The sequence below is a fragment of the Anopheles moucheti genome, chromosome 2 (assembly GCF_943734755.1).
Source record: "Anopheles moucheti chromosome 2, idAnoMoucSN_F20_07, whole genome shotgun sequence".
In the NCBI taxonomy this organism is placed as follows: domain Eukaryota; kingdom Metazoa; phylum Arthropoda; class Insecta; order Diptera; family Culicidae; genus Anopheles; species Anopheles moucheti.
In genome coordinates this window covers 30,757,865-30,829,953 of record NC_069140.1, presented here as the reverse complement: position 1 = coordinate 30,829,953, position 72,089 = coordinate 30,757,865, and the positions used below count along the sequence as shown (strand labels likewise).

Sequence of the window (72,089 nt, the reverse complement as noted above, 5' to 3'; positions counted from 1 at the left end):
GTCATGCATGAAACTCAAACAGAGTGGACAAGAAATGTGAGGCTGCTGCGAGGTGCACGATGTTCAAAGGTACCATCAGTCGGAGGGACGGCGTAGAACGAGTTCCCATGTTTATCTACATTTTCTCGACATTGTTCAATGTAAAGCTAAAGATAACATAACATTAATTGAAGAGGAAGTATTTCTTGGACGTCGACTTATTTATTTACCTAAGTATTAGATTTACGAGAAACATAATAGTAAAGGATATCAAACCAAATAAAGCGTTGATTTTATAATAATTGGATCTCTATTGGCAACCTAAACGTACATACAAGAATGTCAGTGTGAGGCTATGGCAACTTAGCTAGAGTTAAAACGCCTAAAGGTATGCAACTCACAAAAATACGATTACAAGTGTCAGTTCCATGTGATTACATTGAATTATATTTTTGTATTTCTTAAGTTCAAGCTCAAATAATGTTCACAAAATGTCTTTCCTTTAAAAAAGCATTTAATTTGAGAGGCTTACATGTTTGCGCTCAATATGACCGATTCCACAGGATGGAAAGTGATATCCTTCATCTTCATTCATCTCTTAAAAAGGATCTCGGTCTATCTTATTTTGCTTTCTTACGAGATGAAAGTAGGCCACAAACATGTTCAATATGTTCGGCTCGCTGGGTACAAAAAAGGCTTGAGCTGGTACGAAGCAAACGTAAGGATACGGTAGCGCGAGAACTAATATCCGTAATCCGTGACCTCCCACAGACGGTTTTGATCCAGCCTTTTTTTCAAATCAGAATTGGAAAATCGAGTACGTTGAAGTGTCGAAAGTGACTGGGACGAACGGAAGAATAGAAGCCCATGCAGATGCATGAGTAGAATGTACGCTTTTAAACACATTCATGCCGATTGTCGGCTTCAAAATAAAAATCCAATCCGACAGGCTTCAAATGGCAATGTCCGGTTGTTTGCGTTTGACATGTTATACTTTGGATGTTTTCGTGTAGCCAAAAAAAATCAAATCAAATTGGAAACTGAGATGTAATGGAGCTCAGTAGAAGGGAATAGGTTATTTGATTTCCTCATTCATCAGTTCGTGTGAGGTGTGAATGTAGTGGAAAAAATCCTTTTAAGCGGATTGATTTTAAGCACAGAATACCTTTTATAAGTATGTTGATATTATATTTCTTGAAAAAAAAAAACAACCAGCCTGAATGGTATTGGTCTATTTTAAAAGAATATCAGATGAACGTTTGAATATCAGATGAACGTTTGTGACAGACCTGGCGTCTCCATTACCTTTTGTAAGGGTCAAAATACGAACCTTATTTTGAAATCACTCTACAGTTACATGTAGTGCGAAAGGTGTTTTTCCCCCGTTCACTCTAGTGCCTTGAGTGAGTAACTTAAGCATGGTTGTATAAAATGTGGTTCTCTTATCAGCCAACAGCCATCAGTAGAACAGTATCAGTATAACATCGGTATAACAGTGATTTCTGCCCTTAATAGGTCTCGGTTGGGCATTGTCATTCCTGTTCCGTTTTTCTCATGCACTTTTCTCATGGACGCATCAACATTCAGGCATCAACGAACGGTTTGGACGGATTGAATCGTTTTGTGTTACTTACGCGATGTACCCAGCTTAGCTGAACACTGGTCATTAAGGGGACGTTTAATTTCATTGCTAATCATTTTCTTATGTTCTTTAAATTCCATTCGCCGTGTATATGACAAGTACAGATTAACTTTTAAGGGCGTTACTCATGCTAGTCGGTAGACGATTAAATATACTTCGTACACAGGAATACTACTGATCAACACTGTTAATATAATCAACATATTTGTAAGGCGGGGTCCAATTCTTGGGACTCTTGGTACACTCATTTATTTATTTTGTGATGTTTTTGGGTAATTTATTAGTTATGTAACTTTTATTTAGTTATGAGCCCTTAGAGTTGTTCACGTAACAAGTCAACTAGTCTCAATAAAGATAACATTAGGTACACTGTGACTTTTTGCGGAGCAAGAAATAGGGCAATAGCTACTGATGAATAATATTTATTCATCACTTGTAGTGCGTCTATTTAAATGCGAATATTAGCGATTGCAAAGCAATTTATTCCTATTAAAAAAAAACCAATGTACCAAAATTTACTTCCTGTTCTTGGGACAACATCCAACAACATCCAGAAATCTGTGGAAAAAAACCTTACTATCAACCACTTCCAGCGCATTTATTTATACTTCGCCCTTCAACAAGTTATCGTGCTTTGGTGAGTACCAGCTTGGGTCGCACCACGATAAACCTGCCCACCACATTGATTGCGGACAAGTTGACAAAAAAAAAGAAACGGAACCTTACAAAAACGATGTGAGGTCCCCATGTCCTTCTCGCCACACACATGCCCATGCCCGTGTGTCCCATCGGAACCGATGGAAAACCGACGACCGAAGCAAATGAATTTATTCTTCGGACACTAACAAGTGGTAAAATTGATTTCGGTCAACGGTGTAATCAAATAAACACTGAAGAGAATCTAACCTTTTTTGCACCTCGATTGCAACCCCTCCCTCTCCCCCCCCCTCAACTGCCCTACTCCGTTTAGTCACCTCATCACGCCTCTGCTGAGTCCTTTCGAGCCGCATTTTTCCTCACCCAAAAGCATCTTTGTTGGGTGTGCAGTGGGAGAAAAAAATCTTCAGGAGGTCACCGTTAACGGACGGTCGAGTTCGTTTGGATCCAATTTTTGACCCATACACACACACACACGCGCACACACTCAACCACATCACATTGTGAATGCTAAACCGTGCCTCTCGTCTTCATTTGTCGTTGAGGTTGACTGGAAAATCTTTCCCTGTGGGTCGTCCGGTTGGGCAGCATCGCACCGGTTTTGGACATGGACCGATTGGCACATAATTTCGTATCAACGGGAGGGGGGGGCATTTTTTTTATTTGGTAAAGGGATTAAAAAGGCCGTAAACTGGTGGTTTGTGTAACGGTTCGGGTCAACACTTCCACCCGGATCCACGTCGGCTGCACGACGAGGGGGGAAGGAAGGTGGGCTATGCTAAAGGGGTGTCAATTCAAGAAACGCTGATCAGTTTTTGTCCCTCAATTTGATTTGCTCCCTAATGAACCGAACCGATAATAAGTGGTCGGACGTTAGCGCCCCAAAGCCGAAACTGGCAATGGCACGGTTTTGGAAACTCGTCAATCGGATGTGAAGATTTACCCGGGATGATGAATTTATCTTGTGGAAAATCACACATACAGACACACATTCAGATACTGAGGAAGTGGATTCCGACCGACGGATTAGGACCTTGATTGCGTTAGTGTGAGCAGCATGTTTGAATGATGGCATTTTTGTGTGATTTTGCTGGACAAAGAAGTGGAACTGGTCTGGCTGTGAAACTGTTTAGAATGGTTCCGGCGAATCTAGAGATGTTATATTATGTACAAGACATAATTAGAGCCTTTTGTTTAATTTATGACCGTGAAGAATGTAACAAAATAAACCGTTCCAACATTAGGTGAAAGTGAATCAATTTAAGCTCGGAGCGTTTTTGCTTATGTTTGCTTAATGAGTGCCTTTTTTTCTGAGCTCCACATAACATTTCCTAAATTATTTATACCTTTCTTCACATTTTGTCTTGCATCGACATTGAATTGCTTTTTTCCCTGGTCAAAAAAAAAAACCGAACCCGGGACGATGGAAGGAAGTGCAAATTAATAATACACCTTAAGGATTTTCTTCACGGGCCACCATCGCAGTTCTTTATACCACTGACCCATCTTCCCAGCACACACGCACACCCACCGGCCTGTCAACAAAAATTGGGATGTAAATTAGCTTAAAAATTATCCAACCAACCCAACCGCTGCATAACAAAGTCATTGAGTCAGTCCGGCCAGCGCCGAGATGTGTTTTTTGTTGTTGCTTTCTGTTGCTTGGCATCTTTCGGATATGGCTTTTTAATTCTATGCACCCTCCAGCCTGGATTTCTCCCACTTCGTTGCTGATCTCGAGGTTTTTTTCGTGTTGTTTTCATTTCTGAATGATGACCTTTCACCCTGGCACCGTTTCTCCCCCTACCGTTCCCGAATGCGTCAAACCGATAGCGATGAGAGTAAGCGTTAATTGAAAATAAAGCGTATGCAAAAAAGGACCTGTTTTATTAGGAAAAGCATGAAACAAAAGGTAATATAAAAAAAAACAAGAAAGTCAGCAAAGGTACTGCACCTTACTACTACCTTATGCGGGATTAGTATTTTTTATGTGCGTGTGTGAGATGCTTGATGTGAAGTGGTTGCTGTTGCTCTTTCCCTTTTCTCAGGGTCGTTGTTTGTTTCGTGTGCCTACATCGTTGCATAATTCATTGACCGGTCGACCGGTCATTCTTAAGTTTCTGTTTGCCGTTACCGGTTACTTAGGTTGTTGAAGTGAAGCAAAAACAAAAAAAACATCACGTTTAAAACGAAACTCGATTCGAGTGCGCACATACACACAGACAAATTGATGAAGGGAATGGAATAGCGTAGAAGTACATAATAATTAACATGATAACGGTTATAGCAAAAAACTAATCAGATAATCTTCTGATGAGTTTAGTAACATCAAAGCAAAGTTAGAACACAATAATGCAGGAATGCAGTAAAGCAGTAAAAAAAATTGGTATTTGATTAGGTTTTATTTTGGATAATTGTATCAAAAACTTCATTTTCAGATACCGTCAAGCATGGTACGAGGTACTTCACCATAAGTTTGGCTTAAGCACTCAAAGAAGTTACTGTTGACGCACTGCTTTCCCAGAATGGCCGGTCTGCTTACGCTGCTGTAATTAATGACAAATATTCTGCTGAAAAGATTATGAACTGTTCATTAAAAATAAGGTCGAGATGGGAGGTGAAGTTTTACGAAAAGTGGGGAAAAATATGCACACAGAAATAAAGAAAAAAAAATCAAGCTACCAAACCAGGACCATACGTCCCCGGGACCTTTTTCTTTTCGGTTTTTTGATCCGGTACCGCCCCACCGTAAATGATGAAGATATGGGTGGGAAGTGAGTGAGTGCTTTCGGTAAGCACATTCCATAAAGTAGGTGAAAGTGAGTGTTTTGTTTTGTTTTTTCCTTTTTCGCTTAGTAAACGATCATTCCCTTTTTCCCGTGTTTGCATCAGCTAATAAGCGCTGGGCAAATGTTTGACCAGGCCGTTGTTAAAAGTGATAATACATTTTTGATACGGTTTAGGTTTGTTATAGAGCACTTTGCGTGCGTGTCAATAAAAGTATATCATGTGCATGATTTAGAACATTTTCCTATCCCGAACGGTGGCGGGATTGTGGGCTGCTAATGCAGTGGCATGGAGGATGGAATGGAAACGTGGATGTTAGGTAGATTTTAAATTAAAACAACCGTGGGATTTAAGATATCGTGTAGAATGCAGTAAATGAGAACAAAATGGAATGTGAATTACGAAAGAATACTTTTTGTAATGTTATAAAACAAAATCCTTGTATATTCGGAGGAGTTTTAAAGTTATTGGCAGCGATTGGTGAGTAGCGTAAATATTTTTGCATACTTTGGGGCGCTTTCGATAAACATGTGTAAATTTAACGCCTGAAAGTATGCTATTCGTACATAAATTGTCATTTTTAATGAAACAGTTCGATCATCGAATTTGTTGAGCCTTTCAGCACTTGTGTGTCGTTCTTTTTTTACGTTTGAAGTGATATTTGAACATGTTTCTGCCGATTACGCTGAAAGCCCAATTTTCTTTTAACTATCTGTGAGTTAATATGCTGTACTATATTAAACATCCATCGTTCTTAGAAAGGAGTGGATGTTTATTAACTTCTATTAAAAATTCATCCTTTGAAAAAGCGTATTTAAATGTAATTTTGACTCCAATCGAAATAAACTATTCGTTCTCGGGCAGTTGCTGTACGTGGCAATAATGAAGTAATAATGTCAGGACACTTTTTCACACCCAGCACCCATCCAATTCGCTTCACCTTCCCAGTATATACCCGCCGGCCGGTTGGTACGGTGAAGTAATATCGTTCACGCTTTTCCATTTCTCGAACAATTAATAAATAATTAACGATTTTTAGCACAATCCACAGTGAACGGCTGGTTTCTGGGCGGTTGTTCGAATTCACTTCACAACCGGCCAGCTCGCCGAGAAAAACCAAATAGTCTCCGAATTGCTTGGCGGGGATCGGCAACCACCATTCACCCCTTCGCCCGTCTGTTTGCCCGTCCCTGACTAATAATGGAGAAATAATCGTAAAGTTTTATAGAATAGTATTTCACCCGAAAGGTTGTGTCTCGCCCGCACCCAGTGGCTGTGTTCGATGGCGCCAGAAGACGCAGGAGGCAGGATGTCTTTTCAAAACCAGCTGGTGTCACCAAAGGCTACGCAGACAGCGATCCCCCGTGCGCCTGTTGGGAAACGGTGGCAGCAAGCGACGTGCGCCTTCGTGTAGGCACGTATTAATGGAGGGCACCATGCTGAAACACCGGCAAAACGATAATACGCTCCTAAGGAGAGCGGCTAAGTGGGCCAGGAGATGGAGAATAGGAGATTAATTAAGCCTCCTGGTACCCGGTGTGCGCGTGTGTGTGTGTGTATGTGTGTTTGGTACGCAGCCAACGTGGTCCACCGGATAGAAATGGAAGGAAAGGACAACCACATTTCTTTGCCCCGGTTTGAAGGTTTCTTTGGGTGGCACAAAAAACGCACACAACTCAAACGGCACACAACCAATATTCATTCCTCATCGTTTGAGAGCGATGCCGGGTGGATGAAGAAGTTTTCGTGCAGCAAATGACCTACGGAAGCAATGCGTAAGTCACTGCTGGATCGTGTCCACCTTTTTGTGGCGATGGGGAAGGCGGCGGTAAGCATGTTTTAAGAGTGCAAATTTATACTTTGAAATATTTCACCCGGTGCTGGGTTTTTTTTTGTTCCCATTATTTTGAGTGCCATTTGAAAACTTTCAAGAACAATGCGTAGAATTAATGTACAACGCTTTAACAGAGCGTGGTGAAAAATTGGAAAATCATAAATCCGTGCCTTTTGTGCACGTGGGTGTGTGTGTGTGGTGCACCGGGGGGAGTGGGCGGATAATTTGTAATGCTCCGGTTGGTTGTACCGTGTAGCGTTCTCACGTGACAGGAACATGAATTGGCAAGCCATTAGCAATGAAGTGGTGCTCGTGGCTATGGACTGTGCACTGGGTCCACCCGGTTCCAGTGAACAATCATTAATCAATGCACCTCACGGAAACGAGTGGTTGGTCAGTCGGGCTAGCGCAAAAAGGGAGGGGGGAGGGAGGGGAAAGCACGAGACGGATGAGTTCCGGGTAGCAGGGAATACAGAAAGGTGGACCGGGGGAGCTGGGTTTAAAATGCGACAATCAAAAATGTTCATAAATGGACATAAATTGAGGTTCGTTTTCATGCGGAGAAGTCGTCCGAACGCTGAGAGATGAATTATGGTTAGTTAAGGATTGCGGAAGGAAAGCGGAAGGAAGAAGGGGATGATAAGTTTTCCTTTCCCGTTAGTGTCCGACCCGAAAGAACTAGTTGATCCGGTTGTTTTTCCCACCCGTGTGGGAAGATGCTGTGTTCGCAATGATGCTTTCTTATTTTTCCTGAAATTTTGTTGATTTGTCTGTCCGGTGCCGTTCGCGAAACAAAGTAAGCCATGAAGCCATGTTTAAATCCCCCACCTGCTCGGTGGAGTTACGGCGTGAAGCATTTTTATGTGTTGCGGGTTGCGTTCGGGGTTTGGTTGAATTTATCTTACACCCTGGTCGTTTGGTGGTCAAGCCCGGGAACGGTGGGACGGGGCGGGAATGACTGGACTTTCTCTTTCTTACGGAGCACAGCTTCCGATCTGGTTGCGTTGGTATCGGTGAGCTTTTGTGTAAAATTCTACCTCACATACCCAAGGAAACTCAAATACACACTCACAGACACTCACACGCGCGCACTCAGCGAAGAAAAGAACGTATCGAGCAGTGGTCAGCAAAAGGGAAAGCGATTTGAAAGTGGACCAAGAAAAATTCAAACTAAAGCAAGCAAGCAACAAAAAAGCGCCTTTTTCCTTTGAAAGTGAAAGGACGGAACGTTCTTCTCTCCCCTCGTTCGTGTTTCCCATTCATTTTCCCTTTTTCCTCGCATTTCCCAGTTCCAGACGAAAACCCCTTTCAGACGTTCCGTGCACAGGGTTCACTTTTTCCAGGGGGTGGAATGTTCGCTGCGGAAAATAGAAACGGGAGCACCATCACCATCGTGTTCTGATGGTCAGTAAAAAAAAAGGGGGAAAAGAAAAACAGACGGGCATCGAATGGTGCTGCTGTTGCTGCTGCTGGCACATCCTCCACGGCATACGTAAGTTGTTCAGTTGATTTTAGAATTTCAGCCAACGACGACGGTCGCACGAGGCGAGGACAGAGCGATGGATGCTGTTGGGCTAATGGAATGAGTTGTTAAAATATATATACGCACCAAAATACTGCGCCCGGCATCACTTTTCCCTCCCCGTGCCGCAGTATTTTCCATCCACCCTCCCCATCCCACCATCCCACCTCGTGTCCGCCGGGGAAAAAGTCGGAAAAATCGGTTGCGAAGCGCTGTGTGCCGTAAAGGCGTTTTATATATTTTTAAGAGAACATTCGTGAGAAGTCAACGGAGTGACCGGGAATTTCACCGGCTCACCGGGTGAACGAGTGAACGGGACGGGTACGGGCAAAACTCCCTTGTGTTCGGGAAGGGGTGGGGTGAAGAGAGGGGGGAGGAGGTGTTTCTTCCACCCCCCCCCCCCTCGATTCTAGGGGGTGTTTGTTGTGGCGATGCGTAAAAGAGCAGCAAGCACGATGGGGCGATTTTTCGTGAAAGGCTTTAACGGCATTCTGTGGCGGTGCGTGTACGTGTGTCTGTGACCGATGGGATGAAGGACACTTCTTCCCGGTCCAAGCACTGGGGATGTGGAAGGGAAAAGCAGGGAAGGGGCAAGAAAAAAGCCGATATGCGCGAATGTGGTAGGTGGAAAGTGTTTTGTTTGTATAAAATAAGAGATGCTGGCCGCGTTCGTTTGGACGCAAGCGGTTGTCCGAGAAAATCGAAAGGGGGAAAACTCGGCACAGCCTTAAAAAAGAAGCTTAGGATGAAAGAGTATAAAAAAAAACAGGAAGGGAACCATCGTCGGAAGAATGATACGCGTCCAGTTGAGAAGCACGTCGGTAAAACCGTTGCTCAAGGGATGGGTTGCGGAGGAGTGTGTTTGAGTTTGTGCGTGTTAGGGGATGAAAAAAAAAACAGAAAAGGAAGCGGCGAAATGAATCACGAACGAAACGGGGGCAGGAACTGGGCGACTGATTGCCGAAGGGAGGGAAAATAGAGAGAGAGAGAGAGAAAACGAGTGAAAATGTAAAAAAGTAAAGGCAAGAAAATTCTTTTCCTCACACTAGCGAGTGATGGAGTCTGTAAAGTGCGTACGGCCCTTGGTGACCGGTGACAGGGCGGTATTTGCGAGGACGAGGAAAAAAGTAATACACACGCAAGGGAGAATACGCACACGCATAAACCCAAAACAGCAAAAAAAAAAAAAGATTGTGTGCAAATTGAAGATGGGCAGAGATCGGGGCCGATGGCGAGAGATGGTACCGAAAAAGGGGTTGAGATTCGAATTCGAAGCAAACGATGACCAGCGACAATCGGGATGCAGGGGGAATTGGTAAGGACCCCGGAGGGAGAAGGTTTAGCGAGTGGGAGGGGATGGGACGCGGTTGGTGGCATCGAAGAATGCTTGGTGTAGGTGTTTGAAGAAGAAAAAAATGGTTTAAAAAAAGGAACTCTCCAGAACAGAGGGGGTAGGAAAGCGTCCCGTTGGTGAGGTGGTGTTTGGGTTGAAAAAAAGGGCGAGATTGTGTGTCTTTGTGTGCGCGCTTAGTCCACCCGAGTGGACACACCGCTGGAGAAGGTGAATGACAGCAACAGCGGTCGTATGGAAAAAAAACTAAAATAAACGAACACCAACGTTCGACGACGATGGTGGCTTCGAAGCGTAAACAGTGCGCGATAAGGGATGAAGAGAAAACTCATTTGATGGACACATCGGGACCGGGGCCGGACTGTTGACGGAAATGAGAAGCACTGGCACATGGACGGTAACGAACGCGCATCGGTGGTATATAAAGTACACACAAAGCATAAAATAAAATTTAGAAATCTTCTTGTAACTGATGGACTTAAGTCCGAACATCCTTTCCCAGCAAAGGGGGCTTACGATGTGGATAATAGGAGCAAGCAGGCAAGAGAGAGAGAGAGAGAGAGAGAGAGAGAGAGAGAGAGATAGGGAGATAAAATTTCGGGGAAAAAACCTTAGTATAAAGCGAAAAAAGGGGGGAAAACCCGTTCGTTCGTTCGGATGGACATTGGTGGATTTAAATTAGGTCCGTTTGCTACGCAACTTTTGGCGCTACACAGAAAGACGTACTTTTGGACAATTTCTTTGTGACTTGCTGGGGGTCGTTTTTGCTAGATGAAGCAAAGGGGTACACTTGACCGTTGGGCAGTGAATTGTTTGGGTTTGAAGTTTAGCATGTATTTTTCATTTTATAATGGCTGTAAAAGGATGTGCTGGATGATTTTAATTCGTTTAAATTTGATAATTGTTCAAGTATTTTGTTTATTATAATATTCATAGTTTTATTGTATGGATACTATTGTATGGACGTACTTTAATATCACGCAATTTATGTTATCCAGTGAATGTTATAAATAGCGAAATTATGTTTGAAAATTGCATACCTTCAGGCGTTTCATTACGAAAGTCACAAACCGGTAAACTATGAAAATATCAGATAACGTATTGTTTTCTTTCATCGAAGTGTAAATCTCATCTGAACGGAGTGTTAGTTATTTAGTTATTTTTATCCAATAATAATTATTTAATATTAAAAAAAAACCTTTACTTTTGTTAAAAATGTTCTGCTGAATTGTCTTTTATTTATAATTTTATTTTTTTTTAAATAATTGGATTAAATCCAAGAAACAACTGTAACGCGCTTGGCTCTGGACAAAAAGCGCGTTAAAGCACTACACTATGCCTCGTTCGCAACATGAACCGTAATGCTCGTGTTCCGAATTAGCAGATTACGGTCGAAGTATTTACTCAAATCAGCTGGAAAGCAAAACATTCCTCATTCAACAACAGCCCCAACAATGGCAGCGTTGGTGAGTAAGTGAAATGAAATGAAAAAGCCCTATCTACTATCCAAACAGAACTATAACTTGCTTTCCGGTTTGTCTCATTTACACTCTATCCACTCTTTTTCCCGCACGACGCATCGAATGCCGAGAGTTAAAAGTGCTGGTGGTCTCAAAAAAAAAAAAACACCCCTCCCGCTTGGTTCACTTTACCACCCAGAAAAGATAAGAAAAATACTTCCCTGCCAAGTGCCCTGCTTCCCTGGCAGTGACCAGCGGTCAAAAATAAACAACCGGCTGGAAGCAAGGGCCCTGCCGAGACACGGCACAGTCAGCACGGTGTTGGTTATTTTTTTTTTTTATGTCGAGTTCGTCTCTATGCGCACGCAAAAATTTCCATTTCCAGCGTGAAAATTCCAGCAATGGTTGGGTGAAAAGTGCGCCCGCTTGCTGCTTTGCTTGCGTGTGTTTTCCGAATGTCTTGTAACGCTTGGAAGTGGCTGCTAAAGCGAGATGACAGCTTAAGCGAGAGTTGAACGAAGAAGCAACTGCTTGTGTGTGTATGTGAGTGTATGTGTGCCAAGGAGAAAATGAGACAAGGAGACAAAGGGAGAGAAAGAGAGATAAAGAACATTGAAAAGAGAAAGTGAGTTGTACGATCGTTCGCACGCACGCTGATGGAAGGAAGGTCCAGCACGGTGGACCGTACGCCACCTGTTTCGTCCTAGCAGTTTTCGCTCCGCAATACTGAAAAGTATAGGAAAACGAAAAAAAAACCTTCAAAGGGGTAACTGAGTGGGAAGTGAGATAGAAGTCGTTGTGAGTCTGCGAAAGGGTTAGAAAATTCGGGCCACGACAAGGATGACGCAAATGTTGAACAATTTTCCCGAGCGCAAACACAAGAAAATTTTCGAAAAGGGATGTGGAAATGTGTGTGTGTGTGTGTGTGTATGCGGCTCCCACATCCATGCTGGCCAGTACCGGGCGTGAGAAAGGGGTTGAGTGAGGAAAAGCCGATCCCATTGTATCTCACTTTCTCTGCTGTTCGGACAACGGTCCTTGGCCAAATTCGCACACCACCGCCGTGAAGTGAAAGTGAAAAGCGAAACAAGCAGGGGTCAGCTGAGACAGGCTGGACTTTTGGCAAAACTCGGCACACTTGGCCCTAATAGCCTCGTCTCACCGTTACCGCTTCACCTCACCACCACCTCGCTTCTCACCAGCATCAGCGGGTGCCCGAGAACGAGAAGATTTCTTTCGAAGCGGACTTTGAGATATCGACCGAAAATTGAATGCCCGAGTGTACGTGTGCATATATACGTGTACGCACGTGTATGTGTGTGTGTGTGTATTTTACATACATAACGAACCCTTTCACTATGGATGATTGGGGGAGGGAAGGGAATTCTCGTCACGTTTTTCACCCGAGATGCCGACAGGCCAGGACAGCGCTTGACCACTTGCTTGCGTTCGATTTGCAGCTTCTTTGCCACTTTAAAGTGGCGGCTGGGTTGGGAGATTGTGGCGAGAGGGCCGCCTCGGCATGTCCGATGTAAAATTATGTAGAATACATAAAAGCAGAACCGGACAGCGAGGGCCGCTTTCACAAACACGCACGAAACGCATGCACACGCACGATTAGGATGGAAGGTCCAGTTTCTCCCCTTGGTCCCTAGGGGGGGGGGTGGCTGGGCCTAGGTGGGAGAGGAGGGGTTTTACAGCGGGTGAGTGGGTGATGGGAAGGGATGGGGTGGTTAGTACGTGCGCCTGAAGCGCTCGAACTTTTGGAATACCAAAGAAGCTGGCAGAATTTTCAATTCAACCTTCTTGCCGTTGGTCAGTCTGTGTATATGAGTGTCCTTGCTCTTATCTATGTATGTGTGTGTGTGTATGCTTGCACGAAAGAGAGCGAACGAGCGAGAGCGAATGCTTTTATTTAGGATGGTATTTAAAGTGCGCCAATCGATGGAGGCTCCTGGTGGCTCGTACGGAACGGACGCTGGTCAGCAGTGAGGTTATGGCGTAAGGACGATACCTTCTCCTTTTCCTTCCTATGTGTTTGAATTTTAATGCCGTGTACCGAGCCGTATCTCACCGGTTAACGAGATTGGAACAGCGGGGCCGCTGTGCGTGTGTGTGTGTGTGTGTACGGTCGAACCGTTTGCCCATCATTAGATTGGGAACATACCCGCCGCCCTCCGTTTGCCCAGCCCAAAGTGACAATCCTTTACCCCTAGCGCTTTGTTTGTCCATAATGATCGCGCGCGCGTGTGGCACCCTTTACAGTTAGTTAAGCACGGGACGGCCATCATCAACCATCTTGGAAAATTTGGTATGCTGTTCTTCTTCTTCTACTAAAAAACTTGTGTACCTACACGCGTACACGTGGATGCGTGGTGAACATGTATCGCGTTTGGAAGGAGCAGACCAGGGCATGAAGAGTGCAATGCAGAGTGGGCCGTAAACACGTTGATTCGCTTTCACATTAATTTATAATACGTTTATTTTCATTACTTTGGCAGTTTTGGGCAAAGGAAGACGATGTAGCTAAAAGGGGTTTTGAAAGAAAGAAGACACTATTCGATTGTGTTTGAGTGTTGCGTATCTTTGAGTTTTCTAACGTTTTGTTTACAAACGTCGAATGGAGCACTGTTAAAATGCGTTTTTTTATGTTTATCGCAGGGTTGTGGGACTAGTTTAACTAGAATGACAGGCTTTTATAGGAATTATTTTAGCTTTGCTATAAGAATCTATGTTTTACTTTGAGAGTTTATTTTGCACACAACGTGTATCGTTTGTTTTCAATATTTGTTGGGGACATATGCTAAAAAATGAAGTAATGTAGTGAAGCGCCTAAAGTTATGCAATACAAATAGCATTTGTTTCTTATTTTCCCTACCAAATAATGTTCACAAGTGCTCAACGAATAGCACTCTGCCGTTGCAATAAGGACACAAATCAAGAACGAAAGAGTTTCGTGCCCGATCAGTAATCGTTAGCGAACATTATCATCAGCGCTGATATCGTCTAATGTTCCCAAAAGCATTCACGCTGATTGCACCTTGATCCCCAATCGATGTCGCTGTTGGAATGGATTTATGTGACGTATGTTGGTGGGATTTGTTCAACGAACTCTACGGCTTAGTGCTGCATTGATTTAAGATGGTTCGTTTGTTCACCATTCTGGGGAAAGCTTCGTGGATCTTCGAAGAAAATTATCTTGTCACGAGGGTATCGTATTTAACCGGAGGTTATTATTGGGAAATGGGGATCGTTTGCTTTTATGATTTATTTTTAACATTTTCTGATGAAACCCTTTTTTTCTGGGGAGTTTAACTAGAAACATGAATGTTTGACAAGGTATTTTGTTTCTGATTAAATTAATATAATCATTTAAACTGAAATAAACCTCCTTTATATGGAATGGCACTTGACGGCACACTGAGTTGCTATGCAAGAAAGCGAAGGCTTTTGGGGTGCAATAAATACCATGAATGGAATGTCGTTCGATATGATTTTATAGAGAATTTGCTGACATGGGATTTGTCGCCTGTTCCTGCTGTCCAGAACCGGATTAGTTGTGCTCCAAACCGGTGGCGAAGATGGCGTACATAAATCTCAAATCCATTTGGGCGGAAATGTTGGAATAAATTGAAAAAGATTTCGTCCAACGGCGGCATCGGGTTCGCTGTAGTTTGTTGGGCACCTCCGCCCGTAACTGCTGCTGCCGGGTCCGCATGAATAAAAATATGACGGTCATCGTCAAAAACGATCATTCATAGCGCGCACAAGGCCGCACTGGAACTAAGGCGGCATAAAGCGAAATAAGCTTCATCGTGCGGGTACTGGGGAGCGCCAGCAGTGGGTGAAGTTGGGAAATAAAATATAGGATTCATAAAATCCTGTTCGATTCCCGAAACGAAATCACCTGCTGCCGGGGCCATTCGGTGGATTTGGGGGGCAGTTTGTGGGTGATTGTCCATTCGTCCCATCGAGTGTGTATTCTGTGTGGTGAACGAGAAGATAAGCAACCCCGTCCACCCTCGATGCTGTGAATTACTATCCATAATGCAATACTATCCCTGCCGGGCGTTTCGCTCGCATCGCTCGGCTCCCAAACGGGTGGTCAGTGTGTGATTTCGGTGAACCTCATTTTCCCGCAACTTGGAATCCTTAAAAGATGCTGGTAAAAATGTGGAAAAAGAAAAACAACAACATACACACGCATGCACTAGGTAGCGACGGAAAATCCGGTCAAACGAGGACGAGAGAATATTTGATAATGGGCAAGAATGTTGTGTGGCGGTCCCCTACGTTTTGCCGGACACGGGTTTGGAAAGATAACGCAGATGATGGAATACGGCCGTGCGGGTTGAGGGTGGTGCTGTGCTCGTGCGCATCGATCTACATACGCGTACATGGAAGCGACCGTTTCCATTTCCTTGCACGGAAATGAAGAAAGCTGTACTTGATGGAAGGAACCACCTTTCTTCCACGCCACATGGCCACGGGATGGAAGAGGCCGAAGTGATGCTGACCACTCTCTTTTTTTTGTTTGACGGTCCCGGCACGAGCATGCTCTTCGCATGAAAAATCGACCATCTATATTGTATAATATATGCAAAACTTTTGCTTTCTCATGCTGCCTCACATCGTCGGTGTTAGTGGTTGATATGGCCCCCGGAGGAAGGATAAAGGAGGTAGAAGAAGGGCGGTGGAAAGGGAGGGTTCCGTTTTCACTTTCACATACACCATAAAGGAGTATCTTGCCGGACATTGTCGGACTCCGGCACGGAGCCGGAATGCTTTTGAGCGATCGTTATTGTCGATGCTGTTATTTCTATTCTTGCCTTTTTATTGGGCCACGCCACGACCGCAAGGCAACGGGGTGCGTTAGGCATGGAAAAGGGGCACGCAATATCCACGATTTCCTTCCCCTATTTCCTAGCGCGTTGGTGCTGTTGGTTAGTTTGCCTTACATTCTGATGATGCAGCCGTTTCCGTTCTCCGAAAACTGTGCTGAAAGTGAAACGAAGAGCGAGTTAGTCCACAAGAGGCGCACCACACGTTCCGTCGTGGACAGGAGGGAAGGTGGACACCGAGGGTGGCATCTTATGGATGTGGTTGAAAGTGAAAAGTTCGTGTGCCGGTGTTGGACAGCTTTTCACTGTCCAGCTGGTTAGCAGAACTGTACAGGGGGAGGAGGACCGGAGGGACCAAACACGGGACAAAAGGGCAAGGAAATGTGCGAATGCGAACAAACGATGCCAGTTATGAGCATCAGAGGAAAATGTACAGTGTGTCTCACAATTATGTACATGCTAGGATGGAATTGCACTTCAAGTGCAATAACATTATATAATCATAAGTATATAACGACAGATACTTCCGAATATCCTTCAAACGTTGAAACAAATTGTACAAAATGTACAAATCGAACATTGTACAAATGTAGATAAACATCAGGCGACCCGGTGGAATGATGGTGGCAGCAGCGCTGCTTTTAACGGACCATAATCCCATCCGGACAAATGCCCTGTAGCAAGGACTATTCGGCTACGTGGTAAAATAAATTTAGTAAGCCAGAAATGGTAGTTATGGTGTGCTAGTAGATCGTTATACCAAGAATAGAGAGAGAGAGAGAGCACTATTAATAAATTAGGAATGTTTAGGGTGACTGTTTCGCCATGTATATCAAAATTGACTTTGATATTTTTTTTAGAATTATCAAGAAAATTATCCTTTATTTATTATACTATTTTCGTGCTCACGAACTGATGTTCTCCAAATAATTTGATTTAATAGTGTGTAAACGAACTACAGTATGCAAATGGTTAAAATTGATAGTGCTGCATTTTTGTGTCACACACTGTATCACCTTACCGTCCAAGAGTGAGGGAGTGAGTTTTTCGAGATTATGCTACCGGGCAAAGAACGACCACCCCCATTGGTCTGGGTAAACTCTTCAGCGACGGGGTGACCACGAGCGAAGCAAGGGCAGGGAAGGCGAAGGAGAGTTATCTCGATGGACGATTTAAATATGCGTGTGTGATGTACGTTTTCCTCACCTCCATTCTTCCACACCCGGGTGTTCGTAGCAGGGGGGGAACAGGGAAACGCGGAACGGAGGGCGTTGGAAAATGGACAGCGGCAACGGTCTCCTTCCTCTCGATGTAAAACACTTTTCCTTATATGTGAGATGAAAATGCGTAAGTTGGCGAAATCGAGTCGATCCTGTTTACTCACTCCCCTTCCCCTTTTCCACCATTCGTTGGTCCCTTCTTCCCCGCTTCCATCTTAGATTCGGTCCCTTTCGCTTTTCGTTACGTGGGGTTGTTTTTTAGCCCGAGCACTCTTCTTCGCCGATGGCCAGCACATGAGAATATATTTAATTCGTGCGTATGTATGCGCACACCCCACCATAACCAACCCCCGTCTAGGGGGGGGGGGGGGGGCGGAAGGAGGAGAATGGTGGGGCCTGGAGTTGGGTGGCTTTAGAGCAGCGTTTGTCCGGTACTGTCCAGCGGTCCAGGGGCAGTCGTTATGGTAATACATAAACACTTTCTTCGGCACATAAAAGTGATACGAGTTATCCGGTGAGCCAAGCTGTATGTGTGAGTGTGTGTGTGTGTATGTGTGCGAGTTTCCCGGAAAGTTAGAAGGTAGAATAGAATATTGATTTTATTCTATTTTTCCACATAAATTATACGTTTCGTTTGCATGAGCGCGTCCGAAAGTGGAGTTTTGTGGAGATTGGAGCTAAAAGTGGAAAATGTATTTCGTTTGAAGTCGTACCAAACTGCGAATGTGTTTTAATCCATAGTCGGAGGAGAATGAATTTATTTGGAAGATTAACGATGCTATTAAGATTATGGTTGTGTGAAACAAAATAATTTTGTTAGTGAGATTTATATTTTAAAAAGTTTACTAACTGAGGTGATATTTTCCTCTCGGTTGAGACGCTCTAAAGCTTACATCGTTTCCAGGTAGATTTATGTTGCCAATCAAGCAACAAATCTTCATCAAATTATACTTGTTAGAATCCCTTTGAAAATAAAAAAAACGTTTCCCTAATGAGGAACATTTATTTGGAAACATGTTTGTAATTGATGTGCATCAAATTACTGTAAATTATTCCGTTTGCTTGCACCTTCATCGTTCAGCATGCATTTTTTGATGCGCGAACAAATTCAAATCGTATTTTTTTACGACTTAAAGCCCGACCTGCACTGTGATCGACTGTGAAGTGAAGCAGAGGGGGCCTTTCGGTGTGAAAATTCCTTCACGCTGACGTGCAACCACACTGCAGCATCATCAGCAGCAGCAAACAGCACCCGGGATTGAATCAATCAACGATCAAAGTTTGTGTCACTCGTTTTTCGGGAGGTCGTCGGTTTTTCCGTCTGACCCTAACCTTGGCTAACATTTTCATCAAGTTTCCTTGCGAGGGTTCCGGAACCCTTCTCTCTGAAACCGTGCGGACCGCCGGGCCCCAGACGGTTTTATCGTAACGGAAAAACTATCCTTTTTCCATCTGTGTTGTGCAAAACCCATCCTTTTTTTTTCTACCCAACCGTCGCATCAACCACCCGGACCCCGGAACCGAGCGGTGGCCCAATGGCCCGGTGCCGTTTTGTTTTCTTTTTTTGTTTGTTGTTGCTACTAGTCTATGCTTCTATCCGTCCGCTGGGCGGTGGGGTTTGCTGGCTTCGGTGTGGTTTTTGGGTGGTGGAAAATGCTGAAAATAAATGAGCCAATGCCCGTACGGTGAGCAGACCCTAGGTGAACTATACTACATTGATAGTGATCGTGCCGTGCATTCATACGATAACGGCGTTCATCTTCTAATTACTATGATGTGTAAGGAATTATGTCGCTTGGTGAGATTCGAACATGGAACAAATCATCGTTCGGAACATTGTAAACGGATTGGTTTTTTTTTTTGCTCCCGAGTTCAAAGGCAATGATTTGCAAGTGGAAAAAGAGATGATTTATATCTTCTTTTTAATGCTGCTGTCGCTTGATTGGGAAATTGTTCCACAGTGACTGGACTGAATGTTGATGCTTTCAAACGGCCGAACCACACACCATGTGCTAAAAAGCATTTCAGCGCTTACCAAAAAAAAAGAAGATCAATTTAAAAAGAAACCAACAAAGACAACATTTTCAGGGTACAAAGCAAAAAAGAAGAAAAAAAAAACTAAATCCAGGCAATGGAAGAGAAGCGATAAAAAAACGGAAAAGAAAACACTCAAACGAAGGATGAAAATTGGTTTCGGTACACACCAGCAGGACACATTGCATGCATGCATTGGTGTGTAAAGCATAAAGCAAATGCGCATAAGAGCACATGAAAAGCACGAACGGGTAGCAAAACGAGAGAAAGAAAACATCATTTCAACACAACATAAGCTGACAGGGGGTAGGTCAGCAAATGCCAGCATCGAAACGAGGGGGTGGGCAAGAGGGTAGTAAAAAGAAGAATAAATCTACGACACGGTGTGTGTGTGTGTGCTCGTGTGGAGGAGGGCTGCGTGATGCACATGCACATTTTTGCAGCGCAGGTAGAAACGAGCATCAAACATTCCACAAGGCGAATTTACCAAAAGCAGAACCAAGGGTAGTGGAAAAGCGAACATAAAACGCAACATAGAACGCAGAGCAGAGTGCGTGCGTAAAGGGACGAACTGCATTATGGCTACGAGCGACCACACATACCCATATATATATGCACCGACACGTACTGACACAACTGCAACCATTAATCCACGGGAAAAGGAATGGAAAGCGAGTTGCAAGCGAATTATGTGGAGGGATTTTTTTTTGGTTAACGACCGAATATTTTTAATGCTCACTTTTATGGGATTTGTAAGGTGTGTCGTTAGGGTTTTTCGGGGGAGTTGATAGAGTTAGCAAATTAAGGTAGAAAATAATTAAAAGGTTTTAATGGTAGATCGGATTGGCAAATGAGTGACAAAACACTTAATACAAGTTTAAATTTTTACTAATATTTACATTCGGTCCAATGTGTTTTGTTTAGCAAAGTGTAAGATCTATGAGAACTCAGTTTATCGAATTATTTCCTTGAATTTAAATTAATTTATTGGCGCAAGAAAAATTCCAGTTTGCTTCGGCGTCCATGGGCAGCTTCCCAATTTTACAATCGAGTGATTTATTGGCCACATGGTTATCGATCGTGCTGTAAACATAGTTGTCATACCAGCGTCTTGTCCTTGTGCTAATTAGAGCATACAGTTGGATTGGATTAGCCTGCCCCGTACACGTAGCATTGGAATTTTATGAAATATAGCAAACCATGGATGGCATGGCATGGTAGCATGGCCAGTTGCCGGTGGTACGAAAGGAAGGAAAAATGGTCTAAAATTGCTCAAATATTTGTCGTTTGTTTCGTTGCCATAATTTATGCATCCAAACGCACAATGCCACTGGACACTGGAAGGATAGGGTGGCCCGGAAGATGCGCCACATTGTGTGGGGAATGATATGTTCTCGATGCTGCTCGTTCCGATAGATGGAGACCCGCTGATAGCGGTTCCATTTATGCTTTGGAAGTGAGCAAACCGTAGCAAAATCGTGTGTCAATATGCGGAATAAATTTGCCGACCGGCCAGCGTCTGTCACAAGCAAACAAGCAAGTGAGGCTTGTTTCTGTTGCGCTCTGTTGTGACAAATGGAAACTTTAGTTCTTTCCCCACCAGTAAGCAACAAAAAGACAACAACAACAAGCAACAGTTGGGCTTTGGGGAGCTCAGTTTTTATAATAATCATTTTTTCCAGTGTTTCTGTGCGTTGCTGTTTGCTACCGCGCCTTACTAGTTTTTGATCGGCTAGCAAAAGTTCCCACGCCTTTGGTGATATAGTTTTGGCTTTTCCCGCCCTGATTGTGTCTCATTTATGCTTCATTTAGCCGCCCGGCCCGGAGCGGCACCGTTTGGCTCTCGGTCTTTCGTGGAATGCCGACGAGGGAACAGATGATTTAGTGCGGCTAGGCAAACAATCGCACGGTATCGTGGCATGTGATGTTATGGTGAGGAATGTTGAAGCGATGCTGGAGGTTTTTTTTTGGTGCGACTACGAACGGATTGATAGGGATAAGGGTTTGCACTTTCGAGGGTTGGAAGTATTTGAAGTGTTTAGCAAAAAAGAGCTACTTAATTGAAGAAATAAATCAACATAACATTATTCAATGCTAGCAATATCTGAAGCATTTGAATATTTTCCAAAATTTAGCTACATGTTTGCTTAGAAATACAGGATATTGTTTTTAAATTATGATTTGATACAAACTCTCGGCCTACCAAGACAATAGTACCCAATAGAATTTTTAACAGATATTGATATAAAATATGTTGGGTGCATATGGTTTAATGTAATTGCTTTTAAGCGATTGAATGAAATTAAATACAATTTTCCAAAATCATCGTTGGTCGAACGTTAGCGTAGCGGTCCGTTCGCGCCATTTGAATACAGCATCTAGTCTGGCTCCTTTCGTAAACCAATAAAAGCTTCCTCCATCTCTATCGTGCGCCTTCAGGGCAGCCTGGCAAACCTCAGCCACAGTTCGCAACGAAAAAAGGAATCGTCGCGTGCGAGCGGGACAACCACTGCAGTAACGCACAGGCTCCTTAGCATTAGCACCCCATTCCTTTGCACGGATTCAGCACGCATACCAACACACCCGATTCACCCGTTTCCAGGGGAGGAAATTTATGCTGGTGTTCATGCGATCGGTGATCGTACACAGCGACGAAATGCTGTCGGTGCTGTCAGTCATTCAGCCCGCGCGAATCGGGAGTTGGTTTCAACGATACCCCAACAGAGCGCCATCCTGTGGATGCTACGAGTAACGAAACGCTGGCAAACGATTGTGAATGAAATTCCAACGCCAAACAATGACAATGAATTGCGAGGATCAAATTACTGGCTGCAGGACAACGAAAAGATTCCGACGGCAACTGACAGCTAAAACTGTTCAAGGACCATCGCCTGTTCATTACTGTTTTTGCACTTTTTAAGTGAGCCTTCACCGTGTGTATTATTTCTGCCGTGCAGCATCGAATGTCCTTTTGATACCCCGTTTGGAATCTGCGAACGTAGCTCATTGCCGGAGCACGGTGAACCGGGTGGTAGTGTTGGGATTTTTCCCGCAACCCCGAAGCCGTACATAATGGCCAGTGTGCGTGTGGCTATGTAAAAGATGCTGCCCACCGTGCTGTGTGCTGTACTGGAGCAGTTGCTTTACCCGTCGCCCGTGCTGGTGAGCTACCAAAAAAAAAAACTACCCCTTTTTCTGTTTTGGATAGCGTGCGTGCACGTGTGTGTGTGCGTGTATGTGCTCTGCAGGGGAAAGGGAAGTTCCGTCGGACAGTGAGCGTCGCCGTCTCTCGTTGGGCAAGAGAGCAAGATGCTGTGTGCAAGAAAATCGCGCGAAAGAGAAAGATAGCACGAGCGAGTAGGCAAATAGGGGTTGATGGTGTGGTGGTGTTGAACATTGCGACGCACTATCTAACGGCTGGCGGTGAGAAAGAGTCCACCCGATGGGCACGTACGCATCTTTGCTGTATCCGCAGGAAGGATAAGGAATACATGGGAGGCTGAGATCGAGAAAAAGAGATGAGTTACCCGGTAGAAGATTAGAGACGCACTGCTCTTCCATCTCAACCCCTAAATAAGTGGCTGTGTGCCGGGTGCCGTGAAGACGTACCGAAGGGAATAGCCGATGCTAATGGTAGTGGTGGTGGTGGTGGTGGTGGACATCGACCACTACATACGCGCACAGCCAACGCGATAGTTGAAGGGAAGGAGGCAGGGGTACGCCAAAGGGGTGGTACGGTCCAGTGTTTCGGTTGCATGGGACATTCGGTCACACAGGCAAAAGGCTCGCGCGGCATTCTCGCTGGGCTCTGTTTGTTTGGGACGCATAGTTCGGGTTTCATTTTAAAACGCGTCCTCAACCGAAGCGAACGCAGGTTGAGCTGTGTCCGTCAGTAACCGTGGTCGTCGTCGTCGTCGTCGGTCGGTTCGAGTATACCGTGTAATACCGGATCGACGCCCAGAAAACGCAACAGAAAAGCAGAGCAGACCAGGTCGTGGTCGACTTTGTGCGACTTTTATCCCCACGGGGGACAACCTCTACCCTGCCCCCACGCGAATTCGAATTTCGCAAACGGAGGCTTGTGGGCTTCCGGTGTTGGTTTTGGTGCGCGTGAACTTTGCGTGGTGGCGCGATCGTGTGAGAGAAATGCAGTGAGGTGACCGTTACCGACATTTTGCGAAAACAATTTGCCACACAAAAGTTCAAACGAAATAGTACAAGCAAGTAAGTTTACTACGATACAGGAAAACACATATCGGAATGCAAGGTAACGGCGGAATAGAAACAAAGACGAGCACATGCTGGTGGTGTTAGATAAGGGGAGCAACCGAAAGGGAAGCACCTTGGCCGTGTGGACAAAATCATTCGTAATGGTGAAAACAAAGAAGTGAAAACAACAAATTAATGCAACCGAGCAGAGACCCCAGTAGAGATACAACCGAAAGACAGATTCCGCTGTGCGGCGCTTCCTACCCGAGCCCCCGTGCTTCCCCCCTCCCTTCCCCCTCAATCAGTGTTCTACCACCGGAACCACGGCACTGGTGGAACACAACAAAAACGGTGATAATTAAAATTTATTGAGAATCTATGTTAATTTGCCGTTTGTCAACCGGGCAGGCGAGTGGCGAGTGGAAAACTTAAGTGACACTGAGACCCCAAAGGTGTGTAACGCGACGGTGTGGTTGTGCAGTGTGCTGGTAGTTGTGTTGGTGCGCCCTGGCCAGCCTGTCAGTTTGAACCAACGGGACAGCGTTGGAGAAGCCAGCTTGGAGTTGGTCCGTTTCTTCCCAACTAAGTTGCAAAGCCCCCGGCATCCCCGGCGTGGCAAGACAGAAAGGTCGCGAACGATCTTCAAACTGCTGGCGTGCAAGCTTCGTGTTAATTAGGTTCGATTTATGTGGAAATTCTCAGCGTAAGTTCAACCCTGTGCGCTACCTGCGTGTGCAGTGTATGTGTGCGTGCGTGCGTGTGTGTGTGCGTTGAGTGACGAAGGAATTCAAGAAACAGGAGTAGCAGGAAAACCATGATGTTTGGCTACCTTCGCGCTGCAGGCGTCCCACTAAAGGTAGATCGTTTCGGCGGGTAATTAAAAACGAACGCGCGCGAACGACAGTGACTGAAGTGCGGTGAGTGAAGCACCATACTGTACTGAGTTGTCATCCAGAGCAGACAAGTGTGTCCCGTAGTGTGTGCCAGTGCGAAAAACCGATATCCGACGCCGCGTACAGGACTTGCCGTGAAGATCGCGCGGAATATCTCGATGTTTGTCGGTGGAACGGTGTCGTTACGTCGCGAATACTTAGTGAACTTGGTGCTGCCATCGAGTGATGGCCAGTAATGGGGGGACTCTGCACGGGGTTCCCCAGAGTGTGTCACAGCAGCAGCAGCAGCAGCAGCACATCTGCTCCCAGTGTGGCCTCTACTTCGAGAGTGCATCATCGTTGCAGGTGCATCATATGCACTACCATCAGCATGACAGCATGAACCGTTGGGGTTCACAGCAGCAGCCCGTGGTTAGTACAACACTCGGAACGACAGCAGTGGCAACGACCACGACGACCGCGACGATAACCACGAACGGTACCGCACCATCGTCCACGACGCCAACTTCCTCCGACACGGAGAACAACAACCAGCCCGGTTCGCATACGCCGACGCACGCGGCCGGTCTGAAACCGGTGCCGTCACCGCAGCATCAGCAGCAGCAACACCACACGACGATAGCGGCGGCCGCCGACTCGAGTGACAATCAGCCGCCAACGCCCCAACCCACCATTACGGAGCCAGGAACTCCGCAAAGTTACGGTGGTGGTGGCACATCACCCTACCACGCTCAGCAGCAGCAGCAGCAGCAGCAAGTAAGTCAACATCCGCATCAGCTGGGGCTGTCCACCGGGTCAGCGGGCAGTGAGATGCATTACCCGAGCTACATCCACCCGGGGTACGATCCGGGCAGTTACTACACCGGCGGACCTGGGACGGGTCTCGATTACGGCGTACTCGGTGGGCCACTGCAACCGACGGACTACAAGTCCGGTTCGTCGGTAGTGTCCTCCGCTCGCTACCATCCGTACGGCGGATCCAGCAGCAATGGCAGTGCACCGGATGGTTCATCACCGGCGGTGGTCAGCAGCAATGGTGGCAGTTCGGCCGGCATGAGCCCGCAAGTGGTAAGTTCTTCCAATGGAGTTACCGTGGCGGGTAGTGGCAGCGGAGCCACCACCGTGACGACCGTCGCTAGCACCACGACCCAGTCGTCCCAGCCGTCCCATTCGCCACCGAACGGAACGGGCGGTTCGAACATTCCGCCGACACCGTCACCATCGCCGATACAGTGCGAGAAGTGTGGCATGGTGTGCGAGTCCGACGAGGCCCTGAACGAGCACGAGGCCACGATACATTCGAACGTGCCGGTACAGTCGGCGCAGGATCAGCAGCAGCAGCAGCGCGTCGATCAGGTCGATCTGCAGGGCGGTGGTGGCTATTCGTACGGTGCCGGAGGTGCCGGCACGCCCGTGTACCCCGTGAAGGAGGAAGCGCCCGCCTCGGACATTCTCGATCTCGACTCGCAGAAGATGGTTGGCTACGGGCCGGGCCCGGACGGTGGCTTACTACCCCCGATGAACTCGCTGCATCCGCTCCAATCGATGCAGCGACACCCGATGATGTCGTGGCACGATGCGCACAACTTTATGGGTCCTCCGTCGCTGCCACCGCCCCATCCATCGCACGGCGGTGGACCGGACATGAAGCATTCGGCCGCCGTAGCAGCGGCCGCCGCAGCCGCCTACTACCACCACCCGATCAAGTCCGAGTACTCGGCAACGCCGTCGATAAAGTCGGAGTACCTTGGCGGTGGGGGTGGAGGCGGCCATTACGGTGGAACCGGCAGTCCGATCGTGAAGAACGAGTACAGCCTGCCGCCGACATTGCCCCCACCGGCAGCCGCGCCGCAGCCAACGAACGCCCAAACGATGAAGCAGTACGCGGACGAGATGCACGACAATCAGCTGGCGACCAGCCCGTCCGACTTTCCGAGCACGACCACGCCGCAGGAGAGTGGTTCGCAGTACCGCACGTTCGAGCCGGCCACCTCGTCGCTGCCCGGTACGGCCGGGCCCACGAAGGGCACGGCCTGGAAGTCGAACGAGGCGCGCCGCCCAAAGACGTACAACTGTACCGCGTGCAACAAGTGGTTCACCAGCTCGGGCCATCTGAAGCGGCACTACAACACGACGCTGCACAAGAACGCGGTCAAATCGAGCGGTCAGCCGGACCCGGCAACGTTGCCGATCAGCGTGCACCATCATCCGGGGCGCGATCCGAACTACGCCAACAAGGGCCGGCGTGGCGGTGCGGGCAACGGTGCGGGCGCTGGAGCGGGAGGCGGTGGCGGAGGTGGTGGGGGAGGAGCCGGGTCGCAGATCCAGCAGCCTATACAGCAGCCGGTACCACCGCCCGACCCCCCGAGAAGCCCCGAGTATGGGGCGGGTCCGGGCGCGCCGCAGTACGGTGGCGGGGCGGCGGGGTTTTCCACGGCCGGGACGTCGCCCGGCCATCAGCATCCGGGCGGGCAGGGCCAGGTAGTCAGCTCGAACCAGTCACCGGGGTTTCATCACCCGTACGCCGGCGCGACCAGCGCGAACGGCACCACAGCCAGCTCCACTTCTTCAGCGGTTCCCCCAAACGGGGTAGCAGGTCCCTCCGTCCAAGTCTCCCAACCGAGGGGCCTGCAGATCTACTCGAACAGCAGCAACAGCCACATGGCGGAGCAAATGGAGCAAGCCACCCATACCATTACCACCATCCTCACGCCCACCACCCATCCGCACACCTGCACGGGGGGCATCCCGGGCACCCGGGACATCATCTCCACCAGCACCCGCACGCCCACGGGCACCCACACGCCCCCCACCATGGGCATGGGCTCGCCGCTGGCCCCTCCGCAGCAGCAGCCGCCGCCGCAGCAGCAGCTGCCGCCGCCGCCGCCGCCCATCATCAGTTCAATGGAGCCCTACCACCACCACCACCACCACACGCAGCCCCACACAATGCACACCATCTCCAATCCTTTAACTATCAGCACCAGCATTCCATCCTTCCAAACCATCCTGCCGGAGGCGCCGAGCTATCACCTTATTATTGGTAATGCGTCCCACCAGTACCCGTCCCAGATGGGGATGGTGGTCGGCGACCCGCACGGGTGGGTCGACGGGGGCGACGGGTTGATCGAGTCGACGACGGAGGGCCGCAACGGTGCGTTGGGGTTTCCCCGGTGTGCGGGGGGCGCCGAGGTGTATCAGGGCGATACGGCGCCCCCCTTTTCACCTAACGTACCGGACCAGTACCAGCGTCCCAGCAGCAGCGACGGGACGACCACCATCTTGACGAGCCTGCACGATCCGCAGCAGCGCGGCCAGATGATTGTGCACAGCGCGATGGGCGGCAAGTACAAGGAGTATGCGCAGCAGCCGCACGATATCGACCCGTACCAGGAGCAGCTGCTGTACCGCGTGGCGACACCCCAGCTGGGCGCGACCGCACCCGCCATTTCCCCCGCGCCCTGCTCGCCGAGCGTCACGTCGACGGATGTTGGGCAGGGGCCGCGGGTCGATTCGGCCGGTGCCAACAAATCGGGCGGCAATGGGCAGCCGGAGGTGCACCGCTGCATCGAGTGTGACAAGGTGTTCAACAAGGTGTGCTACCTGACGCAGCACAACAAAACGTTCCACTCGGGGGACAAACCGTACAAGTGTCACCGGTGCGGCAAGCGCTTCCCGTGCAACCAGTCGTACGAGGAGCATCTGGCGAAACACGGTGGCGAAAAACCGTTCAAGTGTGAGCAGTGCCCGAAGCAGTTCAACCACAAGACGGACCTGCGGCGCCACATGTGTCTGCACAGCGGTTCCAAGCCGTACGCGTGCGAACAGTGCGGCAAGGGCTTCATCCGGAAGGATCACATGATCAAGCACTCGGAAACGCACCGGAAGAATGCGGCGGCCGGTCAGGAGCGGGCGGGCGGCGGACAGAAGCGCACCGGCGGCAAGGGAGGCATCAGGAAGGGCGGCAAGAAGGACATCGTCGGGATGGTGGACGAATGACGATGGCTGAATCTTCGCTGTCTGACACCGGAGCTGTGAATGGCGGCGGCGGCGATCGTGGCCCACCCATCAACTACTCACCGGGTGGGTCGGCGCGTTTTCCGTAGTGTGTACATTTTTCTTTTTTGTTCGTTTATTGCACGAAGACGTGGGAGGACGTGCGTGTGTATGTGCGTGCGTGTGTGTGTGTGTGTGGATGTTGTACAGGGGCGCTCAATCGTAGCGTAGCGGCCATAGGACCGGGTGGGAATGAAACAAACATTCGTAAGTGTATCGTAAGCAAAACAGTTGTAGCACGTAAGTCCAGAATGGGCGTGAAGAGTTACCTATATCAGTTACATTTTAACCGTAACCGGTATCAACCGTCAACTACCTTGTGTAAATGTTAATTGCCATCGCCAGCAAAAACGGGTGCCACGGGGACTTTATTCCTCTCGATTCCAAATAAAACAAACAAACAAACAAACAAACAAAATACAAAGCAAATCGTAAGTGACTAGAATGTACCACGTACCAGCTACCTCAAGCGTATAAAATGTCAACCGGGACATCTCTTTTTTTTTTAGTTTTTGTTGCGATATTTTTTTTTGTTTAATCAAATAAACATAATCAAACTGTACGCAAAACCGCGCCATTACCCCGGAAAGCAATCAGAGTGGTGTTTTCGCTTTTAGTTAAATTGTAACCAAGAATAGTGAGAACCGTACTGTGCAAGAAGCAACTATTGCATCAAACTCAATATCAAACTCAGGCACACAACACTGCGGAGCGTTGATTTTTTAAACGCTTGCGAAGTGTGATCAGCAGTCCGTCGGACATTCAGGCCATCCTCCAAACGCTCGGAACCCGGTCCGGTTCCGGTGCATTGCAAACGATTCTACCTCAACATGAGTATGCATTTTTACAATCCAGCTCCAAAAACCGACTAGTGTACAACTGTGTGGATCGGTTGGAGGTCGCCGTTTCGGGCGAAAGCAGATTGTTTATTTTGTCTCCAATCAGTTCCTGTCTCCTGGCGGAGAGATACCTATAAATTTATATATATATATATATATATATATATATATATATATATATACATACATATATTTTAAAAACAGAGGGGATAAAATGAAATAATATAAACCCCCGGTGGCAGTGCTAGAGTTACCGAGAGATAGCGGCGCGGTGAGATTACTGATGGAGAAACCCTTTTACGATATATTTATTACTGTACGGGAGGAGCCGGGTTTCGTAGCCGGCAAACCCATCTAGGACGATGTATTATGTATTAGCATAGATGTGACATACACTTTGAGACATTCAGAACATTTTAAAGCAATAAAAGAATCTACTGATGTGTACGCGTAGTGTACGGTATTCTTCGTTTGGACGTTTTTGGTACCGTGGTTTACCAGTTTCGATCGATTCCATGTGTGGTAGTAATTGTAGCAAAATGAGCTCGGGAAGGATCGGTTTTTGTGTAATATAGTATAGTGTAAACTACTTAGAGATGAATGTTAGCTGTCAGCAGGCACCTTTCTTCTTCCCTTCTTCTTCCAGTTCCATCCCCTCCAAGAAAAAAAAACTGTCCCACACAGTGTGAAAGTGAGCCAGAGAATAGAGAGACAGACAAAATACCTACAATCACGTACCTAATCTGATAAGGATGTACAAAGCGCAGAAAGCATTGGATAAATACAAAATGGGAGACAAACAAGATCTTATACAATCCACTTCGCTGCGTGTTATGTCTGTGCTGCGTGCGAGCGTGTGTTGGATGTGAGTGTAGTCTTTTTTGTGTGTGTGTGTGTGTGTGTGGAATCTTTTGAAGTGCGTCAAATTTTAACAACATCAGTAGGAAACAAACCAACATACTAAACGATAATACTTTACATAAGTCACGTGAAACATGCACACACAAAAAGAAACACTGATAGTAGAAAGAGGGTAATCCGCATCTCATCTAATAGATTAGAGTACGAAGAAATAACGAAATGTACAAATGAACGATAATGGTGCAGCAAGCAGTAAGTAAGCAAAAGACAAAGAAACACACAAGAGAAATCAATGAAACAAAAACAAAAAATCAAATAATTAACATGTAAACGATATTCGAAGCATATTTTCCTGATACGGTTGGAAGCAGTTGACAGCAGAAAGCGAAAGTAATATCGTGACGATGGTACAAAACTCTATAGTAGCTAAAGGGAAGGGAGAACAGTTAAAGGAATGCCGAACGGCAGGATAGAGTCGTTTATCAGGCCAGAAATCATAGCACAAAACGAGACGATATCAGCAAGCTATTGGTGTGGCACAATTTAATCATCGAACTTACACGCAGGAAGGACCGCGCCGTGTGTGACGACACGAGTCCACGCAATGCGGCAATACACGTATAGGCGCAACAGGCGCAACACTCTTTCCTTGGAGATCGTTCGGGCGCGTGTGCGTTAGGGTTTTATTCGAAAAGTGATTGTGTGTACTTTGCGTCAGGGGCGTATGGTTGTGTTTAGATTAATTAATGGTCCGCCAGGTGGATGCGGTGGAACCGTCAACAAAGTCACCCGTACATTAAGCGCAGTGAGTTACCAACCGTTTCGATCGATCGACGGTTGATCGATTCGGCTAACCGTAATACTACTATTAATTGTCAAACGTTCCTAGAGACACGCAGCCACATCGGGTTTTGCAACTTTGGTTTCGGTACGGCAGTGTAGCGTCCCGGTTCTGGGGTTTTGTTTTGTGTGTTCGTTTTCATTCCGTTGCAGTCGCGTTCGGTTGTCTGGTTAATGGCATTTTGGGCCGATAATGGGGCAGGGGCCGTTTTGGTGATGGTATCTCGCCAAAAAACCCGTTAGCCATATCGGTGTGGTGTGGTCGAAGTACACTAATTAGTCTACCACTGTATCGGAGACGGGAGACGTGTTCGAGCCGGGGCCGTCGACGTTTGCATCTGCTACAGCCGTGTGACGTTGACGCGCTTAAGGTCAAGGCTTCAGGAATGCAGGCTCGTTAAGCCAAAATCGGTTTTGTTGGTTTCCCTCACGATGTGTTCGGCCGGCGTCTGCTTGCAGCCGAGCCGGAATCGTACCAAAAGGAAGCAGAAATAACTCAAAACTCGTGTACAATGACAGTCTCAGAGGGAGAGTTGCTAGAAGGGAAGGGATGGAAAAAATACACAAACAGTAAATGGAAACTTTGCAGCCAAATCTGAACCTCAGGGATACACGTAGAATTTAATGTTAGAATGTATTTTAGAGTCTACAGAACGGTGCGTCCCGTGGATTGGACGGAATCAATGTTTCGGAAACGGGAAAGAAAATCACTAACGACTATCATAAAACAAATCTTACGATTCGGTAACATATCTTGCCAAATATGGGTTTTTTTAAGTTTACCGATTGATTATTTAGAACACTGGAGGTCTTTGAGATCCGCCACGAATTCTTCCATTCGGTAGAAACCTCGACTCGTTTCAGTTAGCTTAGCCCACTTAAGTCGCAATTTTAAACATGGCGTTTAGTTTGTTTTCAATTTGTTCTGTTTTGCCTTTATTTTATGACGCATTTTATGCGCACGTTAACATCGGTTCGTTTTCGTAGCGAAATACGCTTCATGATAAGCGTTGAACAACAACATTCCTAATCTAAGTTTAGCTCACACTCACGGCAGCGCAGGAAGTGAAGAAGGGCCAGAGGAAGAAGAATACTCAACTAGTTACCATAGTTACCAAATGTTATCCATGAGTTGGGCAGAAGTTCACGTAACAATACAGGAAGACATGTGAAAAAAAAAACAAGATACAAACATACTTCATATGCTCAATCGGTAAATAAGTTTGTTATGTAGCAAGAAAAGAAAGGAGTGCAACCAGAACTCAAAGCAAGCACATGCGTATATACGAAATATATGAAACAAAGCCGAGATAAGAAAGAAACAAAAGAAACGTAACAAATGTGTGTAGTATAGGAAGAAGGGAATGAAGGTGTATAGAGTGTGTGGAACAGATAAGAAAAATTACAAATCTTACAAAACTATAAAGAAAAGGAAAACTTACAAACAAACAAATTAAATGAAAGCATCTAAAGAGATAGTTATTAAGTGGTTAAAACCGTACACGACATGATGAGAGTAAGAAAACAATTCAAACTTGTACAAAAAAAACGAAACAAACATACAAACCCGAACGGAAAGAATCATCAAACCCCTGAAACGTGCAACCGATTATCAATATTGTTTAAAACAATCGTTCCATATCAGTGAGATCATTACGCTCAATATCAAGAGTTTTTCATGTTTTTTGCAATAAACGTGCGTATAAAACAGCAACAAAAACATACACATGTAAGTAAGGTAGAAGCAAACATATCCCGTTCCCGTGTGAAGTGATCGGAACTGCACCGAAAAGAGAGAAAGAGAGATGTGGCAGAAGAAATCAGGAACAAGACGAATGGGTTGTGGAACAAGCCAACATTTATAGCAAAAGAAGAGGAAGTTAAAACATAGTGAAATTGCGTGGGATAAAGTTGTAGTCTTTATTTTCGGGTTTAATAATTTGAACGTTTTTACGAAACCATCAATACCTGTCAGTATTAAAATTTGCTTGAATGGAAGTGTTATGCTACCATTTCCATTGCCCACAACAGGCTCGAAGGAAAGAAAGTTGAGCGAGTGAGAAGGAATAGAAAAGGAACGTCCTCAATACGCGATATATTACGGAAACAGTCGGACCCGGTGCTTTAGTTTAAGAGGTCACTTTTGTTTGTTTTAATTCTTAAGTTATATGGCTCGAATTGTTACAAGTGTTTCCGATGTATTTTATATGTTTAACAACTTTTAAGAGACCAACGTAGCGTTCGGCTAGTTGGCGGACAATGAATTACGTTGCCATATATTACTACTACTACTACTACTATTACTCCTACTTATCACAACCATGTTGAGTTTCATTTGCCATAGTATACACACGCACACACTGCAATAAGATAGACACAGTTAATCGGAGCTCTTTGCAAGATGGTAGTTAATAAACCACATGTTGCCATTTAGTTGTCAGTTGTTAGCTTTTAGTTGTAATGTATATTGCCACCATGTTTATTATTATTACTATAGAAACGGAGGAAAATAGTATAAATGCAAAACTCAATCTCAGGTGTACGAAATGCTTATTCTACGAGCATCTATATATATAAAAGAAGAGTACAATGTAATGGCAGGGCATAGAACAAATCATAACGAAGGGGATGGAGTAAGAATTTTAAGTGCAAACACAACAAACAAATATAAAACGAAAAAAAAGTTCATCTGCAAATGTGTAATGAATGGTACTGTATTGAAACTATGAAACAAAAACACAGAAACCCGCATGAATACATACGAAACACGTAAAACAAACAAAAAAAAAACCAAAATGGTTACAAGTGTATGGAAAATGGAATAAAGCAAAAATGATAAAAATGTATGTGAAAATTGCTGTATTTATGTTTGGTGTGGGTGTAGACTTGAATTTGATGACAAACGGCAATGAATGGATTGGAGTGTTGTTGGACAAGGCGAACAAGAGATTGGGTGTACTGGATGGAGTTATCGTATCTCAGCTCGTCTTTCGTATATTTTATATTTTGTTTTTTTTTTTTATAGAAGTCTCATGAAAGTTGTAGTGTATTGGAAAAGTGTACTCAAGTCAAAACGAAGACTTTTTGAATGACTTTGACGAAGAAAGACGTGAACGCATCATGAACCAGTGAAGCATTCGCGTGTTGGCAGCGGGAAAATTTTAATTAAAGAAATTGCTTTGCACAAGTCCATCGCCTATTGCAAGGAGGTTACGGAGTGCCTTTGGTCGCACCAGTTTAGAATCCTCTACTATGAGTTGATTCAGTACCGGTAAATAACTGTACATGGTGGCTCGATGGTGTATTTGATAGCAACGCTGGTTTCTCACGACAGGACCTGAACAAAATTCCACATGGTCCAAACGTTATGGGGAAATAAAGTCTTGAAATGGTAGATAACATTGTTTGCAACACAGCATTGCAATTTTATTTGAATTGACAACAATATGTCATGTCTGCCATATGCTCAATCTGTAGAGCAGATTATTAAACAAATTGCGCTGCAGATCACATAAGTTTGGAGACATTCTCTTCTCCGAACAATGAAAGAGCACCTTATTTTTATATTTATATACAAATTGGCGAAATAAATTAAAAAAAAAAAATAAAAATAGCAAAAAAAAACTCTAGCTCTTCTAAACTTTTTAAACTAAATATAAATTCTAAGCCGTCTTCATTATTGAGTATACTTATGGAAAAAGTGGATTAAACTGCTTGCCTCACGGTGCCTCTCTCCACTGCTTCAATTGTGCTGGAAGATGTACACAGCTTTAACCTCAAGTTGATTATGGTTTGTTCTAAGAAACGGGGATTGCATCGAAGAGGGTTGCATTTTGCACGAATGTTCATCAACCACTGCAAAAGAGAAAATGTGAAAGTGTGTTTGGGAAAGAAATCGGGCCAATATCGTTTCGCCCAGGCCCGGGTTCGGGATGTCGGTCCCGTAAGGTGACGAGGACCGAAATTCCCTTAAAGCTTGGTAAGACAGACCGAGTGAAGAAGCAGAAGAAAATATATCACACTACCGGTTGCGAAATATTGTGTCCCCTCCCTTCACACGAACCCAAGAAACAGGGTCAAAAGGGTTAGATGAGTCTTTACTCTTTTTTTCTTCTTCTTGCTGGTCCCTTCCTTTTCTGGGTGTTACAGATCTGTGTGCTTCAGTAAAGGACGTAGCAAAAAAGGAGCAGCATCCAGACGAAGCAAACGAGGGCATTCCCCGATTAGTCCCTGCACAGGAGGAGTCACCCCTTGCGTGTGTGTATGTTGTATGTTGATATTCTAGCAAAAGTTTTGCCATCCGTAGGGCGACCCGGGAGAAAGCGTAAATTTAAGACAGCGCTAGAGGGGTGCGCTAAAAACTAAAGCGTAACCTTTTTCGGGTGGAATTTCGGCAGCATTAAAGAAGAGAAATCAGATCACACAGCATCGCACCGGACAGTGGCGGGCAGGGAAGGTTGAGGCGGCGCGGAAAGGATGAAGGATTTTCTTTCCTTAGCAGTGTGTGCGTGTGTGTGTGAATGAATAGGAAGTAAACAGTGGCCCGTAACGTTACACTATGCACGGTGGTCCCAGCTGGGATGGCTGCCGGTTTTTATGTTCCGATGAGCAAACATTTCTGTACAGACACAATCCTGGAAGGATGTAGAATTCAAGGACAAGGTGAAATGAAAGCGGTACGATTGCGGTTTAGGACGCTGCTGCCCCGGGACGCTTCCTGCAGCACGTTAATGCAGCTTCCGTAGGAATCTTGTTTGCTGAATCATCGCTGCCGCTGACTCAACCGGTGGCGGTGTGCCGTGTTCGATCGGAAGTGGTTCGACCCGTTGGTTGATTTGCCGTTCTCGGGGTTTTCTTCCCTTTCATAATGGTGGTTTTTGATCGTGCTGCACATTGAGCCACGATCCGGGACGAATGTGTCGAATGTTGCACCCTGACTGTGGACGCGCTTACGGCAGCCAGCTGAAGAACGGTCCCGAATGAACAAGAACGATCTTCAGAGGCACGAAAGAGGAAAGTCATCGGTTGCATTGCTATTATAACAGTAAAGCAGTGCATGTGAAAAATGTGCCAGGGAACGGGCAATAAGAAGATGAAAAGCAATGTTCCCATGAACTTTACGCCATAAGGATTCCGTGATTCGATTACGGTTGGTTGTACAGGAGATTTCACACTCTAGCGCACACTGGTCGTGAGGCTCTCGATTGCACTTTCCCCCAAAAAGGGAAAAGCAATACCATGTTCACCACCAACGAACACTTCCTCCCATTGGGTTTGATAAAAGTTAATTATTTATCAAAAAATCACAACGCACACAGGAAATACATCTCTGAACAGCGCGATAATGAGCGTTTTATTTAAATCGTCACATTCAGTTTCAGCTTTGTTGCGAGTTTGCCGTTTCTTCTGCCTCCATCTTGCCCATTCGAACTGTGAATTTTTATGCTAATTGTAGGCCCCACCATTTGATTGCCGAACTCGCAGCGGAAGTTCCGATTGCCCGGTTGGTCCCGATTCACGGGAGTTTTTTTTTTCATACCCACAGAGTGCGTGAAGTGTCACTGAAAACTGCCAGCCACGAGTGAAAAGTGAATGGAAGCGGAAATGCTGTCACATCGGAGGTTCGTTCATACCGCCAGCTCAAGTCTTTCGATTTTTCAACGATTTTTCGAACCATTTGTGCTTTTGGGTGGTTTTTGTTGGCCCCTCTCTTATATTTATTGTGCTTGTTTGTCGATAATGCTTGTGATAAGGTACCACGTACCACGGCAGCTGGTTTCGGTGGAAATCGATCGACGCTCGTCGGAGACGGTGAAATTATGCACAATCTTTGTGAACAGCTGCAGAAGAAACAAACAGGTCCAAAATTTGGTTGATTGGAAGAAACATCCTTCCGGCGATGTGTTTATGTATGTGTGTGTGTGTGTGTGCAGGTTGGATTGTTTTTTGTTTGTTTCATCGTTGGAGAAATTTCCCTACCATGTGCTTTGCTAGTTTGGTCATCTTGATGTACGCTGAACCGGCGCTATACTCGCACATACGTGAAATCAGCGGGACGTGAGGTTATCGTAATGTAAATAATAATTCGCAAGCACTGTCCTAATGAAATTGACCTCGCGCACCAAGCGGCAAAGCCTAAACAAATAGCGCTCGTGATGAACGCACTCAAACAAGCCTGCGGGTAGTAGGAAACCATCCCCGTTTTGCTGATACGTTCAATTGAGATGGCAAATCAATAAAGGAAATACCTTTAATAGGGGCGATGCTACCGTCATTGTTTCGTTTGGTCCATCAGAAATAACATTACTACAGATTGATACGATGTGTGTTTTGATATGTTTTGACTTACTGGAGCGTGAAGAACGATATGCCTTCTGCTGTGGCATTAGAATGATAAGAATTTATTTTGATATTAAATCCTCATCATTCTCTCACAATGCCGTCAAGTTAATGAATAAAACATTCTTTTTCGTTTCACATTGAAAAGTTCGCACATGTTTGCTCTGGAGCACCGGCATTTAGCATTTAATCCTGTTGACTGGCAAGGATTACGATAGAGCTGTTTATTAAATAACGATTAAGTATGGGAACGAGTGAGATATGCAAATACAGCTTCATTTCATCATTATGTGCAGCTTAACAAACCCGACCATGGTTTGCACCAATCGGGAGATATCGAAATCGATTCGGAATGAGACGGAACCGATGAACACGATAGAATCATTCCGATGAAGATTTACGCATTAACATCACATTAATCAGCTTAGTTTCGTACCGTGCGGTGTGCGGTATTAGTTGTGACAAAATGTGATTTGTACGCATCGCAGATGAAATGTGTCCCCTTTCTCTTGCTGATAATTAAATACCATTTAGATGTGTGTGCCATATCAGCCAACGGTGAAGATGGTGAAGATTTCACCGGATGGTCTTTAAAATCTATCGATCGGTCTATCGAAGCTTCCGGTCGCAGGCCCTCCGTGCCATAAGGCTACAGTTATTTGTTGTTTTTTCTTCTTCTGCTTCCACTATTTTTGGAACCGCTCAGGAGTGTGGAGACGCAGCGAGTGCGTGTGTGTGAGAGAGAAAAAGAGTGACACACACGATAAAAATACGCAACACGAGGCAATTTAATAACCACATTCGATCGTATCGTTGGAAACATTAATATTTAACCGAAATAATAACCATCCACAGAATCGAAGGTTCGGCTGGCGAGGCGCACGAGGAAAGCAGGAACCGGGTAGGATCCGAGACAGTAGGGTGGACGATTAAATGCGAACGCGGCATAAGTTGGCGCTTGCGTTTTGATTTGTGATTGCCACGAAAATTGACCACCATCAGATGGTGCGGGCTCCCCGGTGGGGGAAGGGTGTGAAAGGGAGTGGTGGAAGAGCGAAAAGGGTCTTCATCGCCACCGCATCGTCGCACCGCACGAACAGATGGGGTGTTATTAATGTCTATCTTCTCTAGCGCATGATATGTTGTCTGAAGCGACAGCACTGCGCACAGTGGGTCATTTCTGAAGTGGTTTCAAAGTTGGAATATTTTATTGAAGGGGTTTATCTGGCCGGAAATATTTAGAACGAGGAATTAATTTATTTTAACAATACATTTTGTTGGTTGGTAATTTAACAGATTTAACGTACTTTTATATACTTCTTAGATATGTGTATATGATCTTGAAAAATTGGATCTGGACATGTCATGAGAATGACACCGAACGACCCAGCCCATGAAATTCTTTTAGTTCGTAGATATGGACAAAGCAGCCCCGGAAGGGCCGGAATATTGGATGGTAGACAGGCGATGGCAATCGAGTATGAGAACCATGTAGTTTTTTTTATATAGTAAATAGCACAAGTAATAGTAATATGGACGAGGTAGTAATACATAATTCAAAACATGGACGTTTACTCACAAGAATCTTTAAGACAAAGAAGAAGAGGTTTTTTTTAAATTGTACAATACATGGCATAGATCAGATCATGTATAAGAATACCTAATTCTATTACATATATTCCTTTAAATCTTCCCCATTCAGGGGTTCAATTTTTATCCCTCCCAATATCCCATAGTGCCGGTGTGCTATTGCGAAGATTTTCATAAATGCTCATCAGACTATTCATTCCCGGGGTTTTCGCGGTTTCGGCTAACCCTCCGCCACCGATTGCAAGGAAGTAAAGTGGAAGATATCCACTCATCACGTGCGTTTTGTTGCCTTTTCAATCGTGTGTATGTTGCCCGTCGGCAGCATAAACGCACATAATCATAACACTACGCCAGGGGTTTTTTTTTGTTGTTGATGTCGGAAACCTAGAACCGCGATCGACAAGATGTTGACGGCAGAAGAAATGAGAAAGAAAAAAGCCACCAGAGAAAAAGGTCCGAAATCTACTCCGCTAGACAGATATGTTCGTGATAAATCATCAAAACGCGACCAACTGGGCGCGCAGGGTAATCGTTGGTGATATATACCGCTGGGTTGGTTCTCTATGAGCGCTAGCAAAATAGATGGGCATATGCCTCACCCCGGGCCGGGAGACGAACTACCGGGAGGGAAATAAAGATAAATAAAATAATACTACGAATTATAAATAGGTAGGTGGAGCTTTTCTATGCGCTTTTCGGCTGTTTCCTTTCCACCTTGTCAAACTGTCGTGGTTTTGTTTTTTGTTCGGTTGGATGCGCGGCCGATAGTTCAATTCGACCGTCAAGCATACGCTTTATCAAGCCGCCAGCCGTAACGTATCGATATGAAGACTGTGGGAAATTTGGCTGCATAGATTGAGACCCATAAAACTGGGGTGGAATTAAAATAGGAGGATAAAAAGGGGTTTTTTGCCAATTTGCCAATTTTTTCGATTAAAGCGAAAGAAAGCCATAGGAAGAGTTGGATGAAAAATAAAAAATCTTTTTTATGTAAAGGTGGAGAATGGCAGTTAGGATGAAAAAAGTTCGTTGTTTTTTGCCGGACTGCAGTAAGAATTAAATAGTTATGCTAAGCAACGTGAAGCAACTGATGGCATATTCTACACCGGGAGTAATATTTCTTGACTCGCTCCGGCCACGGTACGATCATGGCCATTTGTTACGTTGCGTGGTATAAATTATTACAATCAAGCTCATCTGCTGTAACATTAATCGCTACATGTGCCATATGTACTAGGAAGTAAATAAATAAAAAACAATCGAGAAAAATACATTAGCGGACGCCCTGGTACATAAATTTGCAATCGATATGCTTACATCAAACGACACAGCAGCTTGAAGCAATAAAAGGCACCGTTTTATGTGCAATCTTTGTACCGGAACAATACCGGTGGATGATTAAACATTTATCGTACGACATTCGGTCGATCGGATGCTTGCTTTGGGTCCGTCAGAATATTCGTGAATTTTATTTATGATTCTCTGTGCGTGGTGGTAGTAGGCCATGATTTCCAATGGTGGTTCGCTGCCTGGGTAGGTAATACGCTAATGGAGTAAGGATAGCCCAACGAGCAAAGTTTGCGACAAAACGCGAAAGTTGCACGATTTTCCCCCGTTTCAAGCCTTCCTCCAACCCTGAGGAAGACACTGCCTCCACGAACTCGATTGTCGCGGGCGATGTCTTCGGTTGCAAGCTATTGACATCGCATTCTGGCATATGCCTGCTTTTCTTCGGTCTCGCTCACCTCGAACTTCGTCACTTTTGAACGTGCGACGGTGTGCAAACCCTCGACCGATCACACAACACATTCACACACCTCCTGCCTACCCCACACCTGAACGCTCCCATGAAAAAAATGGTTGCTCCAGAAATTGAATTCAGTCGCGGAGAGTTGCACTATGGGTGGAAGCTTCGTCATAATTTGCTGTGATAATGCTAGTCAATCGTGGACAATGTCTCTAATTGAGTACTTAAATTTTATTTTATAAAATAGTTTTTTTGATAATAATGATTTGTTAAGCTATATTAATCATCTTGATCATTAATATCCTGCAGTTATTTTTTTCCCGCACATATTATCGGAAGGTGTCGAAATTAGTGACACCTTTCTTCGAAGTACCCCATAGTGCCACTCTCTTCACATTCGTGTATGCTACCGGTTTCATCAATTTAGTTCTTCGCAAAATAGTGAAAAGTGAACAAGCAGAAAGGTAAGATGTAATAATCGTTATAAAGAATTGGTTTGTTGATTTATTTTGGTTTGTTTTAGCTAATCAACATAACCATGGATTCCTCACTGCAAACATCAAAGGATGCGGTCAATATTACCGGCGAATCCAGAAACGCACTCTGAATGAAGCGGTGGAAGAGGAAGGAGAAAGCAGCCGAATGCCGATGGATATAGGTAAGTTAACACTTCTTAAATAAAAAAAATATTCGTCTCCAAACTGTGTTATGTTATCAGTGGACTAGTGGATGTGTGAAGTAAAAGCATTCTTTTCGTTTTCTTCCTCTCTATAGACAACGCACACCGCCAACAGCGACGCCGAAATTGCAAGGAATCCCATGGTTAGAGAAGAAGGACGTAAGCGCCGCGTGAGGAAGAGAGCGGCAAAGCGCGCGCGGCTGATCGTGTGTGGATCGCGCAGAGGAAGCGGTAACGGCTGGCAGGAAGGAGGCGTGGAAGCGGGGATCAGCTGACTGCGGCTGCGGTACACTACGAATTAGTGTAAGGCAACGGGTGAGTACGAATAAAGGAAGAGGGTGTGCAATCTAACGTGTGTACGTGTGTGCGGTTTCATTTCGATGCATCCGAAAAGCCTTGGGTATGAAGTATGGGAGAGGGAGGAGAGGATATAAGACGATACAACCCCACGCGACGTGTCACGGCGACATGCTCAATTCTGCTGCTATCGAGACTGTTTTTGAGCATGTTTTTGAGCATGTTGCGTTCATACAAAACTTCGCGTTTTGTCGCAAACTTTGCTGGTTGGGAGGGTGTAGCGTTTTTGCTCTGCCGAAAGCTCAAAGCAATCCATGGAAGTCCTCGTGACGTAAGCGGAACCATATTTGCCCATAGTCTATTTGTTATTGGGCCAGTTTTCATTGCGGACCGCAATGATGAAGATAGCGATTTTGATGATGCACATTATTAGCGTCACTTTAGGGCAGTACCAGTGGACCATTTTCGACCAGGAACATGTGAATCTTTGCAACGAAGGTTACAGCTGTGGTGGACGTGCTCACACGATGTGTTACAAGGTTGGTAAGGAAGTGAGGCGTGGAAGTCCGTTTTTGTACAGCGGGGAGTTTATTTTTCCTCCATCTTGCAGCCCAACGAAACACATCCGAGATGCGAAAAGTTTGCACCAATCCGTCTGGGGCAGGATAGCATCAAGAGCTTTATGATGGGACACAATGGGCTGCGGAATAAGGTCGCAACGGACCCAAGACAACCTGCAGCGAATATGCAGTTTTTGGTGAGGAATGGAATGAAGGACTTCGGTCGTCTCTTTTTTTTCTATCATTGGCAACCTTCAACGCTCGTTTTGCAGCACTGGGACAGGGACCTTCAGGCCATGGCGGAACGCTGGGTACGGCAGTGCATCGTCGGGTATGATGAGTGTGATTTCATCGGTAAGTAACGTATGCCTTTGTGTGGCTTTTCGCTTTCAAAGTTTCGGGACTTTCGGCACTCATCATCACACCCGACCAAACTTTGTGTCACCCTATCGGCGGTTCAAAAAGGTAACCCCTCCTATCCGGTCGGGCAGAATGTTTTCTTTCATCCCAAACCGATCCTAAAGCACTGGGAAGCGCTCGCACTGAGTACGTGGTTCAGCGAGAAGGACAAGCTGGGCAACAACCTGTCCATCGGTAGCTTGCAGCGTGCCGGGTAGGTCCTGGTGGCACGCGCCACCATCCCATATTCCTTTCGTTGTTGGTTTTTTTTATTCACCATTGCATCCCGTTGGCGCCAGGGTGTCAAACTACACGCAACTTATCTGGGCCCGTACCGAGTTTGTGGGTTGCGGTGCGGCCACCATGTACGGAGGACATCTGATCGTCTGCTACTATCATCCCAAGGGCAACATAATCGGGCAGCCGGTATATACGGTCGGTCGCGGTGCGTGTACCGGTTGCCCGCAGGAGCGTGCGTCCTGCTCGCATGTGTTTCGCGGGCTGTGTGGAATTGGTAAGCTGCCGGGTGGGAAGAGGAAAGCATTTCTGGCACGGTTGCATGCTTTACGGATTCATTGCAGACGATAAACATTCCGCTGGACGCAGACAAGCTGGGGACTACAAGCTGAAATCAAGGCTTCCATTGATGATGATGTTGGTAATATCAACATTCGTTAATAATTTCCATTGAAGTAGCGCTGTGGCTGAATGGTTATGCGGAACAAAATGGATCTTACAGGAGCACTCAATAATACAACCAAATCACAACCTTATGTGCATGCAAACTCCCATACAAACGCGTCACGAATCAGGGAACACGAAGAGCGCAAACTTGGCGAGTTAATTAAATGAAGCAGGCAAATTAAAAAAAAAATACAAACCAGGCAAAAAGAAAATCAACACCGGAATGAAGTTATAAAAAAGTCATTAAGTTGACACGTTCACAATCTGCAATCCGCGATATGCGCGCGCGTGTGTGTATGGCTGCAAAAACCCGCGAACGAAACGGAAAGGCGGGAGTTAAATAAGTTTGCCGTTTCGACCGTTTTGCTCATTAGAACGGGGGATGTTTGTTCGCGGCTTCTCACGACCACACGTTCTGGCCGATCTGGTGGGGTGGCGCTTTGAGCCTGATGGGAAACCGTATGTTTTACGAGTAATCCCTTTCTCGTGCGCGTGTAGCCTGGCAGTAGGGGAATTGTTCCGTAAAAGGGGCGATAAAGGTGGCGATAATTAATATGAGGTAATTTATACCAAATCTAAACGTTTTCATTCGATGTGTTGTTTTGCGTGGTGTGGTATCTTCCGTAATCTTTGCTCGCTCAATGGCTCATTTCAATCATCGCATCCAACAACGGGGCAGGAAGATGATGCTCCGATCGCATCAAGTTGCGAGAAGTGATTGCAAAATTAGTAACAGCGCCTCGGCAACGGAACATCAAGCGCTAAGTCTTCTCTGCATCAGGTTCAACCAGTAAATGATTTTGGTTTTAAAAAAAGCTTGAACTAATCGTCGATGACAAGCGATCCACAAGGGGTAACACAACAAAACCGGCGTCGTACGGAATGGGAATAAGACGCAGCCGAAGGCTCCCATTAAACCAGCATGCCAGACGCGTGAGCGGTGTTGTGGTACACGTTTATCGTTCGGTAGTTGTCTGCGAATGTTTTAATGTTTCATTTGCGAAGGCATCAAGGTGCTGCGGTGTGCTCGTAAAACGATATCAACGACACTGTTGCAAGTTAACGGGAGCATTAAAGACTTTCAGGGTGAGCCGGTTCATGTTGTGTGCGTGAGAGTGTGTGTTTGTTTTATTCTTAGCCAATTCTGGTCGTTCGGTCACGAATTGCAGACAGAATGTGCAGAAAGCTATAATTATAGTTTCATTAGCATAGCTAGACGATCGAAAACAAACAAAACAAAAAAAGAAACAAAGTTCCAGACACTAAGCTTCATTGGTGGAATGATTACTTTGTGTCGCATCTGGTGGTTTTTTGTTTTTTTCTTCGTTTGCATTTGGTGAACTGGTGCAGCAATGGCCTCCATCCGTGATGGATGCAACGTGCTCAAGATCGGATTAGATGTTAGATTGACGCTACGGAATGGCAAAAATCCTTTTATAGGCAGGTTCGCCGAAGCTAGTTGACGATCGTTATTTGCGACCGGTTGCATTATCGTTCGTCTATAGCTTCAAACATTGCCCCGGAGGTGAAATCTAATGAGATCTTTCTGGTCTGTGTGAAGGTTTCTGCAAACGTACCACAGGTACGGCGGATAGATTAGGTACGAACTGCATTAATGGCCGAAATGATGTCTCGCCAGACGGGGTTGATCGATGCACCGAGGCGATTCGTAGGCGTTTTTCGTAGAGGTAAAGGTTTGTGGAACCATAGACACAGGGATATTTAACGTTAGACCACTAGCCATAGCCAAACCAAGGGACCAGGTACCAGCAATGTCGAGGTTCGGCACGGGATTGATGAGTCGAAGATTGGCTAGGTCGTCCCGGCACGGAAGGGCGACGGTACGTCCAGCCCTAACAACCGTGTGCTGCATATTGAAGGCTAATTATGTCTTATTGCTTATTAAGTTTACGGCAGCCACAGCACAACAGAAAGAGAATCGGGCATTGAATTACCCGTTTGGTACGAAAACTGTACCGTCTGCGTAAATGTAGTTTTTGGGGAATTAAATTTCCGCATACCCGGCCGTTGGTGTTTTTGGAGAAGGGAAGTAATGATCGTTTGTTTATTTCGCCATTGGCCTTCGGCAAATTGTTTTGTGTACTGCCTGTTGGTTGCTGGTTGCTGGTGAAGTGCGCGTACGGAAAATGAGCGATCGTCAACAGTCGCTCCGTCGTTAGGGCTGCAACGAGTTTTCTCAGTCCTGCCCAGGAAAGCCCATTACCCCGGGACGGGCGGGTACGGAACGATCTTGACGGCCGGGGTAGCAAACCATGATGCAGCCATAAATCAGTCTTCATCACATTCGATCGCAACCGTGCCCGATCCGGTGATGAGGTGCTCAAGACGCTCAAACGCAATGAAACAAATCCCCGTTTTGGCTGGGTCATATTTTAAATCTAGTTTCTGCAAACAAAACAAGCAATGTTAAGTTGCCATGGTGGTGCCATTAACGGGACGATCAGCTAGAAAAATGGATTCTTTAATGTCCAAAGGTCCGTGTGCTGATGATGAAGATCTAAATGGATCGCATTATTGTGAGGCGATCTGTGAGGCGATAGGCATCTTTACACGTGATGGTTTTGCTGGACCGGTTGCATACCTTTAGGAGCGTATGGTGATATCGTTCGGACAAAAGCGAAGATCTTGGCCACTGATACCGTTTCAAAATGTAAATATCTGTATGCCTTCTGCTGCTGCTGGTCAGCAGAACCTTCTTGTTTTGGGATTGTTTGTCGAAAGCAAATTGCCGGTTCAATAGCATCCGACGGCAACCGTTAATCCACGTGGCGGAACGGTGGCAACGAGCCTAATCTCCATTGCCTAATGATACCTGATCTGAAGGGCAGATCTTTGTAAACGGGGAACTCTCTGGGCTCTGGAAAGTGTGATCTCTATTTAGTTGAAGAAAAAAAAAACACGCACACCCACACATACACATGCAAGAAAGGGTCCTCATCGGGAGAGCACGGTTCTGGTCAGAACCTTTTTTTCCTTCATCCGTGCACCAGGCGCCACCGGCCCTAGCGAAAATAGGCGGCACACAAAAGTGATGCGCCATGAAAAAATCTGTCATTTCTCAACAATTCATTCCAATTCACTTTTCCACCCGGGAGAAGGCAGGAAGAATCGAAATAGGTTCAACACATCCGCAAGCCACCTCAACCTGGCCAATGGTTCCCGATGGTCGATTCATCGATTCCCAATCGTGTGTCGTCTGGTTGGCGACGAACACACATTATGTATGTGTGCCCGGCTGTTTGGGTAATATATTATTTTAATTATCACCGTACAGCGATAGCTCATCGATATGCCTTCGATGAGGGGTGTGTAATGGCGCATCATCTTTTCGTGGTTCCGTATCATTAGGACTCATAAATACAACACCGGAGGAGATTTTTCTCCCTCGCCCGGGGTGTGTTTTCTTTAAGATTTTGGAGCCCAAAAAAAAATATCAAGAGGAAATAAAAACACCAACCCCGTGGACGAGCGAAGAGGAAGCGAGCGGCACACTTAAATCAGGTGCGAAGGGAAGGGAATAAAGTTGAGCCCTATGATTTTGGGATCCGAGGTGGCATGTATGGATTTTTTTCTTGTGTGTATAGTTCCAACCATTTCTTTGGTCCCTTGGTCTTGTTTCACAATCAAAAGCTATTTCTAGCTATGGCGCGGATCAAATGGCCGGCGCTTTGGCTGTGTTCGCGTGTTTCTGTATTGTTTGCTCTATTCTCAGTAGTGGGATTAGGTTTTTGCAATGGTTCTTAAAATTGCATGCGAATGGCGAATGAAGATTTTCGGGCGAATTTTGATTGGAAGAAGGAAATTTGAAGGGTCCAAAAATAAAAAAATAAATGGTATTGGTAGCAGCGGCAGGTCTAAAAATGCACCGTTTGTTTCGCTTTTGTGTATATAATAAAGCGAAGCGTTCTTGGAAAGTTGATTGACCTTTTGTGGGACGAATGGTTTCGGGGTGTACGAGCACACCGAACATACCGGGAGTAACTTAAATGCTTTGGAAATGCTTCGATTGGAGCGTGCATCACGAAATGAAGCTATAAGAGCTATTAACCCGAATGGATCGGTAAAATTTGTGATCGTAAATATAGAAAAGCAGAGCTTATTTTGGGACAGTTGTCAAAATGTAGCTCAAAATAAGAAGTCGTCGCTAAGATGTACGAATACTATAGCGAAAGTCTACGGTTTTTTTTTAATTGATTCTAATAAACCAGCCATATTTACATAAAGTTTTAAGCACAAAGGATCAACTCATTCTTTGGCCGAAGAATGCACATCAAACAAAAGCCTCGCCAGTCGCATTTTCACCTTCCGCATGCACTGGGGGTGGCCCACTGTTACCGGTTAATGTTTCCGCTATTAAAATAAATTTTACGACACACCGACGCCACCGTCTGAATCGGAATCGAAACGGCCATCATTTGCGACAATGTAGTGCAGGCATCAGTTTATGGCCCCGTGTGTACGCGCGCGCGTTAGTTAATTTGTAGCTCATATAGCAGCTCATTTTTGATGCAGTTTTCGGGCGGGCAGCAAATTGGATTTCCGAACCGTCGAGTGGTTGTGAGGCGCTGCGATCGGGATTTGGGAGCAACTAATTAGCCAGGGTGGATAGGGTTTGTTTCCAGCTATTATTATTTTGTTCCCCTTCCAGTTGGTGTGCATCAGCACGAGCCTCAACAGCTGTCTGGAGATGTTGAGGATCCGCAATTTGCGGTACAGCTGTCCGATGAGGAATGGGGCATTCGTGCGAGGTGCTGCTTTCACCTGGAGTGGTCGATCATTTTGGGAACTTTCTAAAAGATGTACGCCGGAACGGTTTCCGAGAAGGTCTCAGAATAGCGCATGTTCGGTTGAGATGGGTTTCGGATGATATTTAATGGTGCACGTATGAGCAAAACAAGCAAGTTTTATGTCTAAACGAGGTTTATTTATTATTCGCATCTTCCAACGATTAAAGCAATCACCAATCGATTTGTTGAAACGGTAAGCACGCTTTCAATACTTTTCCCTGCTAGTAACAATATCCACGCGAATGATCTGACGCGTTTTGGGGCTGGGAGTTCGGTAGCACAACGATCGGTACCCCGCCGGAATGTCGGGGTTCTGATCATCTTGGCCCTCCTGCGTTACCGTCAGCCGGTCAGCCGAAGGACCGGACGCCGACTGTCCCCTGCTCGGTTGTCGCTCGCGCTCCTCGTGCGAATCGGTCCTGCCATCCATGGACAGTAAAGCATCGGTGGACGTTTTGCTCTCCGTGCGCTCCATGCTGCTGCAACCCTCGACGTGCTGGAAACAGGTCGCACTACCACCCGTGGCTCCCGTGATGAGCGGACTCTCCGTAATGGAGGAAGCCGTCGTACCGAGCAGCTTCTGCTGATGGCGCTGTATCATCTCGAGCGAAATGTTGGAAATGTTGTCCAACAGTAGCGTGGCGAACGTATCCTCATCGTTTTCGGTAATGATGTTGTACTGCTGGCTTCCCTGCTGCTGATCGTGCTCCGCCGGCCCACCCGAACCGTCCACCGCTCGGCGATCCTGCAGCTCGAAGCTTTGGATGAATATCTGAGGAATTAGACCACTGCCCGGGCCTGATGTACCGACCACGGTTGGCACACCGGATCCGGCCGCCGTACAGCCCGGTGGTGCTGAGCAGTACCTTCCGAAATTACGATGCTGCATGCAGAAGTGGGGCAGTTTGTGACGCTCCGACCGGGATGCGCTTTTCGGTGCCAGTGTCTCCGTGCCGGGCGGGATGTTCAAATTAACAATCATCAGAGGCGTTTTGGACCCTTCGGTTGATTTCCTGCAATGGTAGCGAAGGAAGGAACAGGGGATCAGAATGGGAACACCTCGTAACGGCGGAAGATGATCTTTGAAGCAAATTATGAGTTTCTCCCGATAGCCATCAGCGCCAGGGACGATCTGGTGATACAGGAGAACCGGAACGGTGTGCTGCTCGGTGGAAGAAAAATGTATAAATTAACAGCAAACGCCGCAAAAGGCCGCCTTGAAGACGTTCCAAGAGGCGCTTCCACCGGTTTGGGATTGTGTGTGAACTTCTTCCGCTCGGTTTCGGCTGTTGCGAAACAGTCGGAAAACCCCCCCGAACGCGATCGTACAGCACGAGAACGCGAAGAAGGTAAGAAGATGGTGCTCGTTTTCGGAGCGTGTGAAAGCAGCCTCCAACTGTGAGGGTTAAGATGTGTGATGTGTCTTTATTGTTGTGCGTGTGTGTGTGTGTGTGTGCGGATGTTTTCGCCCCCCGTTGGAGCGTATTCCTGGACTTTTATGAATCAACGCACGAGTCGCGAAACACCTAACGAGGACTCCGTTCGGTGGTGCCTTTGGTAAAGACATTTCAGACTTTATTGGGATGATCGAAGCCGGGAGTGAGAATTAGCTCACGGATCGCTAATGGGAGTGATTTTCGGGTGTGGGCTGGCGGACGATGGAGCATCCGTAGCCATTGTCACTTTCATCACAACTAGCCGATCCTCGACGCTAGGGTGTTTGGTGCGGACGGAAAACTTTCTGCCGCCACCAACGACGTTCATCCCGTTGGTGACTCCCGTGTCCGTTGCCGAAATGATTCACGCCGTGCGATTGTTGTGTGCGATGATATTCGTATTCTCGCCCCCCTCTAATGACATTCGCGGAGGTTGGCGGTCCGGAGTCCCCGAAACGCTGATGACAGAAACAATTTACGGTAGGAGCCGAACAACGCAGGAGAACAAGAACAGGGCAACAATGCAGCAAAGCATCAACAAAATTACGCCACCAAGTTCGTCAGACGATTGCGAGGAGATTTAGATTGGGCTGAAATAAGCAAACAAAGCACGAATAAAGGGAAATTCCAGCTTATTAGTTTTGTTTTGTTCCTTGAATGTAACCTGATGGGACGTTTCGTAGAATGAAGCGCTGAACGACGAGGAATGCAAACGACGTAGCGTGATTTTATCGCCGTATTCGAGAATGTTGGTCAAGAATTTGAGCAAAGTCACATAAATAGATCGTGTATTGTTAAGAGTATGTGAGGTTTTTTTGGGAAGACGATTATAGAATTTATGCTTTTTAAGAATGTAGTCTTCTGATTTTTTCGTAGTTCGAAAGCTGCACGGTGATACTCGGTAAAACAATTCACAGTAAGACGAATGATCAACCCTAAGATCGAGGTGGTTCGAGGCTATTAAAATTGTGTTAAACGTCATAGACTTTGAGCTGATTACTTAACTAAGACAAGAGATTGTTACTTTATGCTACTTATGGTTGCACCATTTCAACTGATTATGTTGGAATTGAATTGAATTTAATGTATAGTCATTAACTGGAGAAGATCAAATATCGTTGAGTTTTTCAACAAAATATTTTTTCGACAACAAATATGTATTCCTCACTAAAGGAGTTATAAGCCGGTAGTAGTCAATAAGGCTATTATTTGAGGGCCTTATAGGTTGATTGAGTTTGAGAGCGATGCTATCAAAGTGACAATCTTCCGCCTAATCAGGAATAGCGCTTCAACCGTTTTGACAGAAGAGGGCGCCACCATCAGCAGGGAAAAAAGGACTGCCATTTGGGGACAAATTTCGTACACTCAGCGAGTAGTTAGTAATATTAGACCACAGAAAAAACCGAAAGTTTGCAACAAATGTAGTGCCTTTGAATATTGTCTAATATATTATTACAATCTTCTGCTTGTGCTCAAAACCTTCTTGACACACTTTCCTTCATACCAATCTAGAAAAATATCTCTTTTCAGTAACAAAACGAACGTATGGTTGAAATTACCGTTGACTGACATTTGTTTTGGGGCTATTACGAGCATCTTAGGATGGTTATCCCATTTCAGTGTTTCCCGAGGTCGCTCGAAGCAAGTCTCCACCTCCTCCAAAAAAAAAAAAAAAACGCAAAAACTGCATGCACACGATACCACGCTAGTGGTACGCTTTCGTCGTCGAATGTCGCTCGCGGCCGTGATCAACCGTGTGGACTGCGTGTTATTATTTCTTTTCTCCCCCGTTCTTCTACAGATCAGCGTAGTAAGATGAATCCTAGCTTCATTAGCTGGCGGTGGTCGACGATGCGCCACCGGGTTTGAGGGGGTTGGTTTTTTTTTTGTTTTCGGATGGGGTCCGATGCGCATCGGACGCGTTCTCGGAATTGTAGCAAGAATAGGCCGCCGAGGCGAAGTGTGCTTGAAGACGCGAACACCGGTCCGTTGGTGGATAACAGGGCTTATACCGCACGCGAAAATAAGTCGCGAAACTGATGAGTGATGTTACACGGAATTATATCTCCGCCGTGTACCCCCGAACGAACGGGGGGTGTTTGAGCATGTCACTGTGAGTGCAGAGAGCTACACGCAGAGCATTACACACAAAAAAACACACAAAATCGAGCGACCAGCAAAAAAAAAAAACAACGAACCTCTTCCCCACATGACATACGGGCTCACGCAGAAGAGGGGCAGACACACATCGCCCGTTTGCGAATCGGATATGGATATGTGGCAAGCGTAACTGTCCGGTCTGGGCGATACACGCCGTCCGCAAGCTGGCCAAAGCGTCAGATCTTATTTACATAAATTTTTAATTATATGAATGCGCTATATTGGCTATCAAATTTTGGGAATCAAACGATGCCGCCCCGTTTTGTGATGTGTTCGCGCATGGAGCCGCATGGGAAACAAGGCCGCACACAAACACACACCGGGTCGGAGCGCACGATCGCGAATGCGAGTTTCTATGTGTGATGAGTGTTGTTCGCGTTGCCGCACGTCGTCGCATTGCGTGGCGTTTGAGCGGTTTTTGCCCGTCGTCCTAGACCAACGCCACTGCCCTGCCAGGCTGGTGTGCCACACGGGCACGAGTGCTCAATGCTCACCCCGACGGCGGCTCCACTTTGGTTAAATGGTACGTTTCTTTATGTTGTTATTTTCCATACCCCAGGTTTCGTTATCTGGCACTGGCAGTGCAAGGCGTTTTCCAAACTTTTTGAAGAAGAGTAGAAAAAAAGCGTATACTCCCAATCATAACGCACGACCGCGTGGATGAATGGGCCGCTGTGGAAAGCTGGAAGATGGGCGAGAAATAAAAGACACCACCCTTTATTTGGCCCGCTTGATTTAGTGCCCCGAAATAGATTTGTAGCCCCACAAGAGGGGGGGTGCATGATGATTCGAACGCGGGGCTAATAAATTGCAGGAAATGAAGCGAAATTGGATAATATACATACCAACAACCATGTGCGCACCCACAGGGACAGAAAGGATTTGTGAGAAAACATCCAAAATCAAGGGTTTGAAGGCAACCGGCATCGAAATGATATGGCACCGGGCGATGATACCATACGCCGGTGCATAGATTTTTGGGGCTGGCGCTGGTGCTCGCAGATCGGTGGAGTTCCGTGCGCGCGGGTTTGCTATCAATTTTATGCTCGATGCTAATTAAAGCTCGCGTACGGCAACGGTACGGGTGTGCGGGTGGCCGATCATCAAAAAAAAAAACAAGGGAGTTTGTGTGGAAATATATTTCGCAAAGAAGGGAAAAAAACCTTCACGTGCAAAAACCATTGCGAAACGGACAGGTAAAAGCACCGGGCACCGGGACGCGCCAAACCAAAATGTTGGTCGATGGATAAGCGGCGTTTTGCTTATGATTGACACGATTTTACATCGGTGCGATTTTTTTCTTCCGTCTGTTCCATTTGTTAGAGTAGTTCAATTAAACAAACGGCAATTCCCGTGACAGTGAATGGTTTACGATTGGAGGGTTTAAGGAGGCATTTAGTCGTCGCGGTATCCTCATCAAATCAAGCTAAGCAATAAAATGTAGGATTCGTTTCTAGCAGGTAGAGGCAAGTATTAATTGTGTTGCAAAAATTAAATATTAGATGATTTATTAACAGGCAGCATTAGCAGCGAGATGAAAACGAGGGACATCAAACCACTAGAAATCAATACGTTTCAGCGGAACTTTCAAGAGAATTTTCGATAATGGGATATGGTACATAAATGATGTAATTTATGTCTGTGCATGATTAATGAAAAATATCGACAGGACAGGGTGCTTTGTAGTTGCGGCACCGATTTTCACACGACCATCCACAAAACCAACAGAATAAAACTGTCTAAAGCTTTTGCTAATATTTTGCAGTGTTTTTTTACAACCTTTGGAGATCTTCTAGCAGTGGATTATTAGATGCAAAATGGTCGGTCATTTTTCATTAAACAAAATCAGGGAATATAATACACCATTATCAGCATCTATCAGCTTCAGAGAACTAGACAACGCGACCACCTTGCTTTCGTACGCCAAATAGCACATTTTACTAGCAGTCAAAAAATGCTTCACCATATGACGGTTGGCACAGCCGTTCCGTTCATCTCGCAAAGACATTCCATAAATTAAAACATTTCTTATCTGCACCCGTACCATCTACAGGGGACCAGCACCCGGGTACTGGGGAGGGTCACGTTACTTTTCTTCCGTGAGTGGTTAGCCGCGGCTCATAAAGCATGCAGCACCAGCATCCATCTTGCTCTTGTTACCAGTTGCATCATCATTGTTTGCAGGGCGCAACGGGGGAGGTAACTGTTATACGTTTTTTCCCGCGTCCACCTTCGCGTAGATCGTATCGTTACCACTGGCACAGGCTGAACACATTTTCGGAACGGGCGATAGAAATCTAATCTAATTAATTTAAAGCGCTGATTGTTGCAGCCACCAACAGTGCCAGGATCTGGGGTGGATGTGAGAAGCTGGTCCATAAATTCTGCCAGTTCGGTGCCATAAACCGATTAGCATAATAATGATAAGTCGCAGGATTAGGTCAGCCGGCCAGCTAATGCCATCACGGATAGAGGTCACATCACAGGGGTTGTGACGTAAAGATGGAACTTTTTTTATTCTGCGCTACGTCTTCAAGCACAAGTCCAGCTGGAGAAGAAAAGCTCTCGTTGTGCTTATTACAACGAATAAGTAATTTGTTTTTTTGCAGGAACAAGCTCATACTGTAGGTGATTTAAGTATGGAAACGTGCGACTGAACTATTGACCGAGGACAAAAGGAAACTTCGAAAGTCATACGCATTGAAAGGAGATTAATTACCGACGCAAGCGCAAAAATCCCTGACAGGCTGTCACCTCGACCGGTCGGTTGACACATTTTCGGATCTCTCATTTCCGTCGGATGTGGTTGCAAAACTTGTTGCAAAACACGGTAGAAACCGAAATTGAAACTGAACAGAATGGAACATTCAAGGACTTGTAAGCGTACACGGTACACGCGGTAACAGTGAAAGCAGTGAAGCAGACCTTATAATAATGACGACTTTCGAAGGACCCTGGTTCGGGCTATTCAGGCGCACAGGTAGAAGGATCGGGGAAGGATGATGATTGCGAAAGGTTAAATGTAACGCAAAAAAAAAACCTCAAAATGAAGCACAACAATAATTGCAATCTCTCGATGCGAAAACACAAAGCATCTACCTCCCACGTGGTGAAAACGGTTGACTCTCGCAGTTCGTTCCGGCCTCATCTCCCGTCGGTATAGTGATGATTGTGTGCGGGGAACTGTTGGCGATGTGGGTGGTGGTTGCGGTGTTGCTGGTGGCAGTGTCCAGGTTCATCAGTTTCCGTGCCGTACATGGGCGAACGATCGGTCCTTCCAGTGGTACCCTCGGTGGTTGAAGATGGCGCTCGGTCAAACGCATGCGACGACACAACATTGTCAGCGAACGGGTCCCCGCTGTACCACCGATGTCTCAGATGTCGTCTCGAGTGTGCTTTAGCAGCAGCGGACATAAACGTGGATGGGGAATGGAAACCTGTCACGAAGAGAAATGAAATATGACAGATTAAACGGCGAGTACGGCGTATGGTAATGGGAGGTAACATCATAATCGACACAATCGCGAACGTCACTGACATTGGACACCATCGAAAAAGACAAGGTGGAACAGGACCCCAACCAGGCAAGCACCTGAGCGTCTGCGGGTGCGTAACAGAATCATCTCGCACACCGGCCCACAAGGCGGCCCAAAACCTCGGAGGTCTATTGGAGTTGTTGCTCCAGATTTGCTCCGCCGTCAATCAATCAATAGGCGGACAAATTGAAAGTTCATCTGCCTCGCGGTGGAGGTTGCTGTGCGTGTGGTACGTCCATCGTGGAAAGGAATGGGTTGTGTTGGTGTGTTTTTGAGGGTCGCGTTTCTTCCCGGTACGCGGACCACTCGAGATTGAAATCAAACTTCAACTCCGTAAAGCGTGTTATCCCAAGATCGGGAGCAGAAAAGTAGCGCGACGGTGGCAATGAGTCCGCGACAGTAGTGTTAGACACCGCGGAAGGTGCTTAATGAGGTTGAAGATTGGTCTTGTAGTCGTTTGAGTAACTTTAGCAGATAGTGTAAGTACAGATAAAGTATCTCAATAGCTTTCAAGATGTTGAGGAATACCTTGGTACTTATTTATCTTATACTGGGCTAGTAGCCCAGACTGTCTACTGTGAGTTGGATATACAATTTATTTAAAGATTATTGAGGCTGTTGAAGCTCACCTTTTGCAGAGCTCGCATAGAATGGTCCCTTTCGGTAGGTAAGTTCATCAGTATTTTTTACAACATCTTGGTTTAATGGATGATGTTAACTTGATCGTACGAATATCTGCACCATCATACTAGAGATGATCTAAGCGACGAACACTCATCCTGATGGAACAAACCTCGGTTGTGGGCTATGATTTCGAAATACAATACAAGTTGAGTATTTAAATCGTAAAAGACGAGCGAAAACTTGGCTCCAAAAGAAAAAAAACTCCTTTTCTATCTTCTTTTAACTCTCATACACATTCCAGATGGTAGACATTATTTTCCCAAGGTCTTCCAGATGTTTGAAGATTGTAGGATTCCAGAATTCTACACAACTTTAATGTGCAGCAAACTCACGAATAGAATTTCATTGATGTTGTATTTTTGATCACAATAATACCTTTTTTATTTACACATTAAAACACTTATAAATACAAACGTATAAAAAGAACCACAACGTTAAAAGGACGGAGACCCGCTCGACGTCCGCTCGTTCCGGTCGTGTCGTTCTTGCCCGAGTCGGTGTCCAAGTCCAAGTCCAAGTGTATGTCCACCACGCACACATCACCAGGTGACAGTCCATGTCACCTGTGAGTGGCGATGAAGCCTGGTTTCCACCACGACGTGCTTCATCCCGGTTAACACACACTCTCATGTTGACAATTGAACTTTTTAATGAAGATCGTATCTACTGCAGTTTTAAATAAAGCTTTTCAATTTTAAATACTTGAGCTCCTCCAATTGCTGAAGTTCAAAACTCTGCAACTAGCTTGCCCTTTTTTAAATTAATTGCAAAACGAGTGCAAATATTTATCACATTCAAGGTTTCCTTTTCGTACGTCACATTTCTCGGCTCTTTGGTTGATCATTCGTTTAATAACACTTGAACACTTATCAGAGCCCTCGTAGGCTTCCACGGTGAGCCACTGTCCAGCAGCCCGCTTGATTCATATGCTGGTCGCGTTCGCTGGACAGAGGCCCGAGCACAAGGCAAGAAAAGCACATCCACGGTAAGGATTTCCCTGACCAAACGTCATTCCACCCCAAACCAAGCCTCGTTATCCGTGCCTGGGGGCTGCAGTTTTCGGAATCGCCGCCTTCTATGTCGTCTATTTCCTCGTCCTCGGGCAACACGCTTTATACGCTAATGTAACTCCCGTGGCGGCTGCCCGTGTTGGTGGTGGTGCCGGTGCGGAATATAAATTATCAATGATATCAGATTACACATTCATTGTGTTCACATGTTCCTTGTGCGTGAGTGAGTGTGTGTGCGTTTGTATGTTTGCATCTAATGTTGCCTTTTGGTGCTTTGCTTTGGTGTTCTCTTTCTGTTCGCCAAAGCTCAAAGGAGTGTGTTGGATTTTCTTGTTTTAATATCGTTCAGTTGCTGCGCTGTGCTGTCTGGTCTATATCTTGGGCCTGCCAGTCGATTAAATCCAAGCCGTTTAATGCGGTCTGTTGATGGTAGAGGGGGCAGGTTTGGGCGATGGTTTAAAGGAACGGGAAGCAACCACCTCTTCACCCATTATCGCTGCGCCGACTATCTTAATCTGTACTGCTGCGAGGCGTGCTTGATCGTGTGTAAAATAAAACGATACGACGCTGGTGAAGATTGTCCGGTTGCCTCGTTCCAATATGCTACCAGTTGCTACTATCTGCGGGCGAAGGAAACCGTCTGCGGTGTCCACCCGAACGCTGGTGACATTTATGTGGTCCCTGTGTACCATGACGAAGGCAGAACCGAACGGGAGAAAAGCAAACGCTCGCGAGGTTCGTTTGTTGTGTTGTGTCTTTTGCTTCTTCCATCGCTGTGGCAGCCAGCGGACAGGTCGTGGTGGATCAAATTAACTTGTACTACTTGCCGTGGAAAGGTTGAATTATTGTACGGGCCCCCAAACACACTTCAGCGCGCTGGAATTAGTAGGTTCGGGAGGAAAATTATGGTTGAAGGGTGGTTCTATATCACTCGCTAGATTTAGAGCCCGCAAGCGATGAATGTCTGTGATTGCATTGGAATTAGAAGCTGTCGACAGAGGGAAAGTGAGAAGATGCTGCTCTTTATTTTGAAAATTCCTTTTTTTTTACAAAATGAAGTTCATTTATACCTTTTATTGGGGTTAGAATTTGTCCTAAAATAGAACCCATTTTATTTCAAATTATAAATAAACGTAACATTGTATCATTCATTGTTGTATGCTATGCGAGGAATGGTTGAAAGTCCACTTTCTAGGTCACTTTCTACCGCTTGCCCAATGCATACTTCTTTTGAACTTTTTCGTACACGAAGGATACGTCTGGCGAGCATGCATTTTCCAACGCTCCCGCCAGCAACTCCTGATGCGCAGTGTAATGAATCCCACTGAACCCCCGGGGACGCTAAAGCTGGCGTCTAATACCCGCTGTGCTACGGTTGAACTGCTTCCTACGAAAAGCTGGACAACCGATGTCGAATAACAGCGGCAGGCGAACGAAAGAAATGTAAAATCCACAAAAGGATAAGCGAAGGATACGGTTGAAGTGGAACCGGCACCGGCCTGCTTTCGTGTCGACTAGCGGTACGGCAAGGAAGCAAAGTTAAAAGTAGAATCATTTTCTCGGAATTGGAATGAAATAAAAAAAAATCGCACAGGACGTAACAGTAAAAGTAACTGCCCTGCGCCATACATTTTCACCATCCCAATTGGCTTCCGATTTGCAAGTGGCCGTATTGTTGCGGAACATTCAATGAGAAATCACATTACGCTAATGGAGTGCGCTTAATGTACGCAGCAATCGCGCAGTATCGCTTTAGTATCTAAGGGTTTGTGTGTGTGTTTTTTTTCTTCGTTCTCTTTGTATTTCACCCCCTCCCCGCTTTATGCTTCATTCCGATGAAACTTGAAACGAGAGAAAATTGAATAAAGTAATCGAAATTGGTCTTTGATCATTTTGTGCCATTACACAGCACGGTGCGTTCACGAGTGGGAACGCGTTCTCTTTCTACGCGTTCGTAACTCACCTGGCGTGTCAACGCGTTATACAGCAATGATTGCGATGATAGCAGAGAATACGAACCCCGCAGGGGACTTTCTTCTGCCATACATAAATTGTAATGCTCGGTGGATGGATAATGTTGGAGCTTATTAAGGAATGGAAGAAAGAAAGAAAGATAGACAGAAAAGACATAATCCCATCCCAGTCGGGTCTATTGTACCTCATCAATCTGTCACTATTTTAATCGATGGGAATTTTCCCTCTCCATCGCTGGAGTATTATTCCATCGTGCGTGTCTGTACAGGCTTCACCGGGGCAGTATAATACGCTCCAGAAGTGGTAATTAAAATTATCCTTTTCGATTCCTATCTTGAAACCCTAGCCTAGCCAAGATTAGCGTTCATGCATGTAGCAGCATAATTTAAGATTTGGAAAATTGCTTCGATTTTCGGCCGAACACGAATTGCATTTTGGTGTAAAGTTTTATAAAATTAAACTGTACAAAAAAAGATCGCAACGATCGTATCTGACAGCGTAAGGGAAGTGTACTTGAAAGGGTGAGAGAAAGAGAGAGCGCAAGATGGAAATGCCTAGAATGCTTTAGTATATTCAGTTTTTGCCCATTATCCTGTCGTGCCGATCCATCCATCTTGGCAAGGACGCGCTCACTCTCTCGGCACGGCTCTAGTGTGCAGAACACACAGCTTTTTTTTCATTCCACCCAAAAACCGAACCGCTTCCCATGGTTCTCAAGTTTTTCCTCATTTATTTTTCAAACTGTTGTCTTGTTGTTTTTTTTCTTCTTCATGCCCTTTACTTGCTGTTTCCGTGCGTGCAAGCGCTTCTTTCGTTCCGGCACGCCAGCTTCTACGCCTATCCTTCAACTACGTCGCCGATCTATGATCGGTTCTCGGTGCTTCTACTTGCCGTTCTTTTTGCCGCGTGGTGGAAGCCGCTTTTTGTGCTGCTGTCGAAACCTATGCGCACTGTATGCTGTGTGCTAATGTGTTTTTTTTTACTTCTCTTTTTACGATTATTCGCATTTATCTCGCTTTTCGCTCTGTTTAATCTTCTTTCCCTCTTCATGCTGCTCTTACGACCATTTTTCTACGGACACACACGGTACACTTTTCCAAACGTTTTCGTGCCGTTCTTTTAATTTTCTTTTTACCTTTCTGCTTCGTTTGTCCTTTGCCGATTTTGCTTTGAAATTTTATTTATGTTCAGCCAACTTTTATGGCCGCACCCGTTGGGGGGTGGAGGAAAAGGGACACTGCACGCAGGGGCTCGCGGGGTATGGTGCACGTGTGTTTTCGTCCTGCCGCTAGCAATGAGATGCTCATGTTTGCTGGAAAAAAGGATCACGCAGTGGATCAGATTCCAGCGAGCAAAATAGGAGGACGGGGGAAGCAACAGGACAAAGAGTGATAAGCAAGAACGCATCAACAGAAATGCGTAAAACACATTGCAAAGCGAAGCTTATTTGTAATATGCGCTAGCGTGTGTGTGTGTGTCTGCGAATGGAAGGTATAAAGCTTGAAAGTTGTGGGTGTTGTTTCGTAAAGTGCTGTTTTTCGTTTACACTCACGAAAGCAGGATAACGAAGCAAAAAGGGCCGAAAATAATTTAAAAAAATAAAACGAATAAGAAACGGGCCACGTAGCAGAGCGACAGGGAGATAAGATTGTGAACGAAACTCGTGGGAGGTAAAAGGAAATGGGAAGAGAACAAAGGGCAAAAATAATAAATATAGTTTTCTACTTCTTGCCGATGTCCTGTCAACGTTTGTCTGACTATTGTTGCTGGTAAAGGCCGAACGGCGTAATGTGATTTAGTAAATACTTTTGTGATATGTTTGAAGAAGAAGTTTTGATTGCATTTTTACTGATGTAGAATGTGGAACATAGAGAAGAGAAAAGAATAAAATATAAAAGATAAATTATAATACAACTATAAAACAACTATAACAAAGAAATAAATGTAAATAATAAAATTTAACAAAAATTACACAAGCAAAATGTGAAACAAAATTTTGCAATTGATATGAAAAATTCAGCAGCATTTTGGATAAATGAAATTCAGAAATGTCACCACTGATCCTTTAATGTATACATCCATTATCGAGTATGTTTGAAGATTTTTTGATGATATTTTAGTAGAAGTTATTCACCAAACAGCAACAAATGCTTTACAATCAAATCGTGCAGTTACATAAAATCCAAACTGCAGCTTTAGCATCAAACCGTGCAAGTCATTAAGATTGTTATTTCGAATCATAAATTTATGCTCACAGCTTGCAGCATTGGGCTGTGGTATTTATCTTTTTCATTCCCTGAAACTACTCATTCTCCTAGAAGAAGAAAGAAAAAAAAACTTAATGTGCTATTGCAACGAATCCATTCGAATGCGATGGCACGGCAGCTGGGAATGGGCAAAATTCTTGGAAATAAGCAACACATTGTTGATGGCACATAGAAAGAATAAGAAAATGCTATGAAACGCAAGACGTAAGACGTAACAGAAAGAGAGAGAGACAGTGAGAGAAAAGCGGCACAGCATAAATGACAATCGTAGAACTTAACGAGGAAAGAAGCGGTGAAACAGAGAAGCGAAGCGAGGGCAAGAAAATATTCGATCTTTATGCTCTCGAATGGCTGTGCTGCACATGGTGATCATACAGCAAACATTCACCATGTTGGTAGTGGTGTGAAGACAAAGCAGCAGAATATTGAAGCACAAAAAGAAAACTAAAAACGCACATAGAAATAGAGCAAAACGAACAGATTTGAAAAAGAAAACAAAGGAAAGCAAGAAGTAATCTCAAGATGACATTAACAAAAAAAAAGATAAATTAATGAGCGAACGAGAGCAGCGAGAAGGGATGAACGGCAAATATTGGCAGGAACAAACAGGGAAAGCTTTTGCAGTGATTTAGAAAGTAGAGAACTGACATTTGATATACGAGTGTGTGCCCGAAGCAAATGTGAAAAATGTCCTGAAATAGAAATTGACTGTGATGTATGGCTATTCCTTTTTGCTATGTGTAGAAGGGATTCCTAAGAAACACAGGAGTAGTTGGAAGATTGCAAAAATTATTGCAAAACATCGAAACAGGATAAACGCAATGCTGGGCATGGTAACAAGAACGGAAAAATAGTTTCTTGAAATTGATCCTAGGCGTCAATCATTATAATCGAAGCTCATGTTAGCTCACAGAGTTTTATTTGCACAGCAAAATGAGTTTATGCTTATATGCTTTGCTTGCCGGATGGTAATGAAATAAATCGTTAGCAACAGCAAATGATAGACAGGAAATGTTCGAAAAAAGGATCAAATACATCAATGCGAATGAATAAAGGTGTACGGTGACCAAACAAACAGCAGCGCACCCACTGGAAGGATGGTGGCTCAAATAGATTTGAACAGAACAGGACACGCTGTACCGTGAGGAAAACTTTCTCACGGTTTTTATTTTTGCTAGGCAGGATAGAAAAGTCATTTCAGTTCGATGCGAGGATCCTTTTTTTATTTTACTTCTGGGACGCGCTCTGGCTGGTGCAGGTGCGAAACAATGGCAAGACGACAGCATCCGATGCACTTGAGCGATGCGGCCCCATGTATGGCACATCCTGTATGGCTTTGGGTTTCGTTCAATGTCACGCACCGTGGAGTCTTGCTTTGTGCGAGGTGAGAAAGAGGCGGATGACGGATGATAAGGGACGGGCCGGGTTTTTGGCAATGTCCATTGCCAACTGCCTATGATTGATGAGGTGGCATTGTTTTGGAAGGTGGTTAAGTTCTTCTTTGCAGCGAGTTGTAGCTGTTTGCTACTTTTTGTTTGTACTTTACGATGGAATTTAATAATAGCGAAAATTGTGTATGATGGTATGGGTTTGTGGATAATAATCAGTTGAAGACATTAAATTGATTATAAGAAAAAGTTTTAATAAAGACTAAAAAAATTTTATTTAAATCCTCTTAGTAAAAGAAAATGTATCTGGAGTTACAATATAGAATTCCTATAAACTGAAACTAAAAATATGAAATTGGATTCTACTTATTCGGAAATGGTCATATCGCTATAAAACTCTGTCCACATTCAAAGTAGCCATAAAACACAATTAAGAGTGTCATTTGTGTGACATCGATAAATTATACACAATCACCTCGATGCGTTCGAAACTTCTTAAATAATCGCACAAGCAGAATGCTTCTGTAGAGCTGTAACTCATTGAATGAACAATAATGGCCAATTGAGAAACATAAAAGTCAATTAGAAGTATCAAGGGGATGTTTTTGCATGAAGCGGAAACGACGAGTGAAGACTTTTCCACACTACTTCTCGAACCCGTAACGAATTCATATGAAAGGAACTCAATTTACTCGTAGGTATTCTACCCCAGAATGAGGTGAGCTTATTTCGCTCAAGAAACTATCGTTTTTCTTGTTTTTCTTTTTGTCCCACAGTGGCTAGAACCCTATGCTGGGAAACCCAAAAGAGGACACCTGTAATCAGGTCCTGCTGGGGGAAATGAGCAAATGTTTCCTCGCGTTTCGTTTCTCCCCTTTCCTGGCGATAACAAACAGGCGATTCCGTTCAAGCATGCTATTATCACCGCCCCGTCTGCCTGTCCTTGCCCTAAGAGACGCTTCCTAGCGAAAGCAAAGCTTGCACCATACGAACACTATGATCCGGTGCGGAATTTATGCTACATCATCATCTTCTCCACATCAAACATCATCGATATCGGTCCCTGGTTCTTGCCGGGGTCCTCTCACGCACTCGCCTGCGGCTTACAATACGACCAAGTAACGTTATCCCAACCGGAAGCGACGAAGATTCCCTGTTCGCGGGAGTCCTTTTCATGCCAACGCAGGTATTGAGGTGTTCCGTTCCGCCAGGGAGTGTGAAAAGTTTACCGTTACCACTGCGCCTATGCTCGGGACCACGGGAAAAGCACTGCAGAGTAGGCAACAGGAATTATTCCTTCAAATATTAATTTCCGTGTCGGGCGAGTCGGGCCTTCAGGTGGGAAATAAAAATCACTGTTACCGTAAACGGGCTCTAACAATTGTACGGCGTTTGGTACGGTGAGTGTTATTCGACGAAGCGAAGAAACAGGCAAGACGTACAGCAAGACCCTATTGGACGAATATAGAAGCCGTCGTTGGTTTTGGAGAGGTGGGCTCGAGGACTTTTTTTTCTCAACGTTTTGATCCTCCTCCAGGGGGAAAACAGGTCCCGGTTGCGCTTTCTTCGCGTTCTAAAGGGATTAAATATCGTTTTCTGGGACGCCCTCCGAACGTGTCGCGTGTGCTCAATATTTGCTCACTTTAGGGTTAGTTGCGGATCCGTTCGCGGGCAGCAGTGGCTTCGTGAAGGGTGGTTGTGGAATTTGTGCGAGTTTTTACAGGGCGGAAGCGGAAAACCCCGTCTTCTCAATGGCATTCAATTCTAAAAATAATAATAACATAAGTTTTGATGACTATTTTTCAGTTCGAAAAAGGACCGTAAGTGATGTATTGAAAATGATACGTTAAGTTTTGGGTTGCCTGTTAACAACATTAACAAGAAATAGTTTTTAAGACATTTCAACTTTTATTAAGAAAGCCCCCAGGTATTAATTTGTATTAGCAGTATGCACTAGCAGTCTTAGAAGGTTTGTTAGTTTGTTGCACGTGTCAAATGTATCCAATTTTGAAACACTTTATAACACTAACGCTGAAAACACTTGGTTGATTTGGTGTTGAGTGGGTATCGACTTAAAAATGCAAAATTAATCAGCGAATTGCAGACTTTTAGGCGCGAATGTTTAGCTTGACGTGGAGAACAACCATCAAAGAATCTGATTTATAGTCGTATAAAACAAAATTCACGTGGTTTTAATACATTGTTTTTAAAATACCAAATAAAAGTATTTGCTCAATGCGGATTGCATACATTAAGGCTAAATTTTAAACATCAATTTCTTTACTGGCTTAACAATTTTGAGAGGTCTAAGCCTGTCATTTCATAGGCCTGGCTTTCGTTGACATTGGTTACTCAATTCGGGCTAGTCAGTCATACGTATGAAACAAAAAGTAAACAGTAAAAAAATCATATATTTTATAGAGGACTATTTAAAAAAAAAATAAATGCACTTAATCCAGACACAGGATTATTTATAACGACGGACTAGTTTTTCTACCCGTGTGAGAATCGTGAATCCATCAAAATATAACCATGTTGTTCTAAACTTCGCACTAAAACAAATGCTTTTCATTGTAACTGACACACCGAGCACACGCTCAGGCGCACCCATTTCTTCAGCTTAAATAGTAAAGCTAAGCATATATGTTAAGACTATAGTCTTAACTTCAAAACCCAGCCAGAATGCCATTCCCGTCTCGTTGCGCTCAGTTCATTAATATTTGATCATAATTATGGACGAAGCTTTTAAGATTCAATTCGGTTGATTATTTTTCATCCATCTCGCATACCACAATACCCACCACCGATTGGAAGCCTTCTCTGATTGGGGAAAGGAAGCAGCGAGAGCCAAGAGCCTATCCCGGCAAGTATCTGGGCACAGCGCAGCAAAAAATAAGAAAAGCACACAAAACACTTCGAACGATCATTGAACGCGCGCTTGGGCGAAGGGAAGAAACGATTTTCAAAACAATTTATCCACCACCCACAGTTTGTTCGCGAACTTTTCGTGGACGTGTTTGGTAGTGCGCTTGGCCGTGCGGCCTGCCGAAAGATAGCTTACGTTCTAGGCGAAACTGTTGCTTTCTTGCTGGCGTTGTTTCTTCCGAACGACCAGCGAGATGGTTGGGGTTTGATTAAAAATTTACCTTCTAATTTGCGTTACGAGACCAATGACTTTCCGGTGGAATTCAAGGATTTTCCCGGTGGCACGTGTATTGGAAAGAACGGACCGAGACTTTCGTCACTTGCTTTGTTGGTTCGGTTGGTTTTGGGATTGCTTTTTTTTGCCCCCCCGCCCCGGCCATCACCACTCTCGTTAAGAATTTCCTCCCCGGGGTGGGTAATTTGGAGCGACTTGAAAGCATTTTTGAAGAGTAGATAATTAAATCTCATGGTATCAATTTGTTTTTGTAATGATCCTATAACGGGTGTACCACAAAGTGAAGACGTAAAATGCTCTCTGGAGATAGCTTTATCTTTCCCCTAAACCCCCGAAAACCTGCCTGTCTAATGATGCTACCCCACGACAATAAGGACGCGTTCGATTACTTGCCTTCCGCTGCCCAACCCCGAAAAAACCAGCTCAATCGGATTGTACACAAAGTTTATCAGCGCGCATTTTCGGTTGAACAACAACTCGGCCGAAAATCAACACCAAAATCGACTGCACTTCACAACCACACCACTCACAAACAATGCAAACACCCAAACACACAACACCCGCACACAACCCCAGTGTCGATGGTACGGCGTGGCGCACGGTTCCGGTGGCGGATCATAACTGTGCAGTCGCGACGATTGGGCTTATGGTTTTATGGTTCTAAATGGTGTTATTCTCGACAGCCACTTCTGGACGGGGGCGAGCCCCGGGTGGAAAGGAAAGGATAAAGTTATTTTCACGCTGATTTCCGCGAGTTTTCACCTCGGCGGGCCCGTATTCCCGGCCACCTGTGCCTGTTGCCCCCACCCCCGGCCAGCAAACTGGGCTGGGCTTTTCGCGCGCTGCCAAAACAATCGGTTCAATTCACCCTACTTATTGGCCCTACGGGGGTTTTGCTGTTACCACACACACACCCCGGTAAAGGGGCACGGTTGGTGAGAACCACGTCTATAGCAACGAGTGACGCACGCGACTGGCAGAGTATATGTTTTCCGTGTAAGTATTGGGAAAATTGTAGGGAAATTATCCTTTCATGCATAATCAATTGACGAGGGCGCTATCGAGTGTGGGAAGTCGGTTTTGGTGGGGTTTTGGTCGCGAACTTTATGCACCAATTGGGACGCTGTTCGGTTGCAAAAGTGCACATCTGCGTGGATCCGTTGAGAGTTACGCGCATCATTAGCGGTGGTGTCGATGTGACGCCAATGTGGGGGAATCAGTGGAAAGCAAGAATCAATGATCGTTTATTAATGTTTCTTGACTGTTTTTTGGGGGGTTAGTAGGAGCGAAGTGCGATTGGTGTTCTAAATTTAAAGATATTAATTATTCATATCTTAATGGAAGTTTTGTGGAAATGTTTAACACTTGAAACATAAGTAATGCTTAATGATAATGAGCTAAATGAATGCTAAGTCTTTAAAGGTAATTTTTATATAGAACATTAAGCTAAATATTACTACTTTAAATGGTAAATTATTTCGAGCGCTCAGTAAACTACCCCCCGATTTTAAACTATATTGTATACCTTTAGAGGCAATCGACTAGAGCCGTTATGATTTAAAATTAAAATTACTGTAACAATTTTCACTTAAACTTTTGATAGAGATACACCATTAACAATGACAATTGACATGAAAATTCTACATGTTTTGTTATGCGAATTGCACATTTTAGTATTTATTGTTTGCAATTATTTTTTCCTCAAAGTATGCTATTTGCATTACTAAACATGACTAATAACGAAGATGCGTTGCACGAAAATACAGTCTTTTGATTCTTTATAAACAGTATTAGACACTAAAATATGTCAGTCTTAGATCATTGTAAACACGATTCATTTTACAAAATGCTACAGAAAACGTCTACACGCTCCCAATGCCCAATACTTGCCCCATAATGAGGCGTTTTGTGGTGTGGTGTTGGTTTGGGCCCTTTAAGAACTTACTCATGTGTAATCGTTCAACTCGTTGGGCAAAGCACGCAAAACCGATTGGCTGCGTGTTGGCATGTTCAAGCCGAAGCAAAGCATTTTTCGCCTTGTGCAGGTCGCTAAAATACGCTTACTTCCTGTACTTGCGTGGGCTAAGAAGGGTTGGCCGGGTTCGAAGCAGCAAAGAAACTGGAATGTGCCAACGAGCCGTCATTAAAAATGAAGAGTATCGATTGGGCTTCCGGTTGGCACGTTTCACTGCACAAGCCTTTTGCTACTATTGATACTACTACTACTAATACCACTACTACTACCACCACCAATACTGTTGTTGCTGCTGTTTGTATTTGACTCGAATCACAGCTGACCCCGAGTTCCGAGTGGAGTAGTCTTCACAAACACAGCTACTGAAGCGATGAATGGGGAGCTGGCTGTTGCAGAATATTCCGTTTAAAAATATACGCCACCCTGTTTTCAACGCCCTTTCTGGAGGTTTTGATAAACAACGAATTGCCCCAGCAAAAGCCAAGTGGTTAAAGCAACACTCTCGCAAATCGATCTGTGTGCGAGGGTAAAAATTAAAAACTTTTGAATAAATAGGCTAAATCGGGGAAATCGGGTTGATTCGTAGAAGTTTGCGAAGGAATTTAAAATAAAGGAAGTAAAAGAGAAACGAAGCATGCTGAAAAGGCACGCATGCACGGAAGGTCCACGAAAGGGTCCTTGCCAGTCAAATGCGAGAAATGGTTGTCCTGACAGGCGGCAATGAAAGTAAAACGCTAGCTTCCGGCGATTGAATCGTAACTGGTGATCCGTTACTGAGTGTTTTGATTTGTTAAGTGGGTCAAAACTGTCACGTTAGACAAGATAATGGTGCAGGTGAATTTGTACACATTGTTGCAGGTAGCAGAAAAGAGTTCAAAGTAATAAATAACTGACACTACGCATGTCACAAGGACAGGAGTTGGATGTATTTATCCCACAATCAAACAAAATGAAACACATAAAATTTGATTAAAAACCGTAAACATACTCGAAACTTCAATTTTGAAACCGAAGCGGAAGTTCTAAGCAAAAACAAATCCCATCCTCAAACAACACCATCGGTCTGTTGACGCTGCACCTGTCCCGGAATGGACGTCAATAAAAATAAATAAAAAAAAAACATACACCAACCGTTTATTTGCAAGGGTGACATTTTATTTTAAATCCACCTTCAAAGGTAAGGACACTTGGTGATCTACCTGTTGCAACCTGGGGTGGCTTCGTATCGGCAGAAGGCCGGGAAAGCTACGAGCAGGATATTTATGGCGAGTATTTCCCGCTTTTATTGCGGTTATCACAAAATTTCCACCCTCCAGCTAGATCATAACTCGAAGGGACTCGGCACCCGTTACCGTTGCACCGTGAGCGGATGCGAGCTGGAAATTGGTTGGCGTTGGATGCCGGATTAATGGGTGGCCCGTTCGGAAGTAGTGGCAGCTTTGTAGGAAATGGGTTTTAATAAAAATTGCCCGATTCGATTTATGCCCACCATTTGTGCGAGTCTGTCTAGTGACCCAGTGTGTGTGTGTGTGTTTGTGTGTACTTATTTGTAGCAACGCTTTGCGAAGTGTATGACGCCATGGAAGTGTAGGAGCACTGTACATGTCAGTTGGTACAAGAAAATCTATTAAAAATATCAATAAGCTCCGATCAATCTGGACGATGTTTATGTATGTTCCGTGGCGCTGATTGATGCATAAAAGTGTTACCATTTATGACCTTACCGGAACAGTAAATGTGTGGCATTTTCACGGTGGATCGAATTATGTGGCCGTGATGTCTACGGCTGTAATGGTGTATGACCAATGCCATCGTTTAGGTTAGCTTACACGTAGTTTGGGAGGATAAAACGGATGAAAATAAAAAAATAACATCGATTTTATTTCATTTGTGACACGTTTGTTTATGAGTCGTGGATTACTTGTTATACTTCTTCTTGGTGTAACGACATCTACTTGGTCGTTTCTGCCACTTTTGGCTTATTGGAACGTATTTGAACTACCTAACTGGCTTGTATATCGCGTATGGTGTACTGCGAAGACTTACTGTATTGTCTTTATTATTCTAGAATTGGTATATTCTGTAATTGGTAAAACATTGCGCCTAAAAGTATGCAAACTATTAAGTTTTTAATCATTTTTAAAGATCGTTGATTTACAGATTTAGTAACAAAATGAAAATACCTATGGAATTTCCCTTCAACTGATTTGTTTTTCTTTTCAGCCAAGAAGTAAATAAAGTGGAGCTGGTAAGACTTTATTCAACAGAATATATATTTTCTTGATTAACTATGTTATATCTTCGTTTGTATGCTTGTACAGCTATTGCTATTATTATGGCTCTAGATGAATGTCGAATAATAACTTTTACTTTAAAAAAATCGAAATACATTTTAGATTACATACTTTTTGGCGCTATGGCATTTTTGATCAATAAAACTATTATTAAATTATTGACGTTATCTTTAGAAACGACAAACACCTAAATGTATGCAAATTGAATCACTCGTTCTACTCGTTTTACTCGTAGCTGGATAGTCAGTCCTGCGTACGAGGATTTAGTTCGGATGGGATTTTGGAATGGTCCTTTCGCGTGAAGATCGACGCCGCTACCGAAACACCAGCGGGACGATTTTTTTTCCGATATTTTCTTTCCTTGCGAAAAGCTAAACATGGCTAATCACAACTCATGTCAATGCTCATCCTATAAGCTTTTATGTGTAACAGACTGATAGTGTATAATCCATGCTCGCTTGACACTACTGCAAATAGCTCCTGGGCAAACATTGCTCCCTATGCGCGCGTGTGCACCCTCGCAATCAGTTCCATATCCGCTGAACAACTCGCCTACCTTCAAACGGCTCCAACCGCACCGATATGAAACGAAAACACATCGTGTGAAACTTCCACGGCACCCGGTATGCCTTCCGGTGGTTTGAGGTGGATTAAATCTGTCTCGGTTATGAGGTTTGGTTTGATTCCAGCACTCGTACGGTCCGTGCCCTGTGTGTGTGCGCTGTGATTTAATAGGCATCAGCGTTTAAAAGGCTTACCCCCATGGGCTGAGTCACGCAATGCCGACCCGCTGAAATCGACGCTAGGAATGGACTTTCGACACGCAAACCGTCCACTCCCGTAACCTTCCTGTCAGCCGCGGCTGAGGTTTCGAATTCCTGCGCGAAGTGTGCGGGAAAGTTGTACGTTTATCTAACCTACTACTACTCGCTTTGCAGGAACGCAAAGTCGGTGAAGAGTTATTACCCGTTTAAACAACAATTATAGCGCCCACTTGGTGGGGGCCGAAGGTGGTTATAAAAGAAGCGCCTTCCATGCACGAATCCGTGGCCTATCTTACGGGGGCGTTTGTTTAAGTTTAAATCATAGCGAATTATCGCTAGCAGTTAACTGCAGTTGGTGCATAATGAGTTTGCTGCTCATTTCGGCTGCAGTTGGTTGCGCAACTGCGTTCGTGCTGTTTGTTGTAGTTGTTGGTTATGTGGCGCAAGTTCCTGAACAACGCAGACGTGTCAGAATGCATTTCGTGTTTCTTCTAGCAGCCTGATGAAGAAGCGTTTAGCGTAGATTTCATTATGTCATGCAACAAAATGGTGAACAGACTAGTGTTGGAGACATTGAGTTACATAATTTCGTTTTTGTTTGCTATAATTATACAATTCCACGAGTGTTTAATTATTAACCATTAAATCACACAGCACGGCAACCCATAATGACAACTGCCACTGCCACCTGATAAGTTCATCAAGGAAAAAGGATTGACTGTTATTACTTATAAATGGGCATCATCAAAGTGACTGCTTCATCTCAAAGCTTCTACGCTACTTCAATCACCTTTCGTCAACTGGCTGACCGATTCGACGGTTGATTACAGCCGCGGTTGACAAGGACCAAATTGAAATTGACGTCCGAGCGTAATTAGTGTCCCGTACCACCGTCACGCACACGTTCACGCACGCCCGAGTCAACACTTTACAATCTGGCTCTGGCTGGAAATCTGGCCCCCATGGCACAAAGGAATCTACCCGAACAGAGCGACCATCCGAAGACGGGTGTTGAAGGTGTTTGAATATTTATCAAGCAACTATAAAATGTTCTTACGTTGACAACATGTCAACGGCAGGCGCGGGCACGTTTCGCAAAAGCTGGTTGGGCTGTTAAATAATTCATTACCACGGTCTGGGGGCAAGAAGCAAGGGAAGACAGGGACTGGGGTGTGTGTTAGGGGGACATGATTTGGCGCGGGAGTGTTTGCCCCCCTTTGCACGAGGAAGACAAGAACTTTCATCGAATTCAACGTTACGGTGTGTAGCGATATCTTGTGATTTGGGCTGAGATTGTGCACAAAACCATCATC

General features: G+C 45.1%; 2 protein-coding genes and 1 pseudogene across 2 annotated transcripts; 2 read left to right on the top strand and 1 right to left on the bottom strand.

Annotated features, from left to right (window-relative positions):
• Positions 1 to 24,654: 24,654 nt before the first annotated feature.
• Positions 24,655 to 28,428, top strand: LOC128309223 (trithorax group protein osa). The gene has a single exon (XM_053045604.1). The coding sequence runs from the start codon at positions 24,655 to 24,657 to the stop codon at positions 28,426 to 28,428; it is 3,774 nt and encodes a 1,257-aa protein (XP_052901564.1).
• Positions 28,429 to 28,430: 2 nt separating this feature from the next.
• Positions 28,431 to 43,327, top strand: LOC128299577 (venom allergen 5.01-like). The gene is made up of 8 exons (XM_053035581.1): positions 28,431 to 28,512; positions 41,225 to 41,359; positions 42,035 to 42,216; positions 42,288 to 42,434; positions 42,510 to 42,591; positions 42,703 to 42,850; positions 42,936 to 43,150; positions 43,218 to 43,327. Exons 1-8 carry the CDS (start codon positions 28,431 to 28,433, stop codon positions 43,325 to 43,327), a joined length of 1,101 nt encoding a protein of 366 aa, XP_052891541.1.
• Positions 43,328 to 48,330: 5,003 nt separating this feature from the next.
• On the bottom strand, positions 48,331 to 55,264 carry LOC128309255 (uncharacterized; annotated as a pseudogene).
• Between the last annotated feature and the right edge of the window lie 16,825 nt (positions 55,265 to 72,089).

Coding starts and splice junctions, on each gene's coding strand:
- LOC128309223 (XM_053045604.1), top strand. CDS start 24,655: ATGGCCAGTAATGGGGGGACTCTGCACGGGGTTCCCCAGAGTGTGTCA.
- LOC128299577 (XM_053035581.1), top strand. CDS start 28,431: ATGGCTGAATCTTCGCTGTCTGACACCGGAGCTGTGAATGGCGGCGGC. Junction 42,217..42,287: donor CTCACACGATGTGTTACAAG/GTTGGTAAGGAA, acceptor TCCATCTTGCAG/CCCAACGAAACACATCCGAG. Junction 43,151..43,217: donor TCGCGGGCTGTGTGGAATTG/GTAAGCTGCCGG, acceptor GATTCATTGCAG/ACGATAAACATTCCGCTGGA.